The 72,089-nt window shown below is 37.8% G+C and overlaps 3 protein-coding genes and 1 pseudogene across 5 annotated transcripts; 2 read left to right on the top strand and 2 right to left on the bottom strand.

The window, feature by feature from the left end:
• Nucleotides 1-31,647: 31,647 nt before the first annotated feature.
• LOC140856255 (serine/threonine-protein kinase CTR1-like) lies at nucleotides 31,648-39,746 on the bottom strand (annotated as a pseudogene).
• A 7-nt stretch (nucleotides 39,747-39,753) lies between these two features.
• Nucleotides 39,754-42,050, top strand: LOC105041810 (uncharacterized). Its single transcript, XM_010918841.4, has one exon. It carries the CDS (start codon nucleotides 39,926-39,928, stop codon nucleotides 41,681-41,683), a length of 1,758 nt encoding a protein of 585 aa, XP_010917143.1. The 5' UTR covers nucleotides 39,754-39,925; the 3' UTR covers nucleotides 41,684-42,050.
• A 5,374-nt stretch (nucleotides 42,051-47,424) lies between these two features.
• Nucleotides 47,425-56,289, bottom strand: LOC105041809 (26S proteasome non-ATPase regulatory subunit 11 homolog). 3 transcript variants are annotated; one of them, XM_010918840.4, is made up of 3 exons: nucleotides 56,160-56,282; nucleotides 52,144-52,320; nucleotides 47,425-49,014 (listed from the first exon to the last, which is right to left on the bottom strand). In XM_010918840.4, the coding sequence occupies exon 3, from the start codon at nucleotides 48,990-48,992 to the stop codon at nucleotides 47,712-47,714; it is 1,281 nt and encodes a 426-aa protein (XP_010917142.1). In that variant the 5' UTR covers nucleotides 48,993-49,014; nucleotides 52,144-52,320; nucleotides 56,160-56,282; the 3' UTR covers nucleotides 47,425-47,711. The 3 variants fall into 3 exon arrangements, with proteins under 3 accessions (XP_010917142.1, XP_010917140.1, XP_073110008.1); XM_010918838.4 differs by lacking the exon at nucleotides 52,144-52,320 and having other exon boundaries at nucleotides 56,160-56,289; XM_073253907.1 differs by lacking the exons at nucleotides 52,144-52,320; nucleotides 56,160-56,282 and adding an exon at nucleotides 49,716-49,838.
• Nucleotides 56,290-70,132: 13,843 nt separating this feature from the next.
• On the top strand, nucleotides 70,133-71,930 carry LOC105041808 (protein BIG GRAIN 1). Its single transcript, XM_010918837.4, has one exon. The coding sequence runs from the start codon at nucleotides 70,786-70,788 to the stop codon at nucleotides 71,797-71,799; it is 1,014 nt and encodes a 337-aa protein (XP_010917139.2). The 5' UTR covers nucleotides 70,133-70,785; the 3' UTR covers nucleotides 71,800-71,930.
• The last annotated feature ends 159 nt before the right edge of the window (nucleotides 71,931-72,089 follow it).

Raw genomic sequence — 72,089 nt, 5'->3', positions numbered from 1 at the left:
CAGACTTAACCAATTTTTTTAAAGATTTTATTTTTAAATAAATTAGGCTCCCACTATTTTTTCAGATCCCTACACTTTCTTGGTAGAGATGTAAAAATCTCCGTGATCAGTGATTTTTAGTGGGTGGTGCGGTCTCACCGACTGGCTCACCACCTCACCTAACAGTTATTGGTGATGGGTCAACCGATGAGTGGACAACTCTTGTCCAATGATTCTCTAATCATGGTGCATCCAAAACTTGATCTCTAATTCATGAAGCTCACCGTGCCTGGGATATTGCTTAATTCTTAGTTAAGTCAGACCCACCATTTGCACGAACTAGATTCCTGATTGGATCTCTCACCGTATTCGAAATATTGAGCCCAACCCATCCTCTACTTGTAGCATCCAATGTCTAATGGACATGATTGCATCTTCTCGGTGCAACTGAGCCACTGTAACCAATCGAGAACAATCAACCCCAGGAAGGGCCCGCACTCCACAATGGTGGAAGACCTAGACTTAATATTTTCTTAGAAAGATTTGATTTAGGTCTCATTAAACTTGACTTGACATAGTCATAACAATTATGACTAACCTAGTGGTATGGGTTAGTTCGAATTGTTAGCCACCTCTAATCAGAACTGAGTCGACACATATGGTCAGGTAAGTGAGATCGTGGGAGGGATATGCCATTAACTCGACAAGAATGCATTCGAGTCAAGTAGCTCCCAATTAAAAATCAGTCGGTCGCATCTGCCCAACTTACCTTAGACACCAAATTGTCAAACTAGAACTAATTGGGTTAGCCTACAATCTAAACTCTAACCTCTGAGCCAAATTAGGTCTTAACTTGATCGGGTCACATCTAAATGTGATTCGACCTTGACCCAGACTTAATCCCATTAGGTTATTAGCTTTCATGATCCCACCTAACCAACTCTTGATTCGGTTTGATCAACCGCTAGACCTAATTGAGCTATCCAAGTCCAAACCCAATTTTATGAAAATATCTTAGATCTGAAATTCTCAATTTTAGATCTAACTTAATTTTATAAGCTTAATTCATTAATTAAGTTTGGGTTCATAAACAAAGCATGTAAAATCAATTCTAGGATTTCAGGATCTAGAATTTTGCAGAAAAGTAAGTTTTGATTTCTGATTAAGGATGAACGCCGGTACCCCTACACGTCATATGAACACCTCATTGAATGGAAGAGGGGGTCTTAAAATTCTACTTTGCTCTTATGATCGGACGGCCATGAGGAACACCTTAATCAGAAATATAAATTTAACTACAAAACTAGTTAGATCTAAATTTACATATCTCATATACAATTTAAGATCTAACTAATACATGCTTTGCATACATCTCATGTATCAAAAATTGATCTAATTAATATACTTTCAGATCTGATACATCACATGTAATATCTAAAAAATAGAATTTAAATTGAACTATTCAAAATAAAAACTATTCTAGACAAGTTACTAGAACAATTCTACAACTAGTCTAGGCATGTAACAGATCAATTTTATGAAATAATTAAAATTTTATTTTTATTTTTTGATCTAATTATAATAATTATAATATCAAAAAAATATAGAATAAATTAGATTTAATTCATATTTTAATCTCATTAAAACATAAAACTTAAGACTATTCATGGATTCAACTAATCCTAGTCTAGTCATGCATCTCATGCATGTTAGATCTTCTTAGATTTAATTTTAAATATTTTGATTTTAGATTCTATCACATCTGATATGACATCTAAAATCTTTAATATCAAAAAAATAAAAATTAAAATCAGATCTAAATTAGATCTGAAATAGAGTCAACAACCTGGCTTGATACCAGTTGAAGGAGGAAAACTGCTTTTCCTCGTAGGATCTTTCAGATTTCATCAAATCTGAGGTGAAATAATTTAAAATAAAATTTATTCTATATATATTTCAGATCTAAGTCTCTAGATCTAATCTTCATATCTGATATTAAGTCTAAAATAAATTTAAAAGAGATGAGGAAACAAGTAATACCTCAAGGGTAATCTAATTACCCTATAGATGATCTTTGCACAGCCTGAGGTCTGATGTAGCCACGCAAGCGCCTAGCCTCTATCGATATCCACTCAGGAAGGACCTAGAACATCTTCTCCTCACAAATCTATGCTCTAAAAATTAGATCTAAATCTGATTAGGAAGATCTTCAAAAGTCTTCCTGAAGTTGGAGCAGCAGCCTATCAAAGAAGTCCTGCAGCCTTCTGTTCCAGGCATCACCACGCCTTGGATCTTTGCCAGATGGATGTCCAACTCTTTGGACGTGAAGAGGGGAGGAAGGAGAGTAGGGAGGATTAGAGAAGAGGGGAGGAGGCAGCAGCTATTGATTTTGTGCATAAAATAACTTCTACCTCAAAACCCTAGGTGCAGCAGGGTTTATATAGACCCTGTATACTGCGCAGTGCCACATCATTCAACCAACCAAAAAATTTTAATAAATTTGAAAAAAATTTGATTGGTGGAGTGATGTCATTGATCATATCAGATAAGAACCCCACCTTATCTCCAAAAGATGGCACCAACATTGGATAAGCACAAATAGAGGTGGCGTCCAAGCGTTTAAATTGATCAAGACTCTCCAATCCTTATCCACTCGGGGTGCCAACTTTAATCCAATTGGGCTCACACTATAATTTGATTATGATGCCCAATTTGATGTGGCTTAGCTTGTGGATACTCTACAAAAATTCTCCAATGAGCTCTCTTCAGTTTAAGACCCATATGTCAACTTTTGACAGATGTCTTAAAATAAAATTGGCAGGTGCTAGGAATTAGCAGGTATTATCTTAAATTCATCTCATAAATTAAGAAAGCTTTTTCTAAGCTGGACAAGCTTCATTTAGACTGAGAAAAATTTTTCAAGGTTCTCTAGATGAGTCAAATCATATTTGGCTCAGTAAAGACAGAAAAGATTACACGAGGAGAAAGTTAGGCTCAATCGTGTGCTAGCACTATTTTCTTGAATCTAATTGGATCTTATCCAAATCAATTGGGTTAGCCCAATTGATAACATCCAGATCCTAACCCTTGTTTGTGTGATCCAGTTAGATTCAGTTCTGTATGGTAATAAGACATGTCGTGATCTCATCATCGACATCATCGAAACTCCTTTGATGGACCAGGACTCTTCTGATTTAGACAATTAGAATGATCAATTATCAATATCATTCTAATTGCTCCCAAAACCTATCAGTGACACCTAGCAGTATGTGATGGCAACCTATCAGAACTGAAGACGAACCTCTCGGTGTAGCTACCTGTGTGATTGAGTTCCTCTATCATGAGTCCCGACTAATTAGGGTTAAGGTGAACTCGTCAAACCCAACATCAGTTATATGAGTTAATCGATCGATCCGAGTCCAACGTGAAATCTTAATGGAAAACTCTTTTCTATTTTTTTCACTCTGCCATGGCCATGGGCTTAAGGACTCGATCTTTCAATTATCATAGGACTACTCCTCTCATCTACCGAGGTTGATAGATCCCATCTTGGTGCGACCTAGTTCCTACAATGAATATGCTACAACCAACATACATCTCAGAATTCTGAATGGCTAGGAGACTGAGTTATGGTATAATCAAACTATAACACACTCAAGGTAAACTATCGATGCACCTCAGGTCAAAGAACTAGACACACAACTGCAGCATCGAGCTAGTCATCGACGAGAAGGTAGACTTTCTTATGACTGCTCGATATGGTCACGCTCAGTACTCTTGTTCTCAATGAATACTATACTCTCGCTCTGGTGTCTCCACACTGTAGACTCAAGACACATCTATCCTAAGAAAGTGATTGTACACCAACCTTCCGGATCGATCACCATCTTCGTGATGATCCTATGGTCAGGAGCTGTTAATGAGTTAGTTATGTAAATTCATATTTTAAATTTTCAACTCTTAAAAATATAAATTAACATTCCTACTAACTCAAAGGATGTATCACAGACAATGTGATAGAAGAATAACCCTTTTATTCATTTATAGTCAAAATTATAAATTTGTCCTTAGATCTGTACAAGAATGTGTCAGTCGATCTGGCATCACATCTAACAAGACATTGGTTACAAAAAGGTAGGGGAGGAGTAAAATGACAAACTTATAAAATTTTAACAATCATGATAAGTCAAGGAGAAGATCCAAACTTAGAAAAGAGATAAAATATTTTTATTATGACAAAGCAGGACACATGAAAAAGGAGTATAGAAAATTAAAAAGAGATCAATCAAGGAAGAGAGGTGAAGAGAAGAAGGAAAAAAATAATACAACAATAGTTGCATCTGATGGTGATATTGTCAGTGTTATTTATGATGATGATTGTATGACTTTTACATGCCATGATTATACTTGAGTTGATGACTAAGGTGCCTTTTTCCATGTTACTTCTTGATATGATTTCATCACATCTTATGCTAGTAGAGATTTTGGTAGTATTAAAATGAAAAATGATGGAGTAATAGGATTGTTGGCAGGGTGATGTTTGCTTGAAACTAACACTGAATATCTACTATTGCTGAAAAATATGAGACATATTCTAGATATCTGCCTTCACTTGACTCTACTGAAGTACTTGATGATGAAAATTATCGCAACTACTTCGGTGAAGGAAAATGAAAGCCCATCAAAAGTTATTTAGTAATAGCCAAAAAAAAAGTTAAGCACACTTTGCATGATGCAAGCAAAATTTTGCAAGGGGATGAATATAGTTAAAGATTCTTCCATTGAATTATGACATATGTTGCTTGGCCACATGAGCGAGAAAAAACTTGACATTCTTGCTAGAAAATAACTTCTTCCTATAAAAGCTACATCTTTAAAGGCATACACTGATTGTTTAACTGGCAAATAATATAGAGTTATATTCATAAATCTCCTCCACATAGAAGATCATATGTTTTAAATTTAATTCACACTAATGTTTGCACTAGTAGCTAGAACTTTTGGTGATGTTTTATATTTTATTACTTTTGTTGATGATCATTTTAGAAAAGTACGAGCTTTTTCTTTGAAATCTAAAGACCACGTACCCGATGTGTTTAAATATTTTTATGCTAGTATTAAAAGAGAAATTGGAAGGCAACTATTCGAGCAAATAATAGTGGAAAATACATGGATCTATTTGAGAAATATTGTAGAGATTATAGTATTAGGCTTGAGAAAATCATTTCTAAAATACCTTAATATAATGGAGTTGCTGAGAGAATAAATCATACTATTTACGAAAGAATTCGATGTATGCTCTTTCATACTAAATTATTTAAATCCTTTTGAGATGAAGTGCTAAGAACTGCAATGGATTTGGTTAACTTTTTTTTTTTGTGATTTTTCTTAAAGATGCCATGCTAGAAAGAGTGAATTAGAAAAGATGTATCATATGACCACTTGAGGGTGTTTGGCTACAGAGTATTTATACACATCCCTAAAGATGAGAGATCTAAGCTTGATAGTAAGTCTAAATAATGTACTATCTTGAGTTACACACATGAAGAGTTTGATTACAGATTATAAAATCCAATTGATAAGAAGGTTATCAAAAACAAAAATATTATATTTCTAGAGGATCAAACTATTGAATATTTTGAAAAAATTGAGAAATCAAAGTCAATCATTAGAAATTATGTTGATCTAGATCTAATACCTCCTACCATGGTGAATGATGATAACAAAGGAGATGTATAGGGAGATGATAGTAGCATAGTTGATGAGCCTATACATGATAATGATGTGCCATATGAGTATATTGAGCAAGCCCTTTAGAGCCACCAATTGAGCCTTAATTGAAAAGATCACTAAAGAGCACTGACCTTCTCAGAGATAATATTTCACATGAGTATATAATGATCACTGATGGAGGAGAACTAGAATGCGACTAAGAGGACATGAATCATGAGCAAAAGAAATACTACAAGAAAAATGATTTTTAGCAACAAACATTAGCGACGGTAATTTTGTCATCGCTAATAACATATTTTACCGACCACCAATGGTGACTAAAAAATAAGCCATCAGAAAAAAAGAAAAAATTATTAGCGACGGTATTTTTGGCTTAGTGACGGCAACTTTTGCATCACTAATAAGTAATAATTTTATTTTTTTTAAATTAGACCGTAAGATTATTAGCGATAGAAGTACCTTATTAGAGATGGCAATGTTCATCATTAATGATCATTTCACCATCTCTAATGATCCTAACTTTTCTTCCAACTATTTCGGCCCCCCTCCTGCCCTCCCTTACCCTCATTTTTCCCCACCCGAGGATCAAAACCCCCATCCCCACCCTCATTTTCTCCAACCCCACTTTTTGACCCTCTCGATTTCTGGGTTGGCTCTCCCGTCGGTGACTGCCCTCATTTTCCCCTACCCCCCTCCTCCACCCTCATTTTTTCCCATCCGATGACTGAAACCCTCATTTTTCTGACCCCCCTCCCTGTCCCTCATTTCCCCCCTCAATTTCTGGGTTGGCTCCCCCTCCGACGACCGACCGACCCTCCCCCCCCAACACTCTCATTCTCCCCCCCCACCCTCGATTTTTATCTCCCCCACTAGCGATCATGACCCCCCTCTATCGGTTCCCCAATGCCGCCTCCCCCTCATCATCCCCGCACCGCTAGAGTCCCTGCACCATCGTTGCCTTGCCGGATCCACCACCCCCCTTGTCGGATCCACTCTTCCCACATCGGATTTGTCATTCCCTTATCGAATTTGCTGTTCCCTTATCGAATCCACTGCCCCCTTGCCAGATCCACCGTCTCCATGTCGGATCACCATTCCCATTCCCACACAACCGTTCCAATGCCATCGACATCTCTAGGCCTGTGTTTTCATGTTTTTGATGAGTATTAGAGATGGCGGCGGTGACGATGGCCGAACCATCACTAAAAGTCTTTTTATTTTAATATATTAACTAATTTTAATTAGATAATTAATTAATTAGATATTAATTTAATTAATTAAATATTTTATTTAACTATGATTAGGGCTGGAGCTAGGTCCAGACCGGCCCGATGGGCTTTGGGTCGGTTCGAATTCAGGTCGGGCTCGAGCTAGGCTTGAAATAATTTGAGCCGGGCTTGGGCCTAATTATAGAATCTATTTGAATTTTGAATCGGATTAGGTATATCTTTGGCTCAGCCCTGACCCGGTCCAAGAGTGGGTCCGATACTGTTGGCCTGCATCCAACCTAAAACCAGTAGTGTTTTATTCATAAAGAGGCTATGATGAGTGCCTGTGTGAGATGCGCCTAAAGAGTCTAGAGAGAGATGGAGGTGATGCATTTCTGTTCTTGTTGTTGTAGTTGCAGGACAAGCTTGGACGGTCTGTTATATCGTAGGCAACCACTTGCAGCCACCTCATGGTTAAAGGTGCAGAGAAACTTACAATACTTTATTTTTCAATGGCAAATCTGAGCCTTCTTCTTTTTCTCTTTTCCTTATTTACTTTGTTGATCTTTGATTTAAGTACTTTTTTAAAGTTTTTATTTTATTTTTAAAAAAAATTTTACTCCTAGTTTGCAGTCTTCTTACTTTGCAGCCAACTAACGGTTCAGGCCCGCCCAAATGGGATCGGACCGGGCTCGGGCTTGGGCTAGGACCAGGCCCGGGCCTGATTTTTTCTAAAATCATTGGGCCTAAGTCCGATCCAAAGCTCGAAAAAAATATTTGGATCGAGCTCGGATAGAGGTGGGGGCCCGAGAAGGTGGCCGGAGGCTTGAGGAGGCTATGATGATTGCTTGTGCGAGATGCACCTAGAGAGTTTAGAGAGAGATCAATGGAGGTGATGCATTTCTGTTCTTGTTGTAGTAGTTACAGGGCAAGCTTGGATGGTCTGTTACATCACAGATAATCGTTTACAGCTACCTCATGGTTAAAGGTGCAGAAAAACTTGCAATATCTTTTTTTTCAGTGGTAGACCTGAGCCTTCTTTTTTTTTCTCTTTTCCTTGTTTACTTTGTTGGTCTCTAATTTTAGTATTATTTTTAAGTTTCTATTGTATTTTTTTTAAAAATTTTTAATGGGTTCGGGCCAGGCTCGGGCCTCCCAGAGTCATGATACTTTAGCTAAAGCATTTAAAAGATGTGATTTAAAATTACTGCAAGTAAACTACTTTCAGGTAAGCTTGATGAATATAAGCGTAACATATCTTTAAAGGTGGCAAGATCTAGACATCAACTACAGCAAGCTAATTTCTAATCATGATTCTAAACTCTTTTACATACTTATCATAAGGAAATCTATAATATTTGGACTCCAGATGCACACTTGAAAGACATAATCAAGTCAAGAAATAAGAAAGATTCAAACCTCCAAGATGTTGTGCTCCCTATCTTGAGGGCATTCGTATGTAAAAGTCAACATTTCAGTTACTTATCACTCATTCAGCTGAGCTCATTGTCATAGCCATCACAGCAGGTAAGTCAAGCAGTATTAATAATTTTTTTACTTACTTTAAATTTTTATATTTAAAAGCTTCACATAGTTAGGCTTGAGTCGGAGGAAGGAGATCTAGGGGTCAAAAATCAATCTTCCTATTCGATGGATGGAATGGAGATGTAGATACATCAATATCATCGAATGAGATGTATAGGAATAATTTATTCGAGAATCGAAGAAGTATATTAAAATATACTCCTCCGTGCCAGTTTAGACTTACGGCGGAAGGGGAAGAAGAGGAAGAAGATGAAGAAGTAGAAGAAGGAGAAGAATCAGACAAAGAATCCAAAGGATACCAAATATCTGAAGAGGTTGATGAGTAGTACTCCTCACTTACGATGAACTTTCTCACCTTAGACTCATTTTAAATACTTATCTTGTATTGCCACCCATCTGAAAGATACCAAACATCCGAAAGGTACCAAAAAGCTAGACCTACCAATCGATGTCGATCCTTCATCAGAGAGATCAAACTTTATATAATATCGAGCATCAAAAATAGCCAGATGTGCATAATATGCTGGGGAACTATCCAAGAAAAGATGTTATGTAAGATTGTTAGTTAACATTTGCAATGTATCAGCAGAAAAATAATTTTCATCCAGCATTATATGATACCAGCAGTATATGATAATGTGTTGGTCTGCTGGTACAAAATTAAGGTATCATGATATATAGTTAAATAAATATGATACATAGTTATTTTATTTTGGTACATAGTTAATCTAAAATGATATATAGTTATTTTTATTTTCATAGATTATAGATCATGTCTTCCTAAGGTCGGAGCCATCGCAGCCGAGGAGAGAGCTCTCATGCCGCCAGCTCGCATACTTCTGCACCACATATACCACGCGATAAACTCTAATACTTTAGATATTCTTCTTTATATTATTTTATCCTTTATTATCTAATATAACATTATTTATGATATCTTAATACTCTCAGATTCGAATGACGTGGGATCATCAGTGACCCCACAATCACATGGAGTTGTGCCCGACTCTCAAAGTTAGAGGCATAGAAGAGAATCTGTCTGGCTCACAGTACCTCTGACTCGATCGAAGGATAGACAGCTCATCCATGTTCAGAGCCGCACGTAAGTACTATATATCTTCGTTGAATATATTCAAATTTTAGCTATTTTAAAGTTTAACATTTATTATTCAAAATAAATTTTACAGCATATTTATAGAGCTTGGGATGCCTCGTGTGGTTACCGACATCATTGACGATTGATGCCGAGGTCGGTGAATGAGTTTTTCAGTAGGCCATCAAGGGCTTGTGATGCAGTCTGGGAGATATTTTTGGTAAGTCAAAGATGTTTAATTTTAAATTCATGATAGGTTTGTATTATATTTATTAATACATGATTCTTCTACTTCAGGCATACTATCGATTCGAGACTCCTCAAGGTGAGGAGGCTGGCCGTCGGACCTTCGAGGAGGTAGCCACATGGAGGTTTCAGGATGGACTGTACAGCCTTCGCAGCCTGCCATAGAGCACTTCAATTCTGAGTCACCATCATACTGAAAGTCTTATACAGATCATTGGATGCAGATGGACATATGAGAGGCTCTCTGTGACCAGTGGAGTACTAAAAAGTACTCTAATAGGCAGCAGAGGGTACGATAGAATTGGTCTACCCAGCAGCATCCGATCAAGCATACTGACGATTTCATTAGCACACATGTTATGACCGATAGATTGGTAAAAATTTTACACTTAAATTAATTTTATATTGAATTAATTATATATATTAATTAATTTAATTTTATTATTATTTATTATAGACACAGCAGTTGGGTTGTGCACTAGGATAGCTGCAAATATGGGAGGCCACACACCAGTCTAGGAGGACTGGTGATTACTTAGATCTTCGATCTCGATAGATCATGGTAACAAATTAAAATATTATTTATTAAATTTATATATATATTAATATATATAAAATAATAAATTTTTAAACTGTATAGATGGATTATACGGAGTATCTCGTATCGCAGCACGTTGAGGACCTATTCTCTCAGCCCCTCTTTGATCTTGAGGGATGGCTCAGGGCCACCAGAGGGGTGAGTAGGAGTTGGGTCATAGGATTCGACCACAGCTTCGACCCTCCACCAGCTCGAGGATCTTCATCGACATCCTCCTCTCAAGGCTCGACGATCAAGACATGGACTGACGCACATATGGAGAAGGTCGTGCAGAGGCTTTGGAGCCAGCAACCTCGAGCTTCCGAGATACCGTCCGCGATATGATCGTTGAGATTTTTTGAGATCCACATCTACGCGATCAGTTGGACTCGTTGTCACAGCCATCACAACAGCTAAGTCTATTAATAATTTTTTTTATTTATTTTAAATTTTTATATTTAGAAGCTTCACATGTTTAGGCTTAAGTTTGAAAGGAAGATATAGAGGGTAAAAATTTAATCTAATCATCTAAACGATGGGTCGAGGGTGTCTATAGCTCCATATCATTGAATAAAATATATAAGAATAATTTATTCGAGAATTAGAGTAGTATATCGAAATATACATCTCTGTATCGACATATATATTTTTTTATCAAAATTTATTAATAATATTTTATTTTTCTTTATTACAGGATGCTGAGATATCTGGCTCTCATCTACCAGCTACTGGAGAGAATATACAAGCGTAGGAGGAGAATGAGAAGGATGACGAGGAGGATCGTAAATGATTTTTTTTTGATATGTATATAATTTTGATACTTATAAAATAGTATCTGTATGTAAAATTATATAATTTATATTTTTAATATAATATAATTAATTTTATATTTATGATTATATTATATAATTATTATCTTATTTATAATAGATTTTAAAAGATATTATTACTTATTATTATAATTAAAGTAAGTTTTAAAATATTTAATTATAATTTTTTTAAAAAAATTAAAAACTATTAGTGATGGCATTAACGATGCAAACTATCATTGCTAATAATTTTTTAAATTTTAAATAAAAATTAAAAAATTATTAGCAATGGTAGTAGCGATGAAATCTCCATCGCTAATAGCTTTTCAACATTTTAATTAAAAAAAATTAAAATTATTAGCAACAATTTTTTATTGCTAATATCATCGCTAATTATCATTATTAGGGATAGTATATTTACCATTGCTAATAATGATAATTAATGATGAGATAATTTTCATCAGATTTTTAGTGACAGTAAACTAACTATTAGCGATGATAATTAGCCATCGCTAATAGTCTTTTTTCTTGTAGTGAGAGAATGGCTAAAAGCCATGTAGGAGGAGATAAAATTTTTGGATGAGAACTATACATTTGAGTTAGTGAAACTACTTAAGGATAAGAGAGCACTCAAAAATATGTGGATGTTCCGATTAAAGACTGAAGAGAGCAGTTCATAGCCAAGGTACAAGACATGGTTGGTTGTATAGGGATTTGGTTAGAAAAATGATATTGACTTTGAAAAGAATTTCTTACTCATGGTCAAGATGACTTCAATCTAAGTTGTTCTTAGTTTAGCTGCAAGTATGAATTTTGAGATTGAATAACTTAATATGAAAACTATTTTTCTCTATGATGAGTTAGAAGAGAAAATTTATGTGGAACAGTCAAAGGGATTCATAGTTAAAGGCAAAGAGCTTCTTGTATAAAGATTAAAGAAGAGCTTATATGTACTCAAGCGGGTACCTTGGTAGTGGTATAAAAAAGTTTAATTCCTTTATGATAGACTATTGGTATAAAAAACTACTTCTAATTATTGTGTATTTTTAAAGAGATTTTTTGATCAATATTTCATTATTCTTTTGCTTTGTATGGATGACATGTTGATTCTTGGTTATAATGCTAGAAAAATTGAAAGCTTGAAAAGAGAACTGAGCAAGTCATTTACCATAAACGGCTTGAGGCCGACTAAATAAATCCTTCGCATGAGAATTACTTATGACAGGAAGGATAGAAAACTTTGGCTATCTCAAGAGAGAAATATCAAAAATATACCAAAAAAGATTCGACATAAGTAAGTGTTGACTCTAGATTTAATTGTGATGAATAACAAAATATTTAAGAATATAATTATTACAAATGAGTTATTTAAATGTTTGAGGAGAGATTTTAGAAAGCTATGACTATATTTTAAAGATGCTCAAGATTTCTACCTTGAAGACTCAAAGAAGCAAGATTGAAGAAGTCAAGCCATATTAATTTCAATTGAAGAAGGTCTAAAGTAGGCCCTTGAAGGATTTGAATCGATTCTGGCACAATTTTGGATTTGGCACAGACCTCAAGTTGACTTAAGATTTCTTAAAGTCGACTCTAGCACATAAGATCTAACTGGTGTAGACCTTGAGTCAACTCCCATAAACCTCGAGCCAACTCTCAGTAAAGATAAAAAAATAATTTTCTGTGCATAAGGCCTCAAGTCAACTCCAGCAAATCTTGAGCCAACTATTTAGAAAAGATAGAGAAGTGATTTTATGTGACTAGTTTTTGAGTCAATCCCTTACTCTAGCAAGGCTCGAGTTAATTTTAGAAAGGCTTGAGTCGGCTCTAGATGCACTGGAGCCGACTCCACTATAGCTGACAGCTCCAACGACTAGTATTTTAAAAATTACAGAATTGTATAGAACTTCTCAAATGACTATTTCTCAACTTCTAATGACTAAAAAACTATTTTTAATTTTTTAAACGAGGATTTATGGGGCCTATGCTATTATTAAAGGTAGAAAACTCAAGAGAATAAAAGAAAATAAGATAAAACATCAGAAAACTCCAAAAATTCTTGTTGTACATTAAGTAAGCAATCAAGAAGAGAGTTTCAGCTCCAACCACTTACTTCTTTTGCATTCAAGAGACTTTCAAGAGGAAGGAGAGTGAATTTATTGCAAGAGCTTTCCAACTCCTAAAATTGGACTTTAATGACACAGTATTTGCTCTTTAAGGAGCTTGAGTTTGTGTTAAATTTTTGTATTTAAGTTTTTGTGTGTAACAAATTTCAGTTAAGATTGAAACTTGGAGAATAGGCCCATCCAAGCTTGAAATTGGATTTGTATAAATTTAGAAGTGGCTTGAGGTAAGATTTTGGTTTGTAAGCCCATAAAAATAGTTGAGCTAAGATTATGAACCCAAAAAACAATCTTTTTGTAATTTTAGTGGTTATAATGGATTTTTCAAGAGGGTTGCTTGGAGAGTGGATGTAGATATTGTGCTTGATATTGAACCATGATAAACTTTGTTATTTATGGGTGTGTGCACTTATCTTCTATTTACTTGCCTTATTTCTTTATATTTCTACTTTTTTATTCATTGTTTCCACTATATCTATATTTAATTCAATTAAGTAGTGCACATATCTACTTTAAGTTAGAAAAAGTTTTTAAAAATCCAATTGACCTCCCTTTTGGATTGTATCTCTGGGCAATAAGTAGTATTAGAGCAGGCACTCTTTTATTTGTTAATTTATCTTGTGATCTAGGGAAAAACATCGGATGATAACCCAATCGAGTGTTTCTCTTGTCAAAGGATAATTCACAAATAGACCATCTTTATTCAATGATTCTAATTATACATATTGGAAAGCACATTTGCGTGTATTCAATCAAGTACTTGATTATAAAATATGAAATATTATAATTTATGGACCTCATATACCCACTGTCATTATAGATGGTTATATTACTTCCAAACTAGAAAAAGATTGGGATGATATTGATAAAAAAATAGCTCAGCCAAATACTAAAATCATGAATGTGCTTTATTATTCACTTAATTCCAATGAATTTAACCAAATTTCTACCTATATTTTTGCCCAAGGGATATAGGATAGACTTCAAGTTATCCATTAGTTTTTCAACCAAGTGAAGAAATCCAAAATTAATATGTTAGTATATAAGTATAAGTTGTTCAAAATCGAATCTAATGAAACCATAACTAAAATATTTTTTTATTTTACTACTATCGTAAATAGTCTTAAAATTTTAAGTAAATCTTATACTAACAGTGATCTTATGAGAAAAATCTTTAGATTTCTTTCAAGAGCTTGAGAGGCAAAAGTGATAGCTGTACAAGAAGTAAAGGACCTCAATATCTTACTTCTTGAAAATTTTTTTGGTTCTCTCATAACTCATGAGTTAACTATGAAGTAAAATATGAAAGATGAGTTTAAGAAGAGAAAGACGATAGCTCCTAAGTCAACAGTCAAAGAAGAAAAAGAGAGTGAGGACTTGAAAGAAGGAGATGAAGATAAGGAAATGACCCTTATAATAAATTCTGATGCTTCATAAAAAAGAAGAGATAAAATTTCATGAGGGGTCATTCTCCAAGGATGAGCCAAGCGAAGAAAGAGAGAAAGATAAAGATAAGGAGCAACCCATCTGTTTTGCATGTAAGAAGTTAGGGCACTTCAAGATAGACTGTCTCCTATTGAAGAAATTCTTCAAGAAAACAATAAAAAAGATAATGATGGCCATTTTGAGTGATAGTGAAGAGTCAAGCTCAGATGAGGAGGCATAAGAAATAGTAAATCTTTTTCTCATAGCTCAAGAAGAAGAGGTAAAATCTAAAACTCAATTTAATTTTATATTTGATGAACTACAAAAAGTCTTCTATGATTTAATTGAAGAACTTAAGAGGATTAGTTTGAAAAATAAAAATCTTAAGTCTTCAATTCAGACTTTAATCAAAGAGAAAGAAAAGCTTTTGAAAGAAAAAGAATCTGTTCTTAAAAAATCAAGATTTGAAAAAGTAAGTCGAAAAATACAAGTCAATAGTTGAAAAAAAATTACTTATAGTTCTAAAAAACTATAAATAATTTTAACTAATAAAAGAGTTATTTTTAATAAGGTTAGGATTGGATTCAAACCTCAGAAGAAATAAAAATTCTTAAAAAAAAATTATTAAAAAATTATCTTCTACTTATCAAAATATTACTTGCTTTTGCTATGATAAAATCGGACATAAAGCCTATACTTTTGATTTTAAAAAATAAAAAAATTATTAAAATATTAAAAAAATATAGATTTCAAAAGAAATCATGACTACTAATTCAAAAGGATCCAAGATGACTTGGGTACTTAAATTTTTTACTGAATTTGTATGTGCAAGTGTGTCTTGCAATTAAAGGAAGAAAAGAAAAATGGTAACTTGATAGTGACTGCTTAAGGTACATGATGGGTGATAGGAAGTAATTTATCATCCTTGAGGCTAAGAAAGGAGTAGTAATCTTTGGCGATAACAGCAAAGAACACATTATTTGTTATTGATAATATTTATATCACTCCTTTCACTTACATAGAGAATATTCTTTTAGCGGATGGTTTAATGTATAATTTATTAAGCATAAGCCAACTTTGTGATAAAGAATTTAAAGTGATTCCTGAATCTCTAATGTGCATTGTGTCTAGCCTCATTAATAATGGCATCATTCTCATTGGATATAGATATGAAAATATCTAAATGGTTGATCTAGATGATCATTCTATAAAAAATAGCCAATGTCTAGTTGTAATAAATGTCAAAATCAATGAGACTAGCTGGTTGTAGTATCATAGATTAAGATATGCTAGCATGAATTTTATTTTTAAATTAATTAATTAAAAAAGATTTTGTAAAAGGATTACAAAAGCTTGATTTTGAAAAGAACCAAAATTGTGATGCATGTGAATTTAGAAAACAAACTAGAATTTTTTTTAAATCTAAAAATCTTTTTTCAACTTCTAGACCTCTTGAACTACTTCATATGAACTTATTTGAACTAACTAAGACCACAAGCCTCCGAGGTAAAAGACATAGACTTATGATTGTAGATAATTTTTTAAGATTTACTTGGATTCTATTTTTAGCTAAAAAAGATGAAGCTTTTTAAGTTCTATTAAGAAATTTCAAATGAAAAGAATTTGACTTTTATTTGTATTAGAAGTGATCATGAAACTAAATTTAAAAATTAATATTTTAAAATTTTCTATAATAAAAAGGGTATTGAACATAATTTTTTTACTCCTAGAATACCTCAACAAAATAAGATTGTTAAAAGGAAGAATAGAATTTTAAAAGAAATGGCATGAACTATATATATTGTATAAAACCATCTCTTAAGGTATTATTGGGCTGAAGCTATCAACACAATATGTTATATTTTAAATCGAGATTTAATCTGATCGATTTTAAAGAAACCCCACATGAATTTTGAAAAGATAAAAAATCCAATATCAGTTACTTTTATATTTTTGGTTGTAAATGCTTCATTCTAAATTAGAAAAAAATTGATATCAAATTGGATGAAGGTATCTTCATAGAATACTTATCATCTAGCAAGACATATAGAGTCTTTAATAAGAGAACACTTATTGTTGAAGAGTCTATACATATAGTATCTGATGAAACTAATGATCTATCTTTTAGAAAAGAAGATATTATTGATGATGATGCAAGTATTATGGATAAAGAAAAAGAAAAGTTGACCCTCAAAGAATCCTCAGTTCAAGATGATAAAGAGGAAAGTAAGGTGAAGGAGAAAAGGAACATTAGGAGAATGCTCAAGATAAGAGCTTGTCCAAGCAATGCAGGTATGCATATGGTCATCTAAGGATCTGATTATTAGGGATCTAACATAAGGGGCAAGAACTCATTCATCCTTAAGAAATATCAATAATTATTTAGCTTTATTGTATCTCAAATTGAACATAAAACTATTAAAGACGCTGAAAGTAATCTAAACTAGATGATTGTTATACAAGATGAATTAAACTAATTTGAAAGAAATAAAGTTTGGATTTTAGTTGATAGACCTATTGACCATCCAATAATTAAAACTAAATGGGGATTCAAAAATAAGTTAGATACAAATGGTGTAGTTGTAAGAAATAAAACTAGAGTAGTAGCTAAAGGGTATAATCAGAAAGAAGGTATCAATTTTGATGAAATTTATACTCCTTTTGCTAGATTAGAAGTAATTAGACTATTACTTATATTTGCATACTTTATGAATTTTAAATTATATTAAATGGATGTTAAAAGTATATTTTTAAATAGATTTATATTGAAGAAAATTTATATTGAACAATCTCTTAATTTTGAAAATCATACTTTGTAATCATATTTTCAAGTTGCATAAAGCTTTATATGGATTAAAGTAGGCACCCTGTGGTTGGTATGAAAGATTGAATAAATTCTTGCTTGAAAATAGTTTTAATAAAGATAGTGTAGATATAATCTTATTTTTAAAGAAAGAAAATAGTGATTTATTATTTGTACAAATGTATGTAGATGATATTATATTCAGTACTACTAATAAGTCTCTTTGTTAAGAATTTTCAAAATTGATGCAGAAGAGTTCGAGATGAACATGATGGGAGAGCTAAACTTCTTTCTCAGGCTCCAAATCAAACAAATCAAGAAGAAAATGTTTATCAACTAAAATAAGTACATCAAAAAAATAATCAAAAAATTTGAGATGGAGACTACTAGACCTCTTGATATGCCTATAAGCTGTTCATGCAAATTTGATAAAGGTGAGAATGAGAAGGGTATTGATCAGAAACCTATAGAGGTACCATTGGATCTTTACTCTATCCTACTGCTAGTAGACTAGATATAACATTTAGTATATATATGTATGCTAGATATCAAGCTAATCTTAAGGAATCACTTCTTCTAGCTGTTAAAAGAATCCTTAGATACTTAATAGAAATTTATAATATAGGTTTATGATATTTTTAGAAATTCTTCTATTGATTTAATTACATATTATGATACTGATTTTGTTGGTTATAAACTAAATAAAAAAAAATACCAATGGAATTTGCCAATTTTTAGGTCTAAATAAGAAACAAAATTTGGTAGCACTATCCATAATGGAAGCTGAGTATATTACAATAAAAAGTTGTTGTACTCAAATCTTATAGATTAAACAATAACTAGAAGATTATGGAATTAAATTAAATAAAATTACTATAAGATGTGATGATATAAGAGTAGTTAATTTAATCAAAAATTTAATTCACTCAAAAACTAAACACATTAAGATAAGACATCATTTCATAAGAGACAATATTCAACTGGTGATGTATTATTTAATTTTATTTGTAGTGATAAGCAATTAGTTGACATTTTCACTAAGTCCACAAGTAAAGATAGATTTAATATGATTAGAAAAGAATTAGATATTTATGACCCTTTTGCCTAAATTTCATATTTAAATTTCTTGATTTGTTGAATATCCAAATTCCTTGATGATCTTTAACTCAGTTTCTATCTAATCAATTTCCCTTGTGCCCTTGATTGCTTATATTTTTGGTTTTTCTCTTAAAAAATCAAAATTTTTCGATACTTGAGCTCGAGTCGACTCGACAAGAAGTTCGAGTCGACTCCCACTCGAATCGACTCGACTTAAGATCGAGACCATGACTTTTTAACCATGAAATTTCTTTCTCGTTTTCACTTTACCTTTCCTCCTTTAGCCTAAGAACAATACCCTAAAACCTTCGAGACTTCTTTGACCCTATAGAAACCTACACCTGTCCATTTTCTCTTGATTTTGAATTTTTCTCATGCGCAATAAGGCTGCAGAAGCAACCAGTCTATCACCAAAAGTGACCAAGTGTAGAGGCCAAATCCAAGCAACGTTCGAAGTGCCACAGTGACCCATCTTGGCAAGAAGAAGATCTAGTTCCTCCTCCGATACCTCCTCCATTACCTCTGGATTCTCTCAGGACTCATTTGGTTCATAGGAAGAACTTTTTTTTTCCAAAAAATAACTTTCCATAAAGTTACTTTATGGAAAGTTATTTTCTGAGGATAAAATTTTGGTATATTTGGTTGGCTATAAGAAAATGACTTATTGAAGGATGGATTATGATTGGCAGAGCATCTATTTTTTAAGAAAATTATGTAAAATATCTATTATACCTATTATACCTTTAATATATTATAATATAATATTAGATCATAATAATTTATTATATTAATATAATATTAATATATATTATTATTTTACTATAATATTAATAATTTAATATAATAAATTTGTTAATATCTTTTATATAATATTATATAAGTATGAATATTAAAATATAATAAATATTATAATATAAATATAAATATTATATTCATATAGATATTAGGATAATATTAATATAATATTATATTATCATTATTTAGTATTTCATCCTAATCATTCATAATATTTTATAAAATTTTAATCGTATATCTTAAAAGAATATTTTGGAAAAAAAAAGCACCACCACTTTTCTTCTCGTTGGAAGTTTCAAAACCCATCTCTTTTATGGAAAGTGACTTTTTGTGAAATATGAAAAGTGATTTTCTATGGGAAGAGCTTTTTTTATTCTCTCTCCTCTTAAAATTTTAACCAAACAAGAGATCCCCTCTCCACTTCCCAGGAATTATCTCTCCCCTCCTCCACTTCCTGTGAACCAAACAAGTCCTCAGTGACCACATCATCATGATAAGCCATAAGATAGATTTTCACTTTCTAGATAGGATTTTGGATAGGGCAATAGATTGGGCAGCAAGGTTGGGAGAGGTTTTGCAGCTTGGATCAACCATTCCTCAAACCAATCATATACCTTATTGAGCCACTTACCCAAGTTTAGGGAGAGAGTTTTATAGTTCCATGGACTGGGGCTTTGATGATATAGGCTGTATTGTGAAGTGGGTTTCTTTTTTGCTGACACCAGAGTGGTTAGGTTAGATTTGGCACATTCTATGTGAGGGTGTTGCTCTCCAACATCCATTCAACAAGAAGGATGCTTTAAAAGTTATCTCAAAGAGATTGGATGTTAGGGGGATCTTAGAGTTGTTTGCGAACCAGTTATTGGTGAAGATACAATTGCTTCATCATATTCTGGGGAGGATACTCTTTCGAAGATTGGGATTTGATTTTATATTGGAAAGAGCATCATTGTCATGTATCGCATGATTCAGGGGGCGGCCCTAAATCTCCCTTCTCTGATCTTGCATCAGATGAGAGAAGGGGCTAGCAAGGCAAAGATGTGCCTACCCTATGCATGGCCTTGACCTCAATGTATAGAGAGGTAGGAGTGAGCCTAGAGGGAGAGATATTCCATACTTTGATATACTCCGATACCTATAATGAATAATCCTTACATTGTATGAGGTGTCGTAAGTTAGAGGGTCGGTGGATATAGTGGATGTTTGGGTAGAACCAGTAGATGAGGGATGCTCTAGTCACCCTTCGACAAATTCAGAGCCCGAGATACCTCCACCATAGTCTACTGAGCCAGAGGCATCTTCCAGAGTACATCAGACTTCCACACCCTTGGTGACACCTTCAACACCACCATTTGTCCCCCAATAGTAGTTCAACACCCTCAGTTCTCTAGCTCAAGAATTGATAATGATCAATTGAAGAGATGGGAGAGATTGTACTTGAAGGATTGAGACCTCGATCTAAACAGATAGAGGTAGAGCTTTGCAGGCTGAGCATTGAGGTCAGTAGGTTGATAGTATTGGAGCATGATCCTAACTCCTCCACGGACCTTGGGTGCAGCAGAACCAGCAACAAACAAATCTGGAGACTTCTGGACTCGATTGAAGGCCCTTGACGAAATCAGCCTGGTTGCTGTCTTCTTCGTCAGCCTTTCGTTCCAGATGAAGAACGCCTCTAAGATCACCTCTAAAAAATCCAAGATCTGGTACCCAACTAGATCAGGCCTGGACTGAGGTTTTTCAATTCGTAGATCTTGAATCAGTGTATTCTAGATAGGGAAGAAGGTAGATAGAACCAGACCTTGCAGATCTGTCCTGCTGCAGCCTTTCCTGTAGATCTGTTGATGGAGATCTCACCCGTGCCTCAAACGACCTCAGATCAACTCTAAATCTGAGAGAAACTTATACCAACCTTGTAGCAAGAGCTTCCAAGTCTGGACCTGATGTTTGGGTGGCTGCAAGAGAGGGAGAGGCAATATGGTTGGCGGCACAAAGGGGAGGGGCTCAAAACCCTAGGCCTCCCCTGCTTTTCCTGCCTTCTATGGACCTGGCCCAAGAAACCCTAGGGTTTCTTGCTCCTGGGGTGTGGAGAATAGCTGAAGAGAGAGGGAGAAGAGAGAGAGAGAGACTTGGAAGAAAAGGATTTTCGTATTTTTTGGCTTAATCAAACCTATACAGTGCATGTATATATAAACACAGGGTCAAGTGACCCAAACTCAAAACTCCCTTGACCAACTCTATGGGAGATTAGGTTAACCCAAGCCCATGTACACCCATGACTCGACCTAATCTCACCTATCCTGGGCCAGACCTGGTCATAAAGAGTTGATCCCTTGAGGCCCACATAACCTAGACCTCAAAAACTCGAAAGGCCCACAGTCTTTCAACCTAGGGCCCAACTAGCCCTAGAGCCTCCATGAAGCCCTAATGAATGATGGACCTTGGCCTTAGCCTTGGTCCCATGGGTCTTGGGCACACCACCTGGATCACAACAATCTCCACTTTGGTGTCCCAAGGCCTCAACCAGCTCCACTCTGTCCATCAGCCGAATCAGCTGAACACATCTCTGAAAGCTATCCCGTGGAAGTACCTTCGTAAGTGCATCAACTGGCTTCTCCTTGGTATGTACCTTTACCAGCTCCACCTCGCCATCCTCCACAAGCTCTCTATCTGATGATACTGAATGTCAATGTGCTTTGTCCTTGCATGATAGACTGAGTTCTGTGCTAATAGAAGTGCACTCTGACTGTCACAGTGCACTCTAATGGCCTCCTGAGTAAGGCCCATCTTCGTCAACAAATCCTTCAGCCAAATTGCCTCCTTAGCTGCTTCTGTCAGTCCGATTTATTCCGCCTCTGTAGTGGATAGGGCCGTGATAGGCTGCAGACTCGATCTCCAAGAAATAGGACCTCCATACAAGCTAAAGATGAAGCCTGTCGTAGACCTCTGGGTATCCACATCTCCACCGAAGTCTGCATCTACATAACCACTAATCAGCCCCTGAGCCTCCCTGGACATGTCAGAGTATCCCACTGCACCTCCTCACTGTTCGTAGCAGATGCCAACTCCAACTGAACCCGTCAGGTATCTGAATTCCACTTCAGAGCTCTCCAGTGCTCCCTGCCAGGCTGCGTCATGAACCTGCTAACCTGACTCACTGCATGAGCGATGTCTGGCCTACAACAGACCATCGCATACATCAAGCTCCCAACTCCTGAAGCATAAGGAACCGTCTCCATCTCCTGAGCCTCCACCTCAGTCTGTGGCGCCATGGTCTTCGAGAGTCTGAAGTGACCGACAAGTGGCAGGTCCACCGACTTTCCTCCCTTCATCCCGAACCTCTCTAAGACCTTCTGTATGTAGCCCCCTTGAGATAGATGCAGCACCCTCTGGGCTCGATCTCTGAAAATCTCCATGCCTAAGATCTTTCTTGCAGGGCCCAAATCCTTCATCTCAAACTTCCGAGATAAGGATGCCTTCAGATCCTGCACAACCTTCCTACTCTTGCATGCTATAAGCATGTCATCCACATACAAGAGTAGGAACACCCTAGAACCATCTTCAAGAGACTGAACATAAACACAGGGATCAAACTCGCACCTGAAAAGTCTAATGCTGCGCACATAGGAGTCGAACCGCTTGTACCATTGCCTCGACAACTGCTTCAGCCCGTACAGCGACTTCTGCAACAAACAAACCTTTTCCTCTGATCCTGGATCCCTGAAATCGGGTGGCTACTGCATGTAAATTCTCTCCTCCAAATACCCATGGAGGAACACCGTCTTGACATCTATCTGCTCCAGCTCTAAATCCTGAGCTGCTACAATGCTCAGCAGCACTCTGATGGAAGTATGTCTGACGATGGGAGAGAAGACCTCACTGAAGTCGATGCCTTCTTTCTGGGAGTATCCCTTGGCCACTAACCTCACCTTGAATCTGATACCTCCCTGCTCTGAAGGCCCTTCCTTGCAATTGTAAACCCATTTGCAGCCAATGGGCCTCTTCCCCTGTGGCAACTGCACCAATCGCCACGTCTGGTTCTGGTGGAGAGACTGCATCTCCTCGGACATCGCCTAGACCCACCGCTCTCTATTCTGGCTCTCAATAGCCTCCTGATACGTATATGGATCTTTATTTGCTGTCACCAGTGCATATGACAGCGTCTCCTCGAAGCCATATCGGTCTGGTTGCCTGATGGTCCTCTTGGGCTTGTGTAGGGAAACACCGATATCAGTCCTCGATCCAGCTCGCTCCTGCTAGACCTCTCCGCCTCGATCATCCGTTCGAGTCCTCTCCACCTGTGGAGACACCTTAGGTAGGTGCTCCACCTGAATGTCATATCCTCCAGTAGTACCTGCAAGAGGCAAAATCAAAGAGGTAAGCTGTTCAGCAGCGCCCTGCTGGACCTTCTCCTGCTCCTGCTGCTCCTCCATGCCTGCTCGCCTCCGTAGGACTGACTCCTCATCAAAAGTCACATCCCGACTAATGATGACCTTCTTTTTCAAGGGATCCCACAGTCTGTATCCCTTAACTCCTCGCGGATAGCTTAGAAACACTGTCTTGCGTGATCTGGCATCTAGCTTGCTCCGCTCACCAGCTCCAATGTGTACATAGACCGTGCACCCAAATACCCGTAGATGGCCCAGCCCAACTGTCCTCCCAGACCACACCTCCTCTGGAAGCCTGCCATCCAACCTGGTGTGAGGTGACCGATTGACCAAGTAACCTGCTGCGTCAACTATGTCAACTCAGAACGCCTTTGGAAGCCCTGCCTGCAACCTCATGCATCGTGCCTTTTCCAGAAGTATTCTGTTCATCCTCTCGGCCACCCCATTCTGCTGTGGAGTCCCCTTAACTGAGAAGTGTCTCCTGATCCCACACTCCTCACAGTAATCCTGGAACTCTCTGCTGGTGTACTCTCCGCCATTGTCTGATCTCAGACACTTCACGCTCCTCCCCTGCTCCTTCTCTACCTCAGCTCTCCAGATCTTGAACTTGGTGAAGACCTCAGACTTCTCTCTCATGAAGTAAATCCAGAGTTTTCTTGAGAAATCATCAATCATGGTCATGAAGTATCTGGCCCCATTCCTAGCTGAAACTGGGGCTGGTCCCCACACATCCGTGTGTACTAACTCCAGAGGGGCTGCACTGCGGGTTGTACTGATGTTGAACTAAACTCTCCTCTACTTTTCCATCTGGCAAAGCTCACAGATCTCTCCTGTAGCACCATCCTCCAGATCAGAGATGAGTCCTCTCCTGCTCAACTCCCTTAGCCCCTTATCACCCATGTGGCCTGAGCGGTAGTGCCACATCCTGTAAGCCCCCTGCTGGTCCTATGCTGCAACTGCTGCATCAGACTCTCCGGTCACCATAGATCCCTCCATGCGATAGAGGTTATTGTCCAACCTCCTGCCTCTCATCACTACCATAGCTCCATTGGAGATGTTCAGTACTCCGCTTCTAACCCTACTGCTGAAGCTGTATCCACTGCGCTCCAAGTAGCCTAGTGACACCAGATTCTTTTCCAGCTCCGGGACGTGCTTTACATTTGTCAATGTCCTCACAATCCCATCAAACATCCTCACCCTGACTGTCCCTATCCCAGCCACCTTGCAAGGATGATTGTCGCCTAGAGTCACTGATCCCTCATCTGTCTTGGTGTATGTCGCAAACCAAGATCTGTGTGGTGTGTAATGATGTGAGTACTCAGAGTCTAGTGTCCACTCTGTGTAATGCCTGTGACCATCTGATACCACAAGTAGATCATCCTCCACCTGTTGCCCAGCAACTGCACTCACTGATTCTGAGCCACTTCTTTCTCCCTTCTTGCTCTTCCATAGTGGACATTCTCGCTTGAAGTGTCCGAACTCGTTGCACTTGAAGCATTTCATCTCTTTCTTTCACTTTCTGGACTTGGACCGCCCCCTGGACTTGCTTCTGCCTCTACCTGTCCTCTCCCTTACTGCCAAACCCTCCTGGGGAGCCCAATCTCTGGTCAACTTTTTTCTTTGCTCATTAGATCTCAGGACCGAGATCATGTCCTCATATTCCAGAGTCTCCTTGCCGTAGAGCAGTGTAGTCACCAAAGAGTCATATGATCCTGACAGCGAACACAAAAGCAACAGGGACTTGTCCTTCTCATCCAGCTTCACCCCGATATTCATCAACTCCGTGCACAACTGGTCGAACCTCTGAATGTGGCCAATCACATCAGATCCCTCCTGCATCCGAAGACTGTACAACCTCTTCTTCAGCATCAGCTTGTTGCACTTATTCTTCCCCATATACATGGTGTGCAACTTCGACCAAAGGCCCTTCAGGGTCTTTTCTTCCAGCACGAATACAATGCCGCATCTACAAACATCCTCTGATCACAAGCATGCTTTCTTCTCCAACGATGCCCACTGTCTATCTGTCATTCCCTCAGGCTTCTCATCCAAAGCCTGATCCAGATCTGCTTGCACCAGAAGATCCTCCACCCGGATTTTCCACATGAAAAAATTTTTTTGCCATCAAACTTCTCAAAATCGACCTTCATATTGCTGCCCATGACTAGATCCAAGCCAAACAAGTAATATAAAATCAAGAAGTGTAGAATATACCTTGATGGTACCTTACTGAAAATTTTCAGCACTTGGGATCTTTAACTTCTCGTGCTTGGAACCGCTTCCTCACCATCGTGGCTCTGATACCAACTATTGGAGCATGATCCCGACTCCTCCCACGGATCTTGGGTGCAGCAAACCAGCAACAAACAAATCTGGAGACTTCTGGACTCGATTGAAGGCCCTTGACGAAATCAGCCTGGTTACTGTCTTCTTCGTCAGCCTTTCATTTCAGATGAAGAACGCCTCTAAGATCACCTCTAAAAAATTCAAGATCTGGTATCCAACTAGATCAGGCCTGGACCGAGGTCTTTTAATTTGTAGATCTCAAATCGGGATATTCTAGATAGGAAAGAAGGTAGATAGAACCAGACCTTGCAGATCTGTCCTGCTGCAGCTTTCCTGTAGATCTGTTGATGGAGATCTCACCCGCACCTCAAACGACCTCAGATCAACTCTAGATCTGAGAGAAACTTGTACCAACTTTGTAGCAAGAGCTTTCAAGTCCTGGACCTAATGTTTGGGTGGCTGCAAGAGAGGGAGAGGCAATATGGTTGGCGGCACAAAGGGGGAGGGGCTCAAAACCCTAGCGCCTCCCCTGCTTTTCCTGCCTTCTATGGACCTGGCGGCAAGAAACCCTAGGGTTTCTTGCTCCTGGGGTGTGGAGAATAGCTGAAGAGAGAGGGAGAAGAGAGAGAGAGACTTGGAAGAAAAGGATTTTCGTATTCCTTGGCTTAATCAAACCTATACAGTGCATGTATATATAAACACAGGGTCAAGTGACCCAAACTCAAAACTCCCTTGACCAACTCTATGAGAGATTAGATTAATCCAAGCCCATGTACACCCATGACTTGACCTAATCTCACCTATCCTAGGTCCAGACCTGGTCCATAAAGAGTTGGTCCCTTGAGGCCCACATAACCTAGACCTCAAGAACCCGAAAGGCCCACAGCCTTTCAACCTAGGGCCCAACTAGCCCTAGAGCCTCCATGAAGCCCTCATGAATGATGGACCTTGGCCTTAGTCTTGGTCCCCTGGGCCTTGGGCACACCACCTGGATCACAACAGATAGAGAGGATGGAGGCTATGGAGACCAGAGTCAAATCAGATAAGCCTCAGGATTTTTCTGTTTTTGCCAAAGAGGCCGGCATATTAAAGAGGAGGATTGAGTCTAGTATTTGACAGACTTGGGAGGTGATCAGAGGGCTAGAGATGACATAGAAGTCTAGCATTATATCCCTCTTGATTTTCATGGGGCAATTTGTCGAGCTACTGAAGATTTATGCCCCTTCTAGTACAGTAGCAGCAGCATCAATAGCAGTAGGTCCTTCCAGTGCTCATGATAGGGCTACCTCTTAGCTACCCCAGAGCACACCTTCCTTTCAGCCCTCCATCTAGCCTTCTACCTCAACTCAACCTTCCTTTAGACCCCCTTTAAGACCTATACTAGAGGGAGTATAAGATTTCCTTCCTCCATTGTTGGCCCTTCTAGCAAGACCAGAAGCAGGAGAATTGAACTTCCTATCATTATGACTAGCTCCTGCACTATCCTAGACATCTCGTCTGATGAGGACTAGACCTAGATTATGCTTTAGTTTATGCTTCATTTATCTTTATGAATTGTTATTTTCTTTATGCTTTGATGTATTGCTGGCTATTGTATTGTTTGTATATAGTATACTCAATGTAACTCATCATATATTTTAATGAAATGAATAACTTTTCTCTCTCTCTCTTGTGTTCCTTCTTTGATTGATTATTTTGCTTATTGATGATGACAAAAAGGAGAAAAACTATATAGTAATTAAAGTAAGAACATATACTGAAATTAAGAAATTAAATGGAAAAGAGAAACTAAATAAAAAATGGAGGGAGAACAAGATCCGAAAACATAAGAAGTCTAAAATTCAATTTGATAAACAAAAAGGGGGATAAATTTAAATTTAAGCAAAATCTGAAATTTGGTTGAAGTTATCAAAATTTCTGAAAAGCCAATCTAGATCCTTGATAAGTACTTTGAACATTTCATTAAATGCTTGAAATCATGTTAAAGCTCAAATGAATTTATTGCTCTCATATTATTTGTAGAACCATAGCCCCTAACCTTTTTTCCAAAAGATTTGATTTCTTTGAAATGATCCATTCCTTGTTATGCTTTGACCAATCCTTGATGATATGTTTAAGTCTTTGAATTTGAAATCATTTAAGATCTATTACATTATTAGTATATACTCAAAATTTTATCATTATCAAAAAGGAGAAGATTATTGACCCTACGTTTGATTTTAATAAATAACAAAATATTCAAGTATATGTTTATTACTAATGAGTTATTTAAGTGTTCAAGGAAAGATTTCAAAAAATTAGGACTATATTTTAAAGATGCTCAAGACTTCCACCTTGGAGACTCTAAGAAGCAAGATTGAAGAGGTCAAGCCATAAAAGGCCACATTAATTTCAAGTGAAAAAGTTTTGGAGTTGACCCTGAAAGATTTGAGTCAACTCTGATATAATTTCAAATTTTGGCATAGGTCTCGAGTCGACTCAAGATTTTTTACAGTCGACTCTAGCCGCAGGATCCAGCCGACACAGGCATCGAGTCGACTCCCACAAATCTTGAGTCAACTCTCTTAGTAAAGTAGAGAAGTAATTTTCTGTGTACAAGACCTCGAGTTGACTCTCACAAACCTCGTGTTGACTCTCTCAGAAAAGATAAAGAGGTCATTTTCTATGAACAGTCTCCAAGTCGATCTCTGAAGACCTCGAATTTACTCTAGAAAGATTCAAGTCAACTCCGAATCTACTAGAGCTAACTCTGGTGTAGCTAACAGCTCCAACGATTAGTATTGCAGAAGCTGCAGAATTGTACAAAACTTCTCAAATAGCTATTTCTCAACTTTCAATGGCTAGAAATCTATTTTTAATAGTGTTAATAAGGATTTATGGGTGCCTAAGCCATTATTAAAGGTAGAGAACTCAAGAGAATAAAAGAAAACAAGAGAGAACAACAGAAAATTTCAAAAATTTCTATTATGCATTAAATAAGAAATCAAGAAGAGAACTTCAAATCTAAGTACTTGCTTCTTGTGCAATCAAAAGATTCTCAAGAAGAAGAAGAGCATATTTATTGCAAGAGCTTCGCAACTCCTCAAATTAAGCTTGAACGATACAACATTTATCCTTTAACGAGCTTGAGTTTATGTTAAATTTTTATATTCAATTTTCTATGTGTAACAAGTTTCAATTGGGATTGAAACTTGGGAAATAGGCTCATCCAAGCCTGAAATTGGATTTATATAAGCTTAGGAGTGACTTGAGAAAAGATATTGATCAGTAAGCTTATAAAATTAACTGGATTAAGATTATGAACCTAGAAAATAATCTTATTATAATTTTGGTGATTATGGTGGAATATAATTTCCTAGGAAGTTGCTTGGAGAGTAGATGTAGGGATCATGGTTGATACCAAAGCACTATAAACTTTTCTGTTTATGTATGTGTAGACTTATCTTCTATTTACTTGCCTAATTGCTCTATATTTCTACTCTTTCATTCATTGCTTCCACTGCATTCCCACTTAATTTAATTAAGTGGTGCACACATCTGTTTTAAGTCAGAAAAATTTTTGAAAATCCAATTTAGTCCCTCCCCCTTGGATTGTATTTTTGGGCAACAGTAAGTCCAAACTAGTTTGCTCTCCATTTGCATATCACTTCAAGTTAAGTTCCAAATAATGTCCTCCAAGTGAGAAAGATAAAGAAGACATGAAGAAGATTGCTTATGCATCCATAGTTTATAATCTGATGTATGCTATGATTTGCACAAGGCTAAATATTGCTAATGTAGTTAGTTGTAAGTTGATTTCTCTCTAATTCTGCTAAGGAATATTAGACAGTTGTTAACTGGATCTTCAAATGTCTTATAGTCTCTTTGTGCTTTGGTAATAATAAATCTATGTTGGATGGGTACGTAGATATAGACATGATTTGTAAAATAGATTCTAAAAAGTCTACATTGAGATACTTGATGATTGTTTTTGGGAAAGCAGGTCATGACAATTTCAGCTACAAAATTATATTGCTTTGTCTACTATAAAGATCGAGTATATTTTAATTATAGAAACTTATAAAAAATTTTGTGGATGAAAAAATTTTCTATAAGAGTTGGGCTTAGGAAAAAGAAGTATATACTCTATTGTGATATTCAAAGTATCATCCATCTTTTAAATAATCTAATATTTTATTCGAGATTCAAGTATATTAACATGAGATTTCATTAGATTAAAGATGCTTTGGAGATGAAGTTGCTATCTTGAGAAAATCTATACGGATGATAATGGGTCGGATATGATGATCAAAATCTTATCCATGAAAAAGTTGATTACTTATAGAGAGAAAGTAGACTTTGTAGAAAATCCCATATGAATCAGGAAGGGAAGATTTATTATGTGGTCCCTCCTTGTATGAGGCCTATATCTTTTAAAATAACAAGGGCGGAAAATGGTTCCATTTTAAGTTACAAACTATTTGACCTTGACCTTTTGTTAAAATGAGTTATGTGATAAGAGAGTTTGTGTGGGGTAATAAAAGGCGATGGAGACAGAAGATGGAGAATAAAAGATAAGATCTAAAGAAAAAAAATGCTACTTTATCCGACAATTGGATGATTGATCTTATCCTGATTTTGATGAAATTTTAGTGGATTATTTTGGATATCAAGAGTTATAAATTGAACAATTTTAATCTTTGAAAAGTCTTATCCATTGATTATTTCAGACATCCATATATGATAAGATCTGTCCTCTATTTTTATTTATTATTAAAATTTATTTTATTAGTGATGATTATTTTTATTATGGAAGATAAAATTTAATCTTGATAATATATTTGTATAGCCTCTGGTTGATATAGAGACAGTAATCCCATTACTCTAAACAGTGAAAAATTCATATCGAAAGAATTTTCATATTAAAAATCATGGCGTCTCTTATTTATGGGTTATTAGATTTTGTTATTTATTAATTATCTAAAAAATTATAAAAATTATTGTTGTTTGCTAAATTATAGTGATATCTCATTTAATTACACAAGAGGGAAAGATATTTTGGTATTATTGTCTTCTAATTGCAAGTTTTCCCAACGCCCCACCAACGCTCAACCGGATGTCCGAACCCACCTCCCTGCCTCACCGCCGCTGTCAAGATCCAAATGGACTTTTGGCTGCGTCACCAAGCATCCGCCAGGAGGCAAAGCTATCGAAGCCCGTCGGGAAGTTCGCCCTTGGCGGCCTCAACTCGGCCCTCTCACGCCGCGCTTGTGCTTGCTTCGCCCCTCCGGCGAGGCCCTCCGAGACTTCACTACCCATTGCTCACCCTTCCCGAGCTCCAGGAGCCCTGCTTCCTGCTGGTCTCCGCCCCTCTCTCCACCGATTTGCCTCTCCCTCCACTGATCTCCCTCTACGTCCACCGAACTCACACCACAATGTGCTGTCCACCGTCCTTTTGGATCGAAGCCCTCGTGAGGAACGAAAGGGTTCAACCAGATCCAACCAGACCTAGTCAGCATGTCATCAGCCAATCATATTATTTTTGCCACATCAGCATACAGTCCAGTCAGCATGTCATCAGCCAGTCACCCGCATATGTCAGCATCCAGTCAGCAAGCTTTGACACGGCAGCATCGAGCCTGCTGATGTCAGCCACTCGAACGGGCAAACAGTCATGCATCCAGAAGCATGTTAGATTGTTAGTTGGCTTCAAATCTCTGTGAATGACCATGGGCCAAAAGTTCGTGAAGATACCGTGTCGCCCGATCAATTTCCAGCCCCTATTCTGTCTTTTCTTCCACCGAGGGATGAGGTACCGAACTTTCTCTCCTTGCGCCCATGCAACCATTCTGGTTGAGTCTTTGCACTCAATGGCTCCGTGGCCACCCATCCATTTTCTGGTGGTAGGAGTCATGCGCCAATTAATCGCAGCACATAAGGGTGGCGTTGACGTTCCTGTGCAAAGAATGCTTCACCACTTTCGCATGATCGCAGCACAAGGGTGTCAAGTTTCGTTTAATTGGAAGTATCTGGGGTATATATGTATATCCACTTAACAGCAACATCAAGGCCACTCCAAGCCCCCCTGTATATGTCAGCAGTTGTCCCTTGGTCTATTTGTTCATGAGACTCTTTCTAATAGGAGTAAATTGCATTTTTTTTTTTACTGTTAGTTATCGATGGGAAGATATATATATATTCCTTGTGTGGGATTAGCAGCCAAAATAAAGTTGTTTGAGTTATGAACCAATTTGTCATGGTACTGTAATATTAAACATAAAACCTGTAATATAGTTTCATTCATGATAAATAAGTCGTTGCTTGATGACCGATGCACCCTCAAGGTTGTCAAGTATCTGTATCCTGCTTAGACTTCTCAAGATGATGAAATATCATACAGATTATACATCACTATATACGGTTGGCTTGAAGTAAACAGTTGAGTCAAATGCTTTGGATTTTCTCCAGAAACTCTAAATAGCACTTGGAGGATTATCAAAAAAGTCAAACTTGGATTTCTATGGACATGCGTATCTGAACTTAATTAAGTGTTATCTGTAGCAATATTTATATAGATGTCAGAATTTATGACGGTAATGCAATCCCCGTACTTGATCAAAACATGCTTATTCTATCGAAGGAAATTTGCTGCTATGTCGTGTCCCCACAGTCATCATATGCAGTAGCCTTTAAAAAAAAAAAAAAAAAAATTCATGTCGTTGGGTTTGCAATTAACTTTCATTTTTTTCTGTCTGATGAATATCTTGGTCCTCTTGTTAGAACCTGTTTATTTGTGATATGCTTTTCTTCTGGTTAAAGGCGGATCGAAGCTGCAATCTCTTGTGCGATGTCGCTGAGAATGCTCCTATGATGTTTAGGCATGATTACATCTACGTTGTTGCCTATGTACTAGCATCCTTGCTTCACATGCTATGAAGTCTTGTGGTGTCAACCGTGGCAAATGGAGTTATAGTTGGGTACAATTCTTCAGTAGGCATTACATAAGGATGATAAGAGAAGAATACAAAAGCTCACCTCATGTGGCTGAATAAAACGTCCATTGATCTTTGCTGGATCCCTAATGGCTGCTAAATGAGGATCGCTGGTCATCCTGTCAACTAGTTTTGAGTTTGTTTGATGATTGATTAATTCTGTGGGACGAGGGGGTTGCTGGTTTGTTGGATATGCGGTGTATGAAACCCTTCTGTCGTGCAATGTCTAAGCAGAACCTGAGATAGTCCTGCATCCTCTCCAGACAAGCTTTGTGAGTGTCCTTGAGACCTCTGCTCCTCTCTGAGTTCACCCAACTTCACTGAAAAATATAAAATACTTCAACATTCGATAAAGCTAGTTTTCCTATCTAGACCATGACTATTTGTTGTTTATTTTTAATTTTTTCATTTTTTTTCCTTCAAAATTTGTGTTCTTCTTTGAAATCCAGGGTTTTTGAAGTCATCTTGGAATACCATTTGGTGTTTCCTTTTTTTCGTAGAAATACCATTTGGCGTATTTAAGATGACTTCTCTAGCCTCCGCCATAATGCTTGAGCAATTTTTGTTAATTATTTTTGTTGTATGTGGCTTGAATTTTGATATGATACCGTTTATCAGCGAATTCAACTTTTTTAAAGAGATAACCTGAGCAGATTTTCTATGAGGTATGTGGTTGTAGCAAATAGGTTGGGCCTAGCTACAGAAATGGTATGTGTAGAGATCCATTGTCAAGGCCCAACCTAATTAGAATTCAATTTTTAGTTCATCATTAATTTTAATGACTATAAAATTTTATTTCTAGTATCACTCTATTTAATTATTTTCTTCTAAATATTGATAGAGTGTATATTCTAGTAGATTTTTAGTTTTTGAATTAAGAAAAGAATCAAACTCCCACCCATATGGTATTCTATTTAAAAGGACCATTTTGATATCTCCTTTGTATGTGGAAGATTATAGGAATTGTGTGAAAGATGGTGAAAAATTGTGTGGAAGAGTATGAGAAGAAAAAATGAAGAGATATTAGTTGTGTGTGGAGACTCTTTCATAAGGATGGCAATTGGATTGGGTCCGATCGGATATGGATCAGGTTGGATCGAAAAGTCATGAATTCGAATTCGATCTGTTTACTAATTAGGTAATCCAACTTGACCTACTTAATCGGTTAATCCATTTATTGAACGGATTAAATTAGGTTAAATGGAATAAATGGTTAAATAGATTTTTAATAAATTAAATGGATTAAACAAGTTAAATAGGTTAAACAAATCAAGTTGAATAGATCAGAAATAAGTTAAGTAGATCTTAAATGGGTTAAACAAGTCTTAAACGAATTAAATAGGTAATCTGATTCAACCTGATCTGAATATTAAACAGATTAAATGGATCAAATATATAAAATATAAATTTGATTTAAATATTAGATGAGTTAAATGGATCGATTTGTTTATGATCTTAACCCATGTAGCCTAAACCAAAATCTACCTATGGCGAGTCAAACATCAATTAGTTTGGTGGGTTGGATCATATTTTTGCCGACCTTACTCTTTCCTGAGATATTTTTATAAAGTTTTGATCTTTATTGAATCTTGAATAAATTTATTTTTCTCTTTCAATTTTTTTCTTCCATAACTTCTTTTCTTATGATTCTCTGTAAATATTTTTTGTTTAATGTTTGTTTTGGATCCTAGATCGATATGATTGTCTTTATATAGTGTGTCGTTCTACATAGTATCAAAGCTAGATTTTAAAATTGGTGGATCATATATTTGTGGCTCTATATGGTATTGAGCCATAGATTTAGAAAGTAGTTGAGCAATTTATAGCTTCGATCAGATTTATTTAGAGTGCATTTTTTTGGAGCGGCAACTTGATTGTTAGTAGTTCCCATATTCATAACTCAGTATGGTTGAAGCGCTTCCCAATAACTCATTTTGCAGTAGTACAAATATGTGGACCCTTATTTAATGATTCAAGTGGTAAATCATCATGGTCGATGCTGTTACTGTCTCCATCAATAGATTTAATTATAAGATATCTAATCTTACTAATATTAATAAGACTACTTTTACTACTATTTTTCTTTATAAGTTGAACAACACCAGTTATTTATATATGCTTATTGAAAAAAAAACAAGGTGTTTTTGTATACAGTATGTATAAATTCACAACCATCTTCATCTCGGCAGATTAGATTTCAAAAGTAATCCACACCTCTATATCTTCACTCACTTCACATTTATCAAGATTTTTAAATATACAGAACAGTTTGCATCACTTATCAAATCATCACTTTGTTCCCTCCTGATGAGGCCAAATGGTTATGCCATTATCATATCCTACGCACTATCTTTAATTGGAGATTCATATAGTTCAACAATGGGCATAGATACTATATATTGCAAGATAGCACGGACATCGCAAGGAGTCCAAGGTACCACAAGTTTCATCTAATTTTGCTTCATATTATCTGCTGCTATTTATATCTGCTAGTTGGTCTTCAGGATTTGTGGGAGTGGAAGACGACATCAAAATTATCTAAATTGTTTTTGCAATTATATATTGGTGGAGTATTTTCAGTCCACATCGGTGGTTGTATAGAGTATACAGAAGCCTAGGATAAGTATACTGGTGAATGAAAAGAATACAAAATGAATATAAAAAAAGAGTTGTGAAAAATTAAATATATATGGTAAAAAAAATGTTATCAATCTAAAAAATAAAAGAAGCAAATGGAACGAAATGAAAAAAAAAGAAAAGAAAAGGAATATAGAAGGAAAATTTGTGGGGGAAAAAGAATGAAAAAAGAAAAAAATCTTGCAAGAACTAAGGAGAGTCTTTTACTTACCTTTTATTCCTTTGTTGCAGGCTATATGTTATATGGAAGGTGTTTCCATTGCTCGGATTTCAATCAATGCTTATTATATAATATTATTTGTATACAACTAATCTTTGGGTGTTATGAGTTTATTTCACATAAGCATCTTCATCTTCACTATTGCTGTCAATGTAAGGATTTTTCAATACATTGCTGCCAGATTTTATATGGACATGGGTCATTATACATTTTGGATCATCAGATAATACTATTATATGGGGACAGCTACTACATACACTTCTTCTTTTGTTTGCTTCATGCTTGCTTGTTTGTCTACTTTGTTAAGTCATGGATTCTACAATTACAAGCATACAAATTTGATGCATATTGATAGATACTCTCCATTTAGATATTGTACTACCCAATCATCATGTGCAATTAATTTGTTATAGAAAGTATTGTGTCTAGACAGATATATCGATGGTGTCTACCTACAAATTTCTGGTACTTTCCGCTCACTCCAGTAATCACACTCAGATGCTTCACTTGGTCTATATATATGACTTTATCAAACCATTTCCACATCATCTAGTACATTCTTCATTACCTACTATTTCAACTGCTTCAGCTATAATGGATGCGGCTAGTGGAGTGGATAAGCTTTTACTCCACTAAAATTTTGAGATGCTTATTTTGCTTTGTAAGCTTAATCAACATCTATCCAAAACTTTTTATGGATTATCATACTTTAATAGATTATCATATACTAGCTTTTTGGGTGCTGTGCAATCTCTTCAAATCTTCTATGTTCATAAAATATCACAGTAGTATTTTCTTTTTTGTGTAAATTACTCTTGCAGGCTTTCACCAATTATGGTATTGTTCATTCCTTTTTGCTTTGGTCTTGGTAACGTAATCTTTGTACAATAGGACCTACTAGTAAGGGGGCACCATACCTAGATCTTTTTGACTCCTGATATTTGTACATCCACTTCTTGATTCAATGAAGGTATACTCTTCTTACGAAAAAAAGGTCCATTTTGGCCACCTTGGCTATGAGAGACGCTCGATGAGCCGGACACGAGTGGATAAAATGAAGCACTGGGTGCAGCGGGTGCTAAAGGGGCTCTAAATAACCTTTCTTTATTTTCATAGCAAAGGAAGACCTCCACAAAAGGGAACCAACTTAAGAGCATCTCCATCTCCATGCTCTAACACCACAACTGGTTGACAGATAGTCCCATATTAGAGGCCACCCCCCTCCGACGGTCATAGCAATAGGGGTAGAGGAGTCCACTACAGCCCTGGCCAGCCTCCTTTCATGTCCCCAACCCATGGGGGCTTTCTATGGTGGCACTGTCCCAGCCCTTGCTCTCGCTGTCTTCATGCCCATCCCCTTTGGGGTCAGAATTTCATGGGTTTTGGATTACATGAGCTCTAAAGGTGGCAAGAAGGGAGTAGTTAGGGACGGGGATGGAGGAGGTTAAAGGAGAAGCTTCCAAAATATATGCTCGCTTTTCTCACCAAGTCTCGCAAGCTTATATATCCATAATGTAAACATGGTCTAACCAAATAGTGATTCTAACAGTCATTCCCTAATACAAGGCATGTCCACAAATAATAATAACTTTATCTAGGTTGATTTTTATATAAGGATAAGGAAAGTTCACAATTAGATGACCAAATGTTTTCGTTGAGATATTTTTCTATTTTCACTTTGAATTTATTTTTGCAAAATCATTTCAATAAATCATGTCATGAGCACAAAATCTCCTGGAAACACCTCTCTGCTAAAGCTATCCAAAACCTGGTTGGAAATGATTTGCGTTGCCATATTTGTATCGTGATATCTTGGAATTGGTGGTGGATGAGATTCATCATATCTCATCCAATGGCTCTGTTTTCCGCTCTTTCCTACCAAGTGTGCTGGATGTTGGGTCGGAAATGGCTCGGACTGGCCCGAAGCATATTGGGCCAAACCAATATCAAGTTAGGCTATGAACTTAGCCCACAATATTTTAAGTCAAAGTTGATTTAATTATAGAGCCCGTTTATTTTTGAACTGGCTCGGATATATATTAGCCTGGTCTGAATCAAACCTAAGCCCGAATTGAGATCAGAGCCCAAGCCCAAATTAGGATCAACATGGAGCTTTAATTTAGTCCCGAACCTAGCCCGGTTCAATTCCAAAATGAATCCATCCTCCTCATTTAGGTCGCTAGTTCAAAATTTGCTGGAGGAATCAGTTTATTCTTCTATTGTTTCTTTTTTAATAGAAAAGATAAAGTACTTTATTAAGATGAACAAACTATTGCAGTTCTTTTATATAAGCTGGCATATAGGAGGGCCAGTAGCCTAATGTTATCGACAGTGCGCAGATACTCAATGCACCGAGAAAGACTTGACATCATGGGCCTGCGGTCCTTTAAAACCATATAGACATGTATATCGTTAGCACTTCGTAATAGCATATTACTACCCTGTAATGGTGGGTAAACAGCCATATATCCAAGACAGGTGCAACCATTATTCTTCTATTGGTTGTGTCTATTTATTTGAAGCTCATAATTATTTTCCAAAGCTCTTGTCATATGTTATGGTCTTCATCATATGTACACAATCTCCTTGGAAAAATGGCTCTTTGACGGGCTTAAGGTTACAAAAGTAACATTGATGGATGGTTTCTTAGCTCACGTTGGCACGCTCTGGCCGTTAAGTACCATTGGAAATTTTGTTCTAATGGTCATGGAACTATAATGTTCAGGGAAGAAACAACCAAAGAAATGTTAGTAAAGAGTTGCATCAGCCTTTTGATTCTATTGTTGTGCACCGTTTTTTTTTTAACACGCTGATAATATTAGTTTGAGGATGAATGAAGGTTGGATAATGCATTCAAACGGTTGTTCGTTTATTTATTTATATGAATTGCCTGTCACAACTCAAGCTGACAAAATGGAGATGGGAAGGATAGATGCACAAATAATGCAGATCGTTGACACAAAAAATTATTAATCACATTCGAGCCAACCCTGTTTATGGCCCAAATGGATAATTTGGGCTGTTTGAACCGGATTGGATCTAGGCTCGAGCTGGGCTCAAGCTTGGATTTTGAGTAATTCTTTATACACCACGTGCAGTGCAAAAAAAAATACATCACCCCATTTGATTGGGCAATGTGGCCACTGCTTTCATCATGCATTTAATGTTTACAGTTCTACTTTTTCATTTGAAGTTTTGAATGATGAAAATATTTCGCTTTTTCTGAAAAAATTATGACATCCGATAGCCATACTATGACATACTGCGGTCAAATTATAACTTCTGTTCATAATTTGAACACAAGATATTATAAAAAAGGAGGAGTATTTTCGTCATTTAAAAATTTCATAAGTTTTAGTGACAAAAATGTTCTTCTCTCTTTATGATTTCTAAAAAAAAATTATGACTTTCTACGTAAAGAAATCATAAGTTGACGGGCATGACAGAATGTCATAATGTTTTTAGAATAGAGAGTATTTTTGTCATTCAAAATTTTAAATAAAAAAATAAAACTGTAGATATTAAATATACTATTAAATATATATTAAAAAATAATAATTAATATTTAAGATGATTAAATAATATATTTATATCATTTTTATTGCACGCATGCTATGCACAAAGAGTTTCTCTTAGATTTTTCAAAAACTTTCGGTCCAAGTCCTGTCCAAAGGCCCAACGGGGATGCGGACCGGACCGGCCCGGCCTATTTCCAGCCCCGGTGGATGAGGTGCGATGTTCTGTGGCGGTGCAAAGAGTTCCTTGATGGACTCGGTCACCAGGGCGAACCATAACCACAATATCCGAATTGGCCATTTCGTTGTTCCCCACCACCCAGACTCCCCTCTCTTGTTTCACTCCAAAACCCTAAACCCCACCTCCCCCTCTCAACTCCTCTCCCACTCGTATCCAACGTTATCCTAGGTTTCGCCTATCGACAAAACTTCCACCACAAGAGAGCAGAACACAAAGAGTGAGCTCCCCCTCCCTATAGAATGGATGTGTTGGCGCCCCCAAATCCCCTCCAAACCACATTCCCACTGAATTCTAGGGTTAGGGTTCTCCTCTATCCTATCTCAATTCCCTCTACCCCTTCCCTCAGTTCTTTCCTCGGCCTCGAATCCCGCCCCAAAACCACCAGCCCCACCCGGAGAAAACCCCGAGTCGGAGCTATCTCCGCCATCTCCGGCGGCGGCGCCGCGGTTTCCAGAACCTGGAACGAGCGATTCACCAATGGGGGGCCATGCGACGACTTCGACGCCTTCAAAAGCAACGACGAACTCCGCCGCCTCGTCCGGAGCGGGGAATTGGAGAAAGGCCTCGCTTTTCTCGAGAGAATGGCGATCCGGGGCGCTGTTCCCGACGTAATCCCCTGCACCAGCCTCATTCGCGGCTTCTGTCGTGCCAGCAAGACCAAGAAGGCCGCCCGGGTGCTTGCCATCGTCGAGAATTCCGGCGCCTCCCTCGACGTCATTACCTACAATGTCATGATCGGCGGGTACTGCAAGTCCGGCGAGACCGACAACGCCCTTCGTCTTGTCAACCGGATGAGCGTCCCCCCTGATGTCGTCACCTATAACACCATCTTCCAGAGTTTGTGCGAGAGAGGGAAGCTTAAGAAAGCACTTGAGGTGCTTGACGGTATGCTCCAGAGAGGCTGCACCCCTGATGTCTTCACTTACACTATTTTAATCGAGGCTACGTGCAAGGATAGTGGTGTTGGGCAGGCGATGAAGCTTTTGGACGAGATGAGGGCAAAAGGTTGCACGCCCGATGTGGTTACTTTTAATGTTTTGATCAATGGGATTTGCAAGGAAGGGAGATTGGATGAGGCGATCAAGTTCTTGAACAATATGCCATCTTACGGGTGTAATCCGAATGTCATAAGCCACAATATTATTTTGAGAAGTATGTGCAGCACAGGGCGGTGGATGGATGCTGAGAAGCTGTTGGCCGACATGGTTCGGAAGGGTTGCTCCCCGAGTGTGGTGACTTTTAATATTCTGATCAATTTCTTGTGCCGGAAAGGGTTGTTGGGGCGCGCAATTGATGTGTTGGAGAAGATGCCGGAGCATGGGTGCACACCAAATTCTTTGAGTTACAATCCATTGCTGCATGGATTTTGTAAGGAGAAGAAGATGGAGAGAGCTATCGAGTATTTGGATGTAATGGTTTCAAGGGGATGTTACCCGGACATTGTGACATACAACACTTTGCTCACTGCTCTGTGCAAGGATGGGAAGGTTGATGTTGCTGTTGACATGCTTCATGAGCTTGGGAGCAAGGGCTGTACTCCTGTCCTGATTACTTATAACACTGTCATTGATGGGCTTTCAAAAGCTGGGAATACTGAAAAGGCTTTGGAGCTTTTGAAGGAGATGGTCGGAAAGGGTCTCCGTCCTGATATTATAACTTATTCATCACTTGTTGCTGGTCTCAGTAGAGAGGGTAAGATCAATGAGGCAATCAGGATATTTAATGAACTGGAAAAATTGGGGATCAGACCAAATGCAATAATTTATAATTCGGTTATTTTGGGACTCTGCAAATCCCGGCAGACGGATCGTGCTATTGATTTCTTTGCTTATATGGTGTCGAAGGGGTGTATGCCCAATGAATCGACCTACACTATTCTTATTGAAGGTATGGCTTATGAAGGGATGTCTAAGGAGGCCTTAGATTTGCTAAGTGAGTTGTGTTCGAGAGGAGTTGTGAAGAAGAGCTCCATGCAGAATGTTGTTGGTAAAATATAGATACAAGCAAGCACATTTCTTTAGATTTTGTATGTGTTACAGATAATGGCAGTCTGCAGATCCCATTGATTTTGTCATCTGGCAACTGACTGAAATCATTTGCCAGTTTCCTGCATCAGCATAAGAAAGCTTCAACAGTCATGCGAGATGAAATCTATCCAAGATCATTGTGCACTTGAGTTGTGCAATTTCAGAGACCACAGGCTTGTTAACATCTTGTATATTTTCAGTCATGTTGGCATGCCAACTCCTGTTTTTTCAAACAGCTTCTCATGCTGTTTTGCTTTGCTTGATGTATACTTCAAGGAAGGGATGCCAACATGGATTTTGTATTGTCATTGGTTCAATTTTATACCTCATTGTATTATACTGTTTCTTACATGGATGCAAATCTGAGCTTAAGTAACCATATGCAGTGTTCCACAACTGTGTCGAAGCATGTTTGAGCAGTCTCATTTTTGAACAGGTATCGGCGTGAGTGGCTTCAGTATTTTCTCCTGGAGGACTGGCTGTTCCATCTTCATGAACTTTTTTCTGCCTATGTACTATTGAAGTTCTCAGTTCTGTTTGCTGCAGCAGTTCATTCTTGTCAGGTTACTGTGGAACTTATGTTAGCATATTATTCTTTTGCTTTTATTGGGAGATGAATGTGTTTCGAAATGGCCAACCAACCAAGACTTCATTTTCCCAATTTTCTGAGATTTTAAAAACAAGATACAGTTATCTGAAACAATCAAAGTTTTCTTATTAAGGGTTCTTCACTTATTGTTAAGCAATCCACTCAGTTCAACACCCAGTTCATGTCCTCCTATCTCTAGGTGCAGTGTTTCGTATAAATATCAATTCACTTGTCTTTGAGTTTTAATGGGTTCTGTTGATTTACTTTGATCCTTTTTTTTTTTTTTTGCAGAATTAGAGTCCAAGTACAAATGTTGATTATATGGCTAAGATATATACAAAGATGGTATTTTATTCAATATGTCAAACAAGTCTGGTTTTATTGATGTATTGATATTTGTCTTCGGTTTGCGGGAAGAATTTTTGAAGTAATTTTTAAAAAGTTATTTTCTGAAAAATTATTTTTTGAAAATAGGATTTTAATATATTTGGTTGATTATAAAAAAGTGACTTATTATAGAGTGGTTTATGTTTAGTTAAACATCTATTTTTTTGAAAAAACTGCATACAATACTTATTAGACCTTTAAAAAATATAAGATCATATCTTTCTGCTCCTAAACTTTATATAAATAATAATATTATATTTATATTGATATAAATATAATATTAATATATTATAATATAATATTAGATCATAATAATTTTGGTATTAACTTATATATGTTAATATTATATTAATATAATATTAATATTTTAATATAATAAATTTATTAATATAGATACAAAAATAATATTAAATATTATATATATAGTATAAATATTATAATATTAATATTAATATCACTATTCAGTATTTCATTATATAAAAAATAAATTAAGTAAATAATATATTATTATAATTTATTTTATTTTTTAAAAAATTATTATTGACATATAAATTAAAGAGGATTAAAAATAAAATTAAATATAAATCAGATAATTATTTGTCCATATCTGTATCTATTTTTTTATGGATATATCTGATGTTCGAATTGTATCCATATCCACATAGGTTTAAGTATGAAATTATATCTGAGCAAATATCATCCAAACCACTTTCGCCCTTACTCCCTAGAATAATTCAAATATGGAAGAAAAAAATATTTTCTTTCATTAATTTCTTCTTATCATTGACAAACTAAATTCCCAACTCTAACCCATCGGATACGGTGTATTGTTTGCACATCCTGAGTGAAGACCCGACTGTGATTTAATTTTGGCACAATCCATTATGTTCTGAACCGTGACAAGCAAACCCTCCCAGACCAATTCAGTTCCATTTGAATTAGCTTCCACCTGCGACGCCTGAAGCTTAGAAGGAAAGCCATCTGGTTCCTATTTTATCCTCCACCTCTTCCCCACTCCCTAGCTATGACCTCTGCCTCTCAATACTACAACCATTGCTGGGTACCTCTTTCACTCTCCATTCTTCCTCTTTTTGTCTCTCTCTTAATCTATCTCTATCTATTATTCAAATAGAAAGATGTCAAAGAGAATGAAACATTCCCCGCCTAGCCGCCACTGCTCCTTTGCCACTGCCGTCCATCGATAAATACGATGGCAGTGGAGTCTCTAATTGAAGTGACGCTGGTGACTGAGAGACCCCATGGTCGGGTCACCCCTAACTCCAACCCATCTGACCCATCCATCGAGTCTAATCGCCCTAGCCGGACCAAATCCAATCCGGTCTAGAGGCTAAGTTAACGCGAGAAGAGAGGGGGCACGGCCCAACACTAGGATGGTGTAGGTTTTTTTTTTTCGGATAGCAGTGGATAGTGCAGTTGGTAAGCTTCTTAACCGCTGCAAGGACAAAAGACCCGAGAAGCCCTAGTCTCCCAAGGTGAGAGATACTGTGGTGCTTCAATATGCCTCCCTTCTCAATCCTGTCACCTCGATGACCTCCATCTCCTTCGGTTTTGACTTAACTAGAATTAAAAGAATGTTTGGTTCGTGTTGCGCCCAGCTTCTGCACTTGAGATCAAGTCAGATAGCCGAGGTGACAAAGTTGTTCGAAAATGATGTCTGAGCTCCAGCTTGAAAACCTACAAAAAAAAAAAATTCTGTCAGAGATTTTTTCGACGAGGATCCTTCAACATTCAAATTAGGAGATGAAGAACAATAAGAAAAAAAAAGTGGATTTAAAAACTTATCTTGGAGCCCCCACGCTTCTCTATTTATAGAGGAAGAATTAGAGTCATACATACCTAGAAGTCTAGTTGGATCCCACATATTGCATGTAAAGTATACTCGCGGAGGATTATTTCCGTTTGGGGCATGATCTTATCGCGGAGATATTCTTCCTTATCTGAATTTTTCTAATTTGCAAGAAAGGCGGATCCTTTCAACAAAGAACACTTTCAGCTGTAGGTCACCTAGGGCTAACCTAAAAGTACCTCGTCAATATCCAAGGTGATTACCTTGGCAAAAGCCGAGAACCAAACTGCTGTCCATTGTTTCATGTGGACCCATTCTAGTTCTTGAACGTGCACTTGGCGCCTTTAGGTCAGCTATAGACATCTACCATGCTCAATTAAATCCGACCTTCCAGTATTGTCGGATGGTATCGAGGATGTAACTAGCCAAGGCTGAGGTGGAGATCCATAATAGTTTGAATCCGGAATAGAATGGTTATTTCTTTGAAAACATTTAGTTTGTGATTGAAATCGAAATTGAAATTAAAAGAAAATTTGAATCCTTAGAAGAGAATTGGAATTTGATTTTATAGAGATTAAGTCATATCCATTTCACCTCAGAATCAGAATCTAAATGAGATAATCCTCAAACCAAATGATTGAAATTAAAGTCATGCATTCTCATTTCTATTTTAGGCCCCAACTCCCTTCAACCAAACACCTCTCAAACCGAATTAATTCTAATCCGATCTAGGATCCCATCGAGAAAAAAAAAAAGAACATCACCGGCAATAACAACAAGCTCGCCAAGATCTCTGTCAATGAGACCACATGCTCATCGTCGACGATGGGGCAGGGATGCAAGGAGGTCAGTGAGATTCTCCCCAGCGTTTGCATCATCATTGGAGAGTATGACCGGCTGTACAGCCACAAGTGCCTCGATGATTCCAATCTGGCAACAATGATGCCAAGGAGTTTTGAAATGGTTTCTAATACTCTGGGTGAAAAGAGGCATCAGGCAGCTTGTGTTTATCTAGCCTGGCTATAATGGAAAGCCCATAATGCTAGAGTTTTTGAAGGTATTTATACTGACCCTATCAGTTGGTGCTCCAGTATGTTGTGTTGAATTATAACTCGACATCTTCTCCTCCTCTAAGGTATTGGAACTGTCCTTATCCTGCAAATCAGAGGTGCTTAACCTCTATTTCTGTTGCTTAGCAGTCCCCTCCCTTTGGAGTTTTGAAGATTAACTTTGATGGGGCAGTAAAAGCAGATGGTGCTGCAGCTGCATATATGATCAGGGATTATCAAGGTATGCTCATTAGAGCTGCTAGCCGCCAGTTGTTTAATGTTTCTGTACCTTATGCTGAATTGGTAGGACTTTGGATGGGGGTTCATGAGGCTGTTTTTTCTTTAAATGCTGAACATTTGTGGATTGAGGGGGATTCTAGCCTAGTTATTGGCTGGATCACGCATCTTCAGCCTCCCAAGAACCCTGCTTGGCCTTTGATCAGTGATCTCTTTGCATGGAAAACCCATATGATATTGCATCCTTGGAAAATTTCTCATGTCCATCGAGAGGCTAACCAGGCTGCTGATTGGTTAGCTTTTAATTCAGGTTCTGTTTCCTTATCTTCTGACCATCATGATGTTTTGCCCAATCAGTTATCTAATATTTTGCAATCAGATGCTCGTGGTACTTCATATATTAGATAGGTTTAACTGGGTATTTTTATCAGATGCTAATCATTTGCTTAGATGCTTGCTGTGTTATTTGGCGCTGTGAGCATTTCCGGGGGAATACTCAGTTTATTTGGCAGCAGTTTTCTATGTTTATAGTCAGTGTAGCTAACATTTACAGTTTTCTGTGTTTATAGTCAGTGTAGCTAACATTTACAGGTGTTATTGGGATTGTAATGAACTTACAGACTTTTATAAAGAAGAGGGTTTTCACTACTTCAGGTCTTCTTTATTGATCCATGGATTTTATGTTGATTGTTCACATCACATACTGCTTAATGAAGAAACATCCTGTTATATATCTTCTGCAGCTTCAAACTTCAGTATCATGCAGATGAGACAGGTCCATTTCAAAACATATATTGACATTCCTCTGTTTCAAATTCTAGCGCACAGGTTCAAGCTAAATAGTTTGCTATTTTTGGGTCTTCATACAACTTTTGTATTAATACTTGGTTTTCTTGTGTATTCCTGTAGTTGTATCTATTCTATGGTCTGTCTTCCTCTGTTGGTTCATCTCTGTAACTACTTGTACAGCACTCTTTTCACTTTAATAGTATAGCTTTTCATCTTCTTTACCAAAAAAAAAAAAAAAAAAAAAAAAACGACGATGCCGAGGAGAGGGGAGCTACCTCAGAGATCGGACGAGGCTTCAAATTCCCGGTGTTCAGACGCTGACATTTGATACTCTCTCTCTCTCTCTTCTTTTTTTCCTTTTTTGGCAGCCATAACTAATCATATATTGTCAAAGTAATCTCCTTATTTTTTAGGTAATACGGGTCCACTTTACAGCATAGTAATCTCATATAAACGATTTATGTGCTAACTCCCCTTGCCCTTCCTACTACCATCTCTTCTAAAATGTTTTGAAGTTTCTTTTTGGGTAATCAAAATGTTTTTAAAGTTATTATCTCTCACGTAGTGATGAATATCGGCAGAGTTACTGAATGTTAAAGCAAAATTAAATCAAACAAATTTATAAATAGATTGTTAATATACCACAAGTAAATCCAACTCATCAAGAGCAAACTACAAATTATGAACCTGAATCTAAAACAAATGAACCAATTAACCAGGTAACTAATGCATTCTCATGAAATTGATTCATAACATCCGTACAACCATCCTCTAAGCAGATAAATGGAACCAACACAACCCAACAAAGTGCCACTCCTCTGACAAGCATGCGGCAAACAAATAGCAACCCCCATATAAACCACAGAAACTAGCTCCATAAAAGAACCTAACTGTGTTTGGTTCCTACAGCAGACCAATTTCAGAAGTCATTCTCAGTTCATACATCTAGAGTTTGCATTTCACAGCTCATCACAGACATAAAGGAAAACCATCTTTGAGAGAACATAATGAGACATTGTTACGAAACAAAACAAGGAGAAACTAAAAGAAACCAAATATCAATCATCCATTAGCATTTCATGCACTAACAAAGAAAGCCTGAAAGACAAAGTGGTCATAGAAAGAGTGAAACACCAAAGCTTAGGCCATGATCCGAGCTGACCTCACATAAAGGCTGTCCACGACCTTGCCAATGTTGGCAATTGTTTCGAGTGTTGCGGGAAAAATAGCATCAGACTTTGGATCTTCAAAGATGATAAGGCAACCAGCACCCTGATCAAGAGTCCCTGCAAACTTCTTATCAAGTATCATCTGAGAAAGCTTCTTCTCCACATGATCCACAGGCAACTCAATCATCTCTGCAACATGTGCAATCTCCACCCTTGAGTAAGGCTCGATCAACCTGCATAGATTCTGCTCCAAAAGTGTATCATATAAAGATGATAGATGTCTGTGAACAATTGGGTCTTCCTCCAACTGAGACCTGTAATCTCGAAGAGCAGTTTCAAAGAGTTTTAATGATCGTTTGGAGTGTGCATCAGCAACAGCTTTCATAGCATCCAAATCAGGACCCACATAATGCAAACCAGCCTTGGAAGAGATAATGCCTGCAACATCATCAGCCTGGTTAACCATTATCTTGCACAGCAGCATGTATTTAAGGCTAAAAACTGCTCGAGGATCCTCAAGTGCATTGAAAGCTTCAAATGCTTCAAAGAAGTAACTGTATGCAGTTTTATAATCCTTCTCTTCTGCATGAAGTATCCCACTCTGAAGATCTATTGTTCCCTGCTGTGCCGGAGGAACGTAAATGGCATTAGCAGCTGTTCTTGCAGCAGTTAATGCAGCTTTGGCTTTCGGCAAATTTCTCAGTGAAAAATGAAGCTTGCTTTCTAAAAGGTCAATGTCCACTAGAAGAAGTTTATCATCCAATCTTCTAACCTCCTTGATCAGGCCAGTAAGAAGAGTTAGAGCTTCGGAATATTCTTTGTTTTCCATTAAGAGAGCTGCAAGCCTTGCCTCAACTCGTTGCCTGAGAAATGTACGCTTCTCTGCACGGGTCCATTCCACCATCTCCTTGCAGAGAGAGATTTGCAGATCAGAGGTTCCTGGTATCTTGGCAACTGCATCTATGATCCCTCTCACAATTTTTGCAGTTTTTGCCTTGGGAATTAAAGAGAAGAAGGGTCTGAGTTGGGTCAGAAGAGTTCTCAACTCTTCAGCTTTCTTTTCTTGTGTGAGTAGTTCGGTGAGATTTGAAATTGCCTGTTCTTTAATACGCAATGCTTCTGGGGAAGATGCAGGGTTTTCAAGAACACGGTAGAGAATAGAAATAGACTCAGAAGGATCTTTTGCCTCTAGGGCCTGTGCTATTGAATCTGTGGTAGCAGGAAGATATGATGCTTGCATTGCTGAAGACATTGCTGCTACCAACAAATCAATTCTACAAGATGAAAACAAGAAAATTTGTCACTAGAAGATAACATGGCTAAACATTTATGAGATTCAAGAAAGGAGACCAAATCTTATCCAGTTCATGCATCAGATATGTACCCAAATCCAGAAAATACTGTTATGGTCATGCTTTAAAACACCCAGTAAGAAAACAGAGTTAAAATACTAATGTACACAACAATAAGTAATCCAGTAGAACCCTAAACAGCAATAGGTACAATGGAACTAATAAAAACAATGATATATGACAATGCAAAAAGTTTATGAGCCATGATAACAAGTAAATGAAATGAAAGATTGAAATTTCCTCTTATACTCAAATATTAACTCTTTTGAACACTTGCAATTTGTTTTTTGCTATTATTCACACTGTCGAATGTCAAGTGGCCTTGTCAAGTTCAAATAAAATGCCCCTTAATTCAACACTTACATGGGGCATGCATGCAATTCAACACTTACATGGGGCATACATGCACTATCAAGCCACCTAATATCACGAATAATGGCAGTAATGTTAAGTGAAAGGAGTAGAAAACATATTGCTGGCTCCACCCCTTCCATTTTCCAAATATGACATACAACATAAAGGTTTCATAATTTATGTATGTTACCAGATAAAGAATGTTCTAGCCAGTAATTTTATGAAATAGTAAGTTAAAGCAGCATCATGTTGGTAGTGATGGGAATCACCTATTGGAAGGGGGAAATACTGCAACACCATCAACTAGGCCCCACCATTAACTTCTACCAGAAGACCTGATGATATGATCTCCCAATTATGTAAATATTAATCTTTTTCCTACAAAACTGAAAATATGCACTTGATGCCATGCAAAAACCTCAAATCATTTTGTTTAAACATCAAATTATTAGTTTCACAATAGTAAGACTAGATTTACAAAAAATTACATAAAGCCATTACAAGGATACTTGAAATCAGTATCTTGTGATGATGTTTGTGCCCTTAGAAACATGCACAGATACAGTTTCGTTCAAAATAATCATCTAACCTTGAAAGGTCTCCATATGTCACTGTGTCTTTCCATACGATAATGAAAAGAGTGATTCTTTACAATCAACCTATATCAGCTAAAGATCTAAAATATTGCTCAAGAGCCTGCTTCAGAGGTGTGCATCTGCCTTGTCTAACAGAACCACAATAAACCAGACACCACTCAAATTATCAATTTACCATGGTTCTCATTAGACACGGTCATTTCATGCAAAACAGTTTCCATTTAGTTCTGCCAAATACTAGTCCAGACAAACTCAAGTTGTTTTCATCCAATCCAACTATTCTGGACGCCACAAAAATAAAGGAAAGAATAATACATCACTGATTTTTAACACAAGTTCTCAGTCTTATGACACATGTTTGAACATATTCTAACCCAAGCATCAGCCTAACTGTCCACCATGTGGGGGCAACAATGCCCAAAGATAAATTAAACATGCACAAGTTCACCATCACATCCAAAGAAGGCAAATTATGGAATTCTAGCAGCATCAAACGATCAGAGTAGCCAGTTTAGTGACTATACATATACCCAAAAGTCCACCAAATTGTACCAAACCATTTATTATGCAGAACTATGTAATAGAATCAGAAAAATAGGACTTATGGAGGCAAATATTTTCAATCAAAACTACAGGGACAAAGTAAGATTTAGGTTTAAGACTAAGAAAGATAAAAGATGAAAACATACTAGACACAACTGTAACCAAACAACTTCTAATTTTGTTTAAATCTAGGATTCCTACATATAATGCAAAATCTATTCTGGACCCTCTCTTACATCTCCCATCTATGTTTTCTCAGACTCTACTTACCTCTTTTAAATTTCTATTTGAGTTTTGGATGCTTTCCTTCTCTTCATTGCCTTGTCTTTTATTAAGCAACTCCTAGGTTGTTTCTGATTGTTCTTTTCTGTCCTCTCAGATTCACTATGCTTTCACCTCTACATTTTTTTCTGCCACACTAATCTGACTCTTCTGCAGTGTTTTCATTACTTAAAGACTTCACACATGCAAATGTTGCTGACCTTAGTAATACCATGGAAATCTCTGATTAAGTTTTCACCAAACATGATGATAACACAATGTGGTGAAGGTACATCCATGGTTCATCCACCATGTTATAATTTAACTTCAAATTCTGCTAGTTTGTTTTTCATTATAAAATGGTCTGTGTTCCTGTTTCTATTCCACTGAAAATTATTTAAATACTTTGTGCCAGCTGAAACAATATTTTCCAACTCCATTTTAAATTTTTTTCATGAAAATTCTATTATAGCAATTTGTTTGCTTACATCATTAGGACATCAAATTTGATCAATCTAGTTGCAGGGATCCAAAAGAACAATAAATATAAAGCCTTATTATCTAGTTGCTGAATGTGTCAGCTTATTGCATAAATCATTTAGGATCTACTATGAACGAAAAGTAAGAAGTGGGGTTGGTAAAGGGAAATAGTTCATCAGGACTGATCAAATTCATGGCTAGAAGAAACTAGAGACACACTCATAGCCTTTCCTTAATTGACGGTAATTTGTATATACTCATATATTCAGTTCATAGACAGTCTCCTTAAATCCAAATACAGATATGGTTACTTAACCCTTACATGCTAAGGGCTCAAAGAATTTCTACAAAATAAATTAACCATTTCTTGTTGTATCTCCTTTATTTTCCATCATTTTTCTCTCTTGTTCATTTTAGTATTAGTTAGAAATGAATTCATATCAGACATGGACTATAATTCTCATCCTAGGATCACATCAACAAACAGCTAGAGATTTTCCTCTGCTAACCATTAAACAAAAGGTGATGTTTTTGTCATAAGATTATCCAATGTAACTACCATACAGAGTGGACTGAAAGCTTATCTTCACCCATTAAACTAACGGAATTGAAAAAGAGAGCAACCAATAACTTCAGTGAGTTTGGATAAAGAACAGTAAACCACCTCAACAGGAAGGTGGACTTTTATATCAAGAATAATGCTTAACTAAGACAACCAGAGGCACCATCCTCAAGTCAGATGTCAAACTTCTGAAACCAAGTCTACCCAACAAAGGCATCAAGAAACCGTATAACATTTTAAAACTCACAACCTTACCTTTAATTTACAGCCACCAGAATCAAAAGTATATCCTTCAAGTCACTTTGCATTTGGAAACATGGATCAGCTATTAGTGATCTTAAAACCACCAAGTAGTCTCAAGCCTCTAACATCTAACTTGAATCACCTAATATTGCTATATTTTAGTGAGAGGATGAGATTGGGGAAAAATACCTACAAGGCATCAAAAATTGATTGTTATGCATGAGCAGATGCATAAGAAGGTTTCAACTTTACTTCAAAAGAAAGCAATATAATTTTCAGTACCAAATCTGGTCAATCCTAACAATCTACTTTGAATTTGGTGCAATATCATAGGCGCAGGATGAAATAACTATTACCAAATGATGAAGTTTTGCATTCAAACCTGTTAGTACTGAAGCATATCAGATAAGTTCTAACATCCAAATAAACATCATTTATTTTTCTGTGAATAATCAATAATCTGAAAATAACAAGGAAAATGAATGAATACAGCTTTTTTTCAAGAAAAAAAAATATCTTTTACCACTAAAAATATTCATTATTTTATCATGCATTTAAGAATAGATAAAGTTCAAACTTTTTTTTTTGTCATTCAGACAGTAAGACAAAGAGCACTGTCAACAATCATGATATAGTAGCATGCAGTTCTGGAGTGGGAAAAAGGTTCATACAGGTTACTGTTGATGAAGCAAGGTGATAACTGTGGCAAAGGGCAAATGAGTTCAAACTCATTAACTAAATTTTAGCAAGCATGCACTGGACTTAATATAGAGCACAGATAATGTTATTCTATACCATAGCAAGAATGATGATTGTGGCTCCAAGAAAAACCATTCTTCTGTTAAACTTGGCCCGTCAATAGGGATCAGGATTTATACCTTATAAATCAGTCACAACCTTTTCGACTCATTCGCAAATAAATAAATGCTGGTCTGAAGGATGTGTAAAGCAACAATCTAAAAGTTAGATCTTGAGGTACATAAATTACTGCAACAAAATTGTGGAAATAAATGAAAGAAGGCCTTAGCAAGTTCAGGCTTAGTTCATACCTACCAACAACAATGAGATGATGGGTAAGGAAGGTATGTTAGGAACATTTCATTTTTTTTTTATGTGCATTATAAAACCAATGGTAACAGATGCCCTATTACCAAACACCAACAAGAATTTAAGTTTAATACGCGAGATCGCTAGTAGCCTAAAGTAACAAAAGATCTAGTGAGATATCTAAAGGTTCTTACCTAGGCATTGATTAATAATACATTTTGGCCTATCATAGAGAAAAAAAATCTCCTACCAAACATGAGAAACAAACATCAACTTCACCATTCAATCACTATGCAGGTTCAATCAACTAACAGCAGCAGGCAAGCATGTTTCATCAGTATGGAACTGGCTAATCGAGAACAACTCAATAGAAGAATCCTAGATGGTTTGGCAAGATTTTGAAACAAATAGGTGAAACAGTATCAACCTACAACTGGTTCCCTAGCATTTATGTCTTGTGCCAGTTAACGTGTAAAGGGGCCAACCAAGAATACAGGAGATGGGGAGAATAGATGAAAGGAATGAAGAAGTAAATAGATATTAAAAATAAGGTGATAAAGATCAAAATAAAAGCAAGCTAAAGTTGTCTTTATCTTTAAGAAAGTGTTGGAAGTGTCTAAACCTAGTTCCAAGAAATTGAGTTATGAGAAACAGAGTTTTGTTTCTATCTGGAGGAATGCCATTGCATAAGAAGCACAGTTTTTGGCATTAATTTTTTTAATTAGATTATCACTAAAGAGAATTATTTTTAAGAAAATATTTAAATAGTTCATTATAACAGAGGAAAGAGTGGGAGGGCACTAAAGAAGCATTAAGTGTCCCACTCACCCACACAGAAGAACTTGGTCATGGAGCCCTCAAAGCCAGAGTCATGTTTGGTGTTTTTTCTGAACTAAGAATTTAAGTTCCTTACTTCAGACTGAGTTACATGCAAACAAACATCTGACAATGACCACTTCTGGCAGAATTGCAATTCGGGCTGTTCACTTACATGGAAATAAACACAGTAATACATCCAAAAATAACAACTAAAAATAACATGAGCTTTGTATTGTGTGAAAGTCACCAAAAAAGATGACATATAAAACAGAAGCACTAGGAATGCACATACTTTATTTTATCTCACCACACAGATATCACTACTACTAATAAGTTCCTCTCTCTTTCAAACAGTACATTACCACAAGTCAAGAGCCAACAACTTGATATTAATATCTAGAACCACTTCCTCTATTTAATTCTACCAAAAACCTAGTAACTTGACAGAGGAAGCTCCTGTTACCTCCTGAACCAACTCTGTAATAACCATAAGACAAGGCCTTTTAACTCCTTGCAGAAGTGCCTCCATTAGTCTGTCAGACAAACCCGAACAATATCAACCTGTATACCATGTACTTTGTCAGTGCACCTAGATACTACCTCCAAATGCTTGAGTTTAAACTATGTTCTTCCTAATTGTACCACTCATCCATCTCAACATCATTATTTTCATCTCTAGAATAGTACTTTCTCCAAACCCTAAAACTGCAGCATCTATCACATAGCTATTGTAGCTACTATTTAATGTGATATGCTAGTGAGCTCCTAGTATGCATCTAGCACCAATGTTCTCCATTTCACCCACCCTATTGTAAGAACACTTCAAAATATTCAAATCTACTTCTCCACCCTTTCTTGTATAGTAATAGCAAGAATTGTCAATCTAAGGTGTGTGTCCCACACAGTTGTCATAAATGACAAACAATAGTCGCTAAAAGAAATTTTTGAACCTAACCATGTGAAACATAATTGGTCTTCTGAAAGGCTAGAAAGGCCCTGGAGGGATCTAAATGCTAGTTAACTACAAGATTCCCAATTACCTTCAACTAGGGGCAAGGCCTCATCTAATAATTTTACAAGTCAATTCATCTAGTGGGATGATGAAATCTAACAACTGAATAATTAAAATCCTTCCATTTAATGGGCCCTCAAACCACTGAAGATGCTACATGAGGAAAACTGGCTTAAGCTAAAAACATGTTATTTCAGATTTCGACTGTTAGATCAAGGCTAAACAATGGAAGAACAACTAGACTTTGCAGGATTTATTTTCAACAGTAAGAGAAGGGTAGGGGGTTTGTTGCTCCAATTACTGCAAGTTTAAGGAGCTTTCCTTACCTAGTATGACTATAGAATAAACAAATTACCCTGGTGACAATAAAATTCTATAAGATTTCCATTCACCAAAGTAATCCAGAAGGAGACATCATTGTTGCTTGAGTTTATTATTGACAGGCGTTAAAACGAGAGAAAAACTCCGATGAAGAAGAAGAAGAGATATATGGATTGAAAAAAGCAAATACACCAACCAGAATAAAAGGGAGCTTAACCTGATCTCCCAGAAATTTTCTAACAAATCAAAGCAACAAAAGTCTCTTTATGTAACATCAAACATTAAAATAAATATATCCTATAATAAGCATAACTTTTTTAACTTAAAATACATAAATTTGGAATCATTCCTGGCCCAACCTCAATCCTCCTGTCGAACAAACGCGATCACCTGACTTTGACAAAGGGTCCTAAAAAACATCTCTAACGAGTTCAAAACTACCCATAACCCTCTGAATCCGAATGCCTCTTGTACTTCTGTGTATGGTCTAGTCTTTCCAATGCCAACTTCCTTGCCGCCAACGCACGCTAGACGGAACCCAAAAATAAAAACCAACTTTTCTTGCAGAAAATTGCGAGTTCGACGTTCAAGGCGCGCATAGTCCCCTAAAAAGGGCAAACTTTACCTAGATCTTGCTCGAACAGGCAAGAGCAGAACAAAATTTCCCCCAAGCTGGGGGAATACATCGCTGCTAAGAAAGCAAGCGGAATCGCCCTATTTAAATTCGAGATTTCTATCCTAAACGATGAAATCAAGGAGAAGAACCATAAAACCCTAGCCAGGCTCCGCCGCAGGAGAGAGAGAGAAAGAGAGAGAGAAGAGCGCTCACCTGGTGAAGAAGGGAGAACCCGGTTCCAAGATCGCCGAACACCTCAAGGGGTTTCCCGTTCCGGGTCATTTTGTAAGGTGGGAAGGCAGTGCCCCGGGCCGAACTCGGCTCCGACAATGGTTTGCGCAGGCCGAAATTAGTGGACCTTAGCCTGACTGGCCCCTAATTATCCTAGGCCAGTGTTCCCAGCCCACCAAACATTAAGCAGCGCCCAAACCAATCCTCCCCAACATTTTAGCCTTTAAAACCTCAAACTTATTAGCTCCCTGTTATTTTGCACTTCATTTGCTTAGAATCCTTTAAAAAGAGGTAAAAGGGGAAGGGAAAAAAAAAATATATACATTTAGGCATACTTGGTTAGGGAGAGTTGAGTTATAGAATGAAAATGGGAACGAGTGACCCATTCCAAACTTCCATTCTGGCCATTTGGTTAGAAGAGTCTTGTTCTCGCTTGGATTTCGAGAAAATTGAAATATCCAATCCTCCAAAACTTAAGGGTGTTTGGTTTTTAATAGAATTAGAATCGGAATGAAAATGAAATGCATTGTAATTGGAATTAGAATAGTCAAATCTCCTGAAGCATTTGGTTCGTGATTAAAATCGGAATCGGAATAAAAATTTGAATCCCCAAGAGAGAGTAGGAATTGAGTTTTAGGTAGATTGGGCCATTCCCTTTTTATCTTGAAATCAAATCAGAATGAGACTTTCCCAACCAAATGGTTGGAAGGAATCATCCATTTCCATTCTGATTCTAGACCCCAACTCCCTCCAACCAAATACCTTCTCAACGATAACTCTCTTCCAGTATTCCAAATCCCATTTTGATCATGATTCTAATTCAAGTAATGAACTTAATATATAAGGGAATATGACCATTTCGATTCCCATTTCAATCTATTCTGATTTTTGTTTCAATTCATTCTGATTTTAATTCCGATTACGATCATGAACAAAATGCCCCCTTAAAGAAATCTTAGAGATTATTTTAGTGGCATGATAATAATATAAATTAGTGGTTCTTTGAATAATATGTAGCACAATTCCAAGAACAAATATCATAGTTAAATAATAAGAATACCTGATCTCATATTTCCAAAACCATATATTATCCTTATAATAATAGATTTTAATATAATGAGCTATTAGTGTAAAAAATTGTTAATTAATCACTTGCACCCAAAAGTTAGGATTTTCACTTGCTTGGCTTATTTCACTTTGATTTGTAGATTATTTAAATAAATAACCAACTTATCTTGAGAGTAAGGGGGGCATTTTAAAAAATTGGTAAAGCTATTTGTTGTTGGGGGAATTAACCATTCGACCTTGACCTCTCTACTCAGGTTATCATCAAACACTTACTGCGGATCTATACCGATGACTTATAGAAAAACCACATCAATGTCAAAGGACCTCTTTAGACATTGAAAGAGAAGCCTAAACAATCCAACTATCCCTCCAAAATGATTCCCCACCATCAGCTATAATCCAACCCTAAGCTCGACATATACAACCCTGAGGTTGGGATCATATTGAGGACACAAGATGAACTCCAAGCCATCAAGTCATTAAAGAAGAAAGATTGCCCCAATAAAATCCTAGAATATTGGCAATTTCTTTTAATCTCAGGCATGTGAGCTAAAATCATATAGTTAATGCTTATAGCCAATAATACGTGATCCTTATGATGTAGACATTGATTCTCTGCTTCCATTATCGAAGTTAAAGATAACGCACAGCTACCCCCTTCTATATAAAGAGGAAAAAAGAAACTCTTAGATAAATTCTTTTCTACAAGCATAAGCATGCACTCTCTCTTATTCTTTTTCCTTATTATTCTTAAGTTTGACTGACTTAATCATCGAAGGTCCCTATCAAAAAATTTTCAGTGAGTATGGCTTCCGTTCAAGTTTCTCAAGGCGAACCCATCCTCGGACCGCTGATGAACTCCAGATCAGTAGGAGAGCAACCTCTACACTAGCTTGGGGTCTTGCATCAGCAAATTGGCTAGAAGAAGATCTTACCCTATTTTGAGAGATGATGAGAATGAGGGTGTAGAACAACTCGACTATTTCACACCACCAATCATTTCGATGAAGTCAAAGAGATGCTTGTCCATCAGTAGCAGTAGAGCCCACATAGCCCTTCGTGATAGCAGATCCACAATAATTCGATGCCCTAGTCCAACAAATCGAGGCAATGACCATTATTGTATAGTAGCTCCAACAAGCGATGAAACAGTAACAATAATGGAAGCCCATTCTTCAGGTGGCTCTATTTCAACACAACCATTGATCTCACCCCAAAAGTTCAAACTAGCCCCTTTGGACTTGCACCACTTCACTCCCATTGCTGGTGATCTCCTCTCGGCATAGAGCCCCAAAGGAGAGGATCGGTGCCGACATACCCTACCATCTTCTAGTGGAGAATTGACTCCAGCTACTCGTCATGTCTCGAGAGACCTCGTCGAGTAGTTGATCTCAAACAACAAGTTTGGAAGATAGAATGCCGCTACGAGAAGTTTAGAATAAGAGTCAGAGGCTAGATAACAACCTCAATTCCAACTCACATCCCCCTTTCTCCCTAAAATACTAGAAGAACTGATTTTGAGTTGGTTAAGATGCACAGATGGAGCTTTGATGACTCTTCAAATCCACTTGCCCACTTAAGAGGGCTACAAGATCCTCATGATGCTCCAAGTGCTTCGAACATCCTCTCTATCTTGCTTTTTTGGTCATGCTCAAGAATCGGTGCAGATATGGTACTCCATCTCTAACCATAGTCCATTTATCCATTTGAATAACTTGAAAATAATTTATTATACACTTTGATAATAAGCAAGCATAGTCGAAGAACTTTAACAGCATCTTCTCGATCCAATAAGGAAAGAGTGAGTCGTTGCACACTACATGACATGTTTTAATATAGCTACACTTAAAGTGCACAACTTCGATGAGTCGGTTGCCATGTTGGCTCTTAAGCAGGGACTTTGAAATGAATGCTTCATATTGTTCCTCAACAAACTTCTCCAGGGACTACGCCAACCTCCTTACATAAGCTCGGAAGTATGTGTAGGTGGAAGAGCTCGGGGTGCCATTGGCAAACTGAGGGAGAAGAGCCCCTAGTAAGAAATGGAATCACAAGGAGCCCTGCAAAGCTTAGAATGAAGAAAAATCCTCCCGACCACCAAAGAACCCTAGCTAAAGAGCCAACCTCAACGATTCAATAACTACACCCCCCCCCTCATCCGCTCCACGGGCCCAGATTTGATAGAAATTGAAGGCCAAGGATATCTAAGCCAACCTTAATTAATGAAGACTTTGCTGACCAAGAGGAGTAAGATGAAGTACTTCTATTTCTACCATGACCATAATGAGAATTGGTTTCAATTGAAGGATGAGATTGAAGCTCTAATTTGGAGGGATTATCCCATAAATATATCTGAGAGTAGGAGAACAGAGCAACCAAGGAGCTACCTCGGCACCAGTCTGATGAGGAGAACAATGACAACCAACCAATGGCTGGTAGTAGAAATATGATCTCAGCATTCGTCAGCGGTAAGGGGTAAAAGATTGAGCTAGAGATCCAAAGAGGCAAGGGATGGGAGATGTTGTTTCTTTTTTTGATGATGATCTTCGAGGAGTTTAAGCTCCTCACGATGATGCCATCGTCATATCAATACCATAAAAATTATGATGTATAAAAGATTTTAATTTATGATGAAAGCTCGACTGACATTTTATTTTACAATACATATAAAGAATGAAATTATTTACTAGCCGATTAAGAAAGGTGAACATGCCCTTAGATTTTCTGGAGACTCTATGACAGTCGAAGGGGAGATTATTTTGCTAGTAATTGTTGGGCAAAACTTTGACAAGCAACAATTTAGCTCACATTTCTCATAGTTTAGGTGGCCTCTGCCTATAATGCAATCCTAGGCCAGCCCAGATTAAATGTGTTGCAAGCAATTATCTCTAAATATCACCTACTCGTGAGATTCTCAATTTGGAATGGGGTCAGAGAAATCTGAGGAGATCAAATGCTAGCCCGATAATGATTCTTAATGACAATAAAAGGGATAAAACTAATGGAGAGACTGTCGATTGAAGGACTAAACTATAGAGAAGAGTCAAAAGAGATCCAAGGTAAACAAGCTGATCAATTAGTGTCAGTCCCTTTCAGAGAAGATCCGAGTAGGATCATTCAGATCAAGATGCAACTAACATCCAACCCCCAAGATCGATTGATGGCCTTCCTATGAGCCACAAGAATATCTTCGCCTGGTCGACATCTGACATACTAGGTACACTATTTGATGTCATTGTTCACAGGTTGAGCATTGACCCAAAGCACCCCCTAGTTCGGTAAAAGAAGAAAAGCTTTGTCCAAAGCAACAGCAGACAATTGAGGAGGAAGTGGACAAACTCCTAGCAGTGGGATTCATCCAAGAAACCCACTGTTCGGAATGGCTCGCCAATATTATCATGATGAAAAAAATCAATGAAAAATGAAGGATCTGTAATGAGTACACCGATCTGAATAAGACGTACTTAAAGAATATCTTCTCACTTTCGATGATCGATTAGTTCATAGATGCTATCTCAGACCATGAGCTATTGAGTTTTATGGACTCCTTCTCGGGATACAATCAGATTCGAAAAGTGTCCAAAGATAAGATGAAAATTGCATTCATCAGTGATAAAGGTTTGTATTATTACAAAATGATATCTTTTGAATTAAAAAATATTGAAGTTATCTATCAGTACATTGTCAACAAGATATTCAAATATCATATTGATCATAACATAAAGATCTACATTGATGACATGCTGGTCAAGTGCACTGAGGTAGATTGGTAAATAACCGATCTTGAGAAAGCCTTCGATGAGCTAAGGTGGCACCTAATGAAGCTAAGGCACTTTTGGCATGATCTTCGAAAAATTTTTGGGATTCATGGTGGCTCAACATAAGATCAACATGAATCTACAGAAAATCCAAGCGCTATTAGAAATAAAGCACCTGAGTATCAAGAAGGATGTGCAACACCTGTTGGGTTCGATAGTAGCTTTCAATTAATCTATCTCAAGGTCAATGAAGAAGTGTCTTCTATTTTTCAAAGTCTTAAGATAAACAAAAAATTTTGACTAGTCAAAGAAATGTCGAGTTGCATTCAAAGATCTCAAGAAAGATCTCAAAACACCACTACTGCTATCCAAACCAATGATAAGTGCGGAATTGTATATATACCTATCAGTCTCACCTGTCATAATCAATTCAGTCCTCATCCAAGAAGATGCAGGAATTCAAAAGTCGATCTACTATACAAAAAAGATCTTGCACAATGCAAAGACAAGATACTCAAAAGTTAAGAAGATATATACAATCATCACCTCTATATGAAGACTCCGGCCATACTTTCAAGCTCACTCGATAGTTGTTTTGACCAATCCCCCTGCTGAAGTCCATCCTGCAAAAACTAAACACCTCAAGGTGCATGGTGAGTGGATGATCAAGTTCGAAGAATTTGATGTTGATTACCAACCTCGACTAGCAATGAAAGCATGGTTATTGGCTGACTTCATTGCTAAATGCACCATATCTGACAAAGAATCAACCTCTACGCAACTTAAGAAGGAGAAGGAAAGTCTTTAGTGGGTCCTATATATGGATAGAACCTCAAACTTGCATGGGTGTAGGCTAGGCTTATTCTTGCAAGCCAAGAAGGAGCTGTGCTAAAGTATACTTTTTAGTTTAACTTCAATGCCTCCAACAATAAAATCGAGTATGAAGTATTGATAGCTAGCCTTAGTATTGTCAAGGAGCTTGAATAGAAGAACTTAAGATCTTCACCGACTTGCAGCTTGTTGTCAGTCGAAAATGAGGTGAATACGAAGCTCGAGATCTAATGATGGCCCGGTACTTACAAAAGTTGAAAAATCTCTTGACAACTTTCTGGAGTTTGAAAGTGTAGCAAATACAGAGGTCAGAAAATGCCTAAGTAGATGTCCTATCTCATCTCGCCACCTTGAGATACATTGACCTCAATAAAGAGGTTTTTGTCGAGCATTTGGAGAAGCCAAGCATCGAGAAATACTCAACCATCCCACATGTCAGACATGAGCCAAACTAGATGGACCCTCTCATTGACTACCTCATAGACAGCAAGCTACCAACAAATTTTGTGGAGGCCTAAAAGATCAAATGCCAAGCTCCTTGATACATCTATCTGGATGGTAAACTGTACAAGAAGTCATTCTCATAGTTTTTGCTCCGATATCTATAGCCATCCGAGGTAGATTACGTACTTCAAAAAATTCACAAAAAAATTTATACCAATCACTTGGGGGTAGGTCATTGGCCTACAAGAAATCTGACATGGATATTATTGGTTGATCTTGCAGCAAGATGTGATTGACCTTGTTAGGAGATGCAATGAGTATCAAAAATATGACAACATTCAATGAAGGCCGATGACTCAGCTTGCATCGATCACTATCTCATGGCTCTTTGCCATGTGGGGAATCAATATCCTCAAATTTTTTTCACAAACAAATGGATAAAGAAAGTTTCTAATCATTGTCATAGACTACTTCATCAAATGGGTTGAAGCCAAGCCATTGACGTAAATCACATAGAAGAAGATATAGGACTTCATCTAGAAATCTATCATATGCTAGTTCAGATTGTCATGTGCCATTATTACTGACAATGGGTGATAGTTTGATAACTTAAAGTTTAAAGAATTCTACTGGAGCTTTGTATTGACCACAGGCTCACCTCAGTCAGCCACTCGCATTCCAATATGGAGGCCAAAGTGACTAACTACCATCCTATAATGTTTGAAGTTTAGGCTCGGCCAAGTAAAGGGGCTTTGGACTAAGAAACTTTAAGATATACTATGGGCCTACTGAATGATATTTCAAATATTTATTAGAGAAACTATATTCAATCTCATCTTCAGAGCCAAAGCTGTCATCCCTGTCGAGATCAGAATGCCAAAGATCAGAGCAGAGCACTATAGCGAGAAAAATAATCAAGGTCGGCTTCAAACGAGTTAGACCTATCGGAAGAAAAAGAGAGCAAATTGGTACTATAATGCTTGGGTCAAGTCGAAGATGTTCTTGCTCAAAAATCTCATCCTTCGAAAGCCGAAGTATCTAAACCTAGAGAACAAGGCAAGCTAGTCCCAAACTAAGAAAGGTTCTATTGGATCATTGAAGTCATCAGACTCGGGGCCTACAAAATCAAAGACCACAACGGTGCTCCCATTCCTCATATTTGGAATATCAAGGACTTAATAATGTGCTATCAGTAAGTCTTGTATTGATTACTTGATCAATAAAATTATTATAATTTTCTTCAACCTCTATATAGATGCATAACAAAAAAATGACTAAGGAAGAAATTGACTAAGTTGGCCAAAACTGACCTCTCAAGAAGACCTTAATCAAAATCGATGACTTTTAGAAAGATGTACTAAAGTACCAATGATTTAGAGATACTCGAGCTTTAACTTAGTCATTGACAAATATAGATCCGATAAAAATTGATATGGGATATCCGAGCTCCAGCCTAGACCCCAATGACTCGGTCAAAAAAAAAAAACCAACCTTATGGAGATATTCCAGCTTCAGCTAGGATCTCCAAATGAGTGCTTGATAACATGCCGACCACAAGGAGATATCTCAATCCAACTCAATACCTCCATAAAATTTAGGTCAGAAACATCCCGATCTCAATAATTCAAGAACAGATGACTTGGTAAAAAAATCTGACCTCAATTTTTATTAAACTTTGCTAAGTATCAACTTCATATTCGAGTCTGAACTAATGAACTCTACATCAGATTGACTTTGGATGTATATCTGAACTGATAAATTTCATATCGGATCAACTTCAGATACACATCCAAACTAATAAATCCTACACCAGGTTCCCTTCGAACATGCAGCCAAAGTGATCAACTTCGAATACTTATCTGAGCTGATGACCTCTACTTTAAATCCACCTCAGATGAATGTCCGAACTAGCAAATTTTAGATCAAATTTATGATGACCTTGAAGACTTGGAAAAGTAAATAACAAGTGCATCATGACAAACACATTGGAAAATGAAGAAAAAAATTCATTTTATTAATAAAAGAGTTCATTACATTGAAAAAGCAAATATAAAATATGACTAAAGAGCCTCCTCGTGGTAGGCTCAAACGTCGCTCAGGGGCAACCTCGGCAGCTGGGGTGACCTCATCGTCAATAGCAGACAATGGCACAGCCTGATCCACCTCTTCTTTCTTGTCCTCATCATCACTAGCTTTGCGTCGAGATGGCTCACATCAACTTAGAGCAAAGCAATCTACACCTTGCAAGCCTTGAACATGTAGCCATAGGCCACCAAGGAGCCTTCGATGACTTTCGCTTCAAACTTGGTAGAGGCTTGAACTGCTCCATAACTTGGGACTTGGCCTCGATGATCGCCTTCGCTATTTCTTGATGGCCTGAGCTTCGACTGCCCCACCTTCCCCTCGTGGCCTTAAGCACTGCCTCCCCAAGCTCCAGTGCTTCCTCTAGCTTGGCAATCTTCTACAATATACCTCGATAGCACCCGACTCCATGGCAACAATCCCTCAAGGCCTCGAATTTCTCCCAAATAGCCAAGAGCTCCAACCTGACTCTAGAGGCCTCCTCTTCAGCCACTTTCTTTGCCCCTTTGGTGACCTGTATTCGAGCGTTGGAGGCCTAAAGCTTCTCTGCCGGTGAGAACTTCACATGGTTAAAATCGACGAGGCCCTCACTAAGGATGGTAATATCATAGGCCAGCTATAGAAAAGAAAACATCAAAGTTAGAAGCATCGACTGCAAATGAGAAGAATAAATTAAAAGAGAGAGATTCTCATCCCAAAGATATCGATGTAGCTAGAGCCCACCACCTCCTCTAGGGAATGAGACTTTCGATCTGCCCAATTGGATAGAAGCAATATCATTTTCATTAGGTTTCGAGCAAGCTGATGATATCAGAGAGTGGAGTATTACTCAGACTCTCTTTGCTAGTGTAGCAAACCCCTCAATCCAGATGAGAGGGGCCCACCCCAGACTATGCCGCTGAAGTTGGCACCATTGGCGAGATTGACATGGATACTAGATGAGGCAGGGATGGAGTTCGTTAAGAAGGCAGCACCAGGCTCGAAGTGTGACCTGACTTAGGGGAGGCTAGAGGAGCCGACCCAAGGGCATGGCTGCAGTGACCTTGAGCTCGTTATCAATCTCCATCGTTCCAAGCTTGAAGTCCCCAATGACAGTGCAGGGACTAGAGACGAAGTCATTGACCTCAACTTCTTCTACTTTTTGGATGAAGCTTTCTCCCATGTAGCCTGACTTCTTCTACAGGTTCAACTTGATTGATTCCAATGACAATCTCATCGTTGCAAAATCGAGCAGAAATCATTAGTATGAAAGCTAATGACGAAATAAAGAATAGAATATTCTAAATCAAGAGAAATTGACTATATCCCAAGACAACATCGGATGGATGCTGGCATCGTATAACGCCTGCTCGATTACTAGCTCATTCAATTCTGCACTTCGATATGGAGCAGAGATGATAGTCCTCATCTTCCTCAGTTAGAACTGACTTATCCTTATTAGGTGAAAGTCAAGAATTGTCTAGATCTAATTGATACCCTAAGGTGAATTGAGGATATAAAGAAAAAATAGCTCTTCTAGCCATAGATCGAGGAGGGAAGTCCTTTAGTGAACTTGCATCCTCCTCGAAGAGAATGGTACCACCATCCTTTCTCATAGGGATATCTCTTTAGGGTGAGCAATACTCTAAAAAGTGAGCACCTCAAAGAGATCTTGAGGAGATCACAAAGAATAATGATGACAACGATCACTCGAGTCGAGTTCAGGATGATTTGAGTAAAAAGAATCCTATAAAAATCTAAAATATTACTAATAAAAAGATGAAGTGGAAGGTGGAGGGTGGCTCGAAGGACTTCTCATATATGGTGACTTGCCAACAATGATCACCCAATCGAGTTCGGATGATTTGAGTAAGAAGGATCTTATAAAAATCTAAAATATTACTAATAAACAGATGAAGTGGAAGGCGGAGGTCGGCTCGAAGGGACTTCTCATATATGGTGACTCGCCCCTCTATACACTTAGTGACTCGTCTTACCGACTAGGAACCTCCAATCAAAAAGAAAAGGATTGGAGTACTAAGTCTGGAATCTTCTCTGGTCGACTCAGTGATGCTGGACTCCTCCTTACCCAAACCTCAGAAGTCCAAACCCAGTATGGAATAACTTGAACCTTGGAATCTAGAAGATCAATGTCCAAATGAGGTGCCAGCTTTGGTAGTGGTGTAAGGGGAAGACGAAGAGCCAACCTCGGTAGTGGTCCAAGGATTTCCTCGGACCCATCCCAAGGAGGAGGTGTTCAAGAATTTCAGCCACCCTCATGATTTTCATCACTAGCTCGTTGCCTTCAGAAGCCATGGAAGAGGAAACAAAATAGGAGAATTTACGAACGAAATGGGAGGGCTAAAAAAGAAATTGAATAGGAAAAACAATAAAAAATTAAGAAAAAACAAAGGAAAAGTAGGAGGATAGATTGAAAAAGGGGAACTTTGAAGTCAAAGAAAATCATGGGTGCTAGAGGAGACAGTGGTGCTGGAGTGATGGGCTTTCTTCCAACAGTTGCAGCACAAAATGTAGTAGGAATTCAATTGAGAAAATACAAAAAAAAGAGGTAGAAGGATCTATTTAACTACCCATAAATGGCTTGATCAGAGCACCAGCATATCAGATTTTACCACATGACAGACATCAAAGATGTCAGATTGCATGACTTTTTGCCCATCTACCCTTGATCATGCCATGTAGGTAGATCCAAGAGGGGCAACTTGGGCCTATTGATGATCGACAAGTGGCTAGCCACGATGGGCCCAAAAATAACTACCAGATTGCTGTTTTAAATCATTATGTCTTAGTGCTTTGGGTCACCCATGCTTCATTATTACAGCAGGATTTGCGAAGCAGCACATTAATGAAACTCAAAAAATCTCCCTACTGAACGATGTGAATTAAATGCTCCGACTTGGAGATCATACTGGGAGCAAGATCGAGTCTCGAAGTCAGCCTGCTTCCTTTGCTCGAAGCAGTGAAGTTACTTGGGGATCGAAAGTGGAGGACAAGTATTATCGGAAGAATTAACTATTTGAACTCAACCTCTCCTATCTTGGGTTATGACCAAACACTCATGCCGGATCTAGCATTAACGATTCATAAAAAAACCACATCAACATCGGAGGTCTTTGGGCGTCGGAAGGAAGCTTGGACAACTCAACTATTCCACCAAAATGATTCCCCAACATCGGCTATAATCCAACCCTAAGCTTAGACACATATCAATCTAGGGTCTGGATCATACCGATGATAAAAAATAAACTTCGAGCCATCGGCCACTAAAGAAGGAAAGATTAATTTGATAAAACCCTCGGAATATCGGACAGTTTCCTTTAATCTAGGCACATGAACTAAAATCACGTAGCTAATGCTGTGACCAATAATCCGTGATCCCCGTGATCATAAGCACTAAATTTTCACTTCTGATACAAAATTTAGAGATAGTGCACGATCAACCCCCTCTATATAAAGGGGGTAAATGAGACTCTCAAGTAAGTTCTGTTTCAAAAGAACAAGTATATATATTCTTTTTTATTCTCTTTCTTCTATTGTTTCAAGCTCCAACTAACTTAAATATCGAATGGTCTCCATAAAAAAATCTCCGATCATATGGATTCTTTTCAAATTTCTAAGGAAACCCGTTAGACCACCACCGAACTAAGTCGGTAAAAAACTGACCCCATCCGCATCAGCTCAAAGTCTTATAGCAACACTACTTTATAACCTAGTATGGAACAAATTATTTTATTATGTCTGGAGGAGTAGTTTATTCTAGTGTAAAGCAAGTTAGGAGCAAACTAACTTATGTATTCTAGGTTAACTTCTTTTACAACCAAATATAACCCAAGCTTTTGCTTCTATTGGCTACTATAGCCAAGTATACGAGAGATTGAGTTTTATGAGAATGCACCATGAAACTGAATTCTGCATTTTTTTTCTTCCATGAAAACCCCTCCAAACACCATCTCCATCGCATTGGACTCTAGAACTCTGTATTTTTTTACCCTTTTTATTTAAAGAGGCACAAAGAAACACCCCAGAAACCTTATGCACCCCCACCCCCAAAAAAAAAAGAAAGATAGGAAAACAAAATTTTGCTTGATAGGCATGAGCAAAAATGTAGAAAATACTAGTTTATATAATTAATCCAACTATCATCTCGTACTCTCTGTAGTCTCTATATTGATCAGGATAAACATTGTTGACATATTCTCTATCAACTTGAGCTTTTGAAATATTATTATTTAAATAATTTTACTGCTGTGATGGTTTTCTTCGGCGATAAGTATCCAATTTTTTTTTTGTTATAACAACTAATAACAATTATTTTCATAATAGGAAAAGTTTTCAACGAGCATACCAGCTCATCTCTAGGTTGAAGATGACTTAAAATTGATAAAAACAAGCATGCTTAGAGACTATGAAATTGCAGAGACTAATAACAATCCTATTTTCATGGTGGACATATTTTTCTTTGATGTTTTGCCTTTATGCATTTATAGGGAAGTCAATCGGCCTACTGATAACATGGCCTTAGTTACAGTTCACTCAAATTTGCCATCGTTGGTTGATCTTATAAAGGTTGATAGGAGTGATGTACTGTTTACTTACATTATTAATGAAACTACTTATTAGGCTTTGCCTTTGTTATAAAAAAAGTAAGGGTAAAAAAAGAGAGTAGAACACTCTATTTTTTGTCCAAAAGAACTGGTCCCTGTATGCAAATATATTCACAATTTAAAATTTTATCCATCATGCCTCATGTATGTCAGGTGGCTTGGCCCGTAGGCTGGGGTGATATTGTTTGACTTAAATTATCAGCCATCTCTTTTACAAGGTTTGCAAAAGATAAAGCTTGGCCCAGCCCATTTACATATTGTCACCTCCAAACATCCCATGCACATGTTTCAACTCTCAATTACGTAAATTGATTAGTCATCCCTGCATTATCATATAATCCTGACTCTGTAGAGTTGCATTCATGCTTTTTTTTTTTTTTTGTTTTTTGTTTTCCGACAATAATAGTAGAAGCACCACCAATTCAAGTTACTCAGTCTAAAATACTAAAAAATATTCATATTTTGGCCTGATTTTCTCACATCCTAGTTATAAAATACTTATAGCTCCTAGTAAATACATAAACTTACAATGAAACATTCTATCAGACTGCAACCATCAGACTATAGCTCTGTTTTTATTTTAAGTTATGCTCTTAGGATATGTTAGAGGTATTAAGGTGTTATGTTGAATCATCCCATGCTGATTTACTGTCAGTAATATATGGACACTAAGCTAGTATGTAGAACCTGACCCTAGCCCATTTCCCCCTTTGAAATCGAGTCCCTGTCATGTAAATATTGACTTGAAGCCTCGCCTACAGGGCTTAAGACAGCATCTGTTGCTTGAAAACGACGGCGAGTATTGTTAGAAAGTGCTGCCAACAGCCGGAAAAGGAATACTCGGTGCACTCACCTTGCTCCTCAAGCGTGCCCGGTTGGCAAGTTAGCATCCGATCACCAAGAACTTCTCCTTTTTTGGTAAAACAAAATAATAAGTGACAACCATATCCCTTGCCCTAGGTCCATAAGAAATAATTCCGTCCATCTATTGTACTTCATTCCTTTATTAATTTTTTTTCCTCCCATGAACCCCCATGGTAATTTATTATTAATTCAATAAAACCCTCTATGCTGTTATGATCACCAGTAGGTGACCGAATCAAGTTGTCTGACCGTGCAAAAACCGAACCCGGTTCAATGATAAAACAAGTCAATTACCGACAAAAAGTATGTTCACCCATATACTTTTAGGCTCATCTCCTAAATTTAGAGAAAACATCCATGAATCCATGCCATGTAACATCTAAGAAAAGAACCCGGTTCGAGCCGACCGGTCTGCAGCTATTAATCCAATCCAAGTATCCAACCAAACCAAAATAAGCAGCCATAGTAATACTCACCAGCTGCGACGGCAGACACCTCGGCGACAGCGACCGCGTAGCGGAGTAGCGCGGGATCATCACTAGCCGTCCATCAAACGTACCCTAAGAATAACAAGAACGCGGGTCCCATATCCAGTAACAAAGCGGCTGCCACGTCATCCAACACCCCTACAAAGCAATCCGCGCACTCTCTCCCTCTCAATTGCTTAAAGCTTTAAACCCCCCACTTTCTCGTCCCTTCTCCCATTCTTCTCCCCTCCCCACCCCCCTCCTCTCTCTCCTCTTTTCCTGCCACCAAAGAAGAATAGAGAAATCTACTACTACTATCTGCATCAGAGGAAAGGAGGAAATAAACAGTGTAAAAGAAAAGAGAAGAAGAAATCAACAAGGGAGGAGCGGGAAAAAAAAAAAAGAGAAGAAATCTTAAGCTCTGTTTCTCTTTTACCTGTCTCCATTTTCTCTCCTCTCTTTGGCTTTGTCTACTATCACAGAGAAAAGAATGGAACGGTGGGAGAGACCGCCGTCGTGGCGCGGCCGCAACAACCCTTCCTTCTCCTCCTCCCTCCTCGACGCCATCTACCGCTCCATCGACGAATCCGACGGCGGCGGCGGAGGACCAACGCGGAATCACCGCAAAAGCGGAGCACCCGATCTCTCCTTTTCCTTCTCCTCCTCCTCCGCCGCCGCCGCTAGAAAGAAGGAGAGCGCGGACGAGCTCAAGCGGACCGCCGCTGCAGTTAGCGAGAGGGCGCTGATCCGACGCGGCTTGGTGGACTACAAACACGGTCTCGTCACCCCCACCTCCAGCTCCTCGGATTCCTCCAGCTACGGCGGCTTCTCCTCCTCCGACGCCGAGTCCTACTACTCGACCGGGGTCAGACCGGTTCGATCGGACCGGATCCGCTCCGATCCGGTGATCCCGTCGGAGAAGAAGAAGGCCGGGTCGATCCGGAGCCGACTCCGGGATCTGAGGAAGGGCCGTGCCACCGGCCCGGCTTCTCCGGGGGCGCGGCTGGCGAGCTTCCTCAACTCGCTTTTCGCCTCCGCCGGAAACCCCAAGAAGTCCAAGATCGCTGCGCCTCCGCCGCCGCCGAAGGCCGAGTCTGCGTGCTCGTCGGCGTCGTCGTACTCGCGGTCGTGCCTGAGCAAGACGCCGTCGTCGAGGGGACGGCGGATGCCAGCGGTGGCGGTGGAGGGTGGCAAGAGGTCGGTGCGATTCTGCCCCGTGAGCGTGATCGTCGGCGAGGACTGCCGGCCGTGTGGGCATAAGTGCCTCGACGACGACGATCTGGCGCCGCCGCCGCCGCCGGTGGTGGTGGCGAGAAGGGTGGAGGAATTGCTCCGTGGGTTGGAGAAGGAGGAGGAGGAGGAGGACGCGATGAGCGATTCGAGCTCGGATCTGTTCGAGTTGGAGAATTTGACGGCGATCGGACGGTACAGGGACGAGCTCCCGGTGTACGAGACCACCGATCTGGGGACCAACCGCGCCATCGCCCAGGGTTTAGTTGTGTAAAATAATAAAAAAAAAAGAAAAATATCAAATTTAGGGGGAAAAGCATGTATTTCTTGGGAAATTAATGTGTTTTACTTTTTTGGATATTAAACACTAAATTTTGGACTAAATGCCAATGGGTGAAACAAAAATGGTATGTAAATAATTATATATTTTTATTCTATTTATATTTTTAATTGAGAAAGAAGAGCATGTGGTTGGAGAGGAAGGAGATGGTCGTTAGAAGAGGAATTTCTCTCTTCTAAATTAAATTAATATTATAATAAAGTCCGGAGAAAGCAAAAAGAAGA

This window comes from Elaeis guineensis, chromosome 3 (genome assembly GCF_000442705.2).
Source record: "Elaeis guineensis isolate ETL-2024a chromosome 3, EG11, whole genome shotgun sequence".
In the NCBI taxonomy this organism is placed as follows: Eukaryota; Viridiplantae; Streptophyta; class Magnoliopsida; order Arecales; family Arecaceae; genus Elaeis; species Elaeis guineensis.
Note: the sequence above shows the minus strand (reverse complement) of the source record. Positions and strands in the feature narration are given on the sequence as shown.

What these genes read in the sequence shown, in the direction of transcription:
- LOC105041808 (XM_010918837.4), top strand. Translation starts at nt 70,786, where the DNA reads ATGGAACGGTGGGAGAGACCGCCGTCGTGGCGCGGCCGCAACAACCCT.
- LOC105041810 (XM_010918841.4), top strand. Translation starts at nt 39,926, where the DNA reads ATGGATGTGTTGGCGCCCCCAAATCCCCTCCAAACCACATTCCCACTG.
- LOC105041809 (XM_010918838.4), bottom strand. Translation starts at nt 48,992, where the DNA reads ATGTCTTCAGCAATGCAAGCATCATATCTTCCTGCTACCACAGATTCA.